Below are 72,089 nucleotides of genomic sequence, written 5' to 3' on the forward strand. Positions count from 1 at the left end.
TAGAACAACAGTTCACAAACACAATCTTTCACTACGGAGGCGCTTCGATATAAAACTGTCAATTTCACTTTTGGGTGTACGCCGCACGCGGTAGTCTTTGTAAATAAAATTAAATCCTTTGACAAGAGGCGGCGCGGGCGCGGTGGGCGGGCGGCCGGTCAGGTCAAAGGAGCCGCCGCCGAGTGATGGTCTGCTATTTGTACAACTCGTGAAGAATAGGGCGCTTCACTCAGGAATCAAAAGAACACCTTATGAAGCTCTTTTTGGGTCGAAAATAAAAGTTAGCATATCTTTGCCTTTTGAGGATACTCACAACCTGGAGAGCGAAGAAGATTTAGAAAAAGTGATGAAGTCATCTTCAGAATCTGTAATAGATGCGGCTGAGACATCAGAAACTGAAACAGCTGACACTCAACCTCTACAGGCACCAGATCAACAAAACGCTGCACTCGATAGTTTTAACATCGGTAAGGAAGCTTCAAATATCCAAAGTGCGCATGATGAACACATGGCTATCCCAAATACTAAGAATGTTGTTAAGCTTACGAATGTCGAAAATCTTCCTTGTGAGGTAAATGATCAAGCGTTACATGATCCGAATTTGGTATCAGTACGAGAGGAGTCATTGAGTTGTGCACTTATATGCTGTGTTTGTTCCGAGGAGACAACAGGTGGTCATTCGTGCAGAATGTGCAATAGGCCTATTCATACTATTTGTGCTGCTCCGGAAGAAAATATTGCAGAAGGTTTTGGATCCAAAGTAGCTTGTCCTTTATGCGCAAAAAACGCCTTTTCGATAGAAAACCGCATCAGAGCCAAAGAGAATTTGATAGTACAAGCTCAGAAAATGCTTAAAACTTCTGAAAAAAAATTCCCTCCCGTATCGTTGGGTACCACTGTACGCATTCCTGTTCCAGAAGTCGATAGAGGTCGTGGTGATGCTCGCAAGATTTATTGATATTAACCGGCTTACCTAACATTAGTTTAGTCTTAAGATTTATTTATTTTACACATTACCGGTGAACCAGCAGGTATTCTATACAATCCCTAGGAATTGTATACAATACCTAGGTAAAGTATGAAATGGATAATGATATTCTTGATATTTCATACATTGCCTGGACGCCCCAGGGATTGTATACAATACCTGAATTATACACATTGCCGATAACATATATATAAATTTGGATATTCAGCCGCATAATATTGATTTTTGCTGAACGTAACTAAATCCCCCACAGAGTTTTGGAAGACGTGCGAGACATTTGAGTGTCTCAATTCTTTAGGTAGGTAATCGACAATTGATTCTGAGGTTTTTGGAATATGCATATCGTCCAAATCCAACTTTTGTATTTTAGGTGCTAACGTTGATTTTCCTGTAGTCGTCACCGCCGCCGTAGTAATCAAAGTAGGTAATTTTTATTATTTTCTCTGCTTCCCATACAAAGCTATCATACCGTTTTTATCATCTTTTTCCAGTTTTACAGTATCTATTTGATACCAAGGATGCATGAGGGTTGTTTTGACACTGCTATGTCCCAAGCCAAGAGCATGTCCAATTTCATGAATTAAAACCATTAAAAAACAATAAAATATCAAAAGCATGTACCGTTTAGTGCAGGCTACTACGTAAAATATTCAATGATGATAATATGTCGTACTTTAATAGCTATAGAGAAGATGGATTTGTGTGCTGATGAAATGGCTAAAATTTCTAAGTTGATTGATTCTCAAATTAAAACGTATGTGCCAATGGCTCAAAAGTCTTCTTCTTCTTCTACTTGTGACAAAACAAACTGTCATATTTGTTAAAAAGACTTTTCAGTCACAAATGCATTTGTTAGAGATCATGATCATTTTAACGGTCATTTTAAAGGTTTTGCGCACCAAGCGTGCAATTTAAATTCCAATTCAAAATCTGGATACGTGGATACGACAGTCATTTTACGATTGTTAATTTACTTCCCATTAATAAGGAAAAATAAATATATTTGACAGCGTTTCAATACTGGTGGATATATATCGAGAGTCGGTTTTATTCGAAACTAACTTACTATGAAATCATGTAGGTATGCACTCTCTGCATACAGTAAATTACAAATTCATAGGTTCAGACGATAACGAATCTGATATTCTCCTAATTTTAGGGGTGTACTACAATGTATGTATGAATGGAAAATTCTTCTCTTTCTTAGAGATCCATTTTTTGCGTTAACTTTTAATATCAAAAATATTGACGTAAATTTGCATATTCGCTTTAGCCAGTGTATTATCTGATACATTGAATTGTCAATTGTAAAAAAATGTACAATTTAAATAAAAATGTTTAAATATTTCGGACCTCTTTTCTTTCCCATGTATTGTGCAAAAAGAAAACACATGAAAAATATTGACTCTTGTCTTATAAAAGTAAATGATTCCCTTAAGAGCCGCATGTAAAAAATCATTCTGCACTATAGAACAAAAAGATTATAATATTTGCAATTGACTTTGACAATCATTAGCATTATTTATACAAAAATCTATAACACCATAATAATCACAATAATTTAAATTTCCTAAAGAGAAATTCGTTGAGTTATTAAATCATTGTTCAATTTCAAAATTTGATAAACTTCTTCTTCAATCATATAATAGTTTTCATCTTGTTTAATGGTACAGTATTCATCTCGTGGAAACGATATGGGATAGGTAGGTAGATCTTGGTAAAAAAATCATAGACATCGATTGATATTTTACCAGGTCTTAAGTGCTCCCTCAAAATCACTACGGGTAAAAATGATCTGGCTAGACTGATCCACAACTAATGTTGTAACTGCAAACTCTGTACTTTGTTTCGAGTAAATAGTATAGTTAATTTTTCGCAGCCTTTTCATATAAGTTAACAGTACTGTCTATATTTAAATTGTACTCTTCAAGATGTAGATTGTGGACATCAGCATAAAGACCTGGCATTTCTAATCGGTAGGTCAAAAATTCATCCTTTTCACTGGACTCGATACCGCTATACCCGCGACGACATGTTGATAACAACTAAGAAGGAACTTGAATTGACTGAGAATATCAAATCGAAAAAACTTCAATTTATAAGACCTTTCTAAGAGAAATAACATTCTTATCGTTTCTTTGCGGGATTTTTTCCAACAACATATTTGGAGCTACATTTCAATAACATGTTTGTCGATGATACACTTCTGATTTGTAACCGTAAATGTAACTTTATATGTACTTTTTTTTCGCCTGGTCGATAACAAAACCGCCTAGTTACACTACATCCACGTATTCTATCCCACTACTATGCTATTTGTCTAACCCAAGTCATTTGACCCTTCCTTCTGAGTTCTTTTTCAACCAAGTAAATATCGGGGTTTGATGTTTTCTTTATACAAACCGCCGTTGCTTTGTGTGCCTTGCATATCCTCTCTTTGCCAAAGATCATCAAAACCTTCAATAATTGCACGAAGCCGTGTAAAATTTTTATCTACGGGTATGTGGAGTGTTTCTTCTTCTTCTTCTCTTTGGAAGACATAATGATAGTTGTGTGTATCACACTGCACCACCATAGGAGGGTTTCTCGCAATAAATTCTTCAATTTCGTTAATTTTATTCACCACATCATCCACATATTTTTTAGTTTGCATATTTTTCGAAATGTCATTTATTTTATTGTAATATGTAATTTGAGGATTTATATCATTATGTTGTTGCTCAAATTGTAATTGAGGTTGTTCGTAACCGCATCATTATCGTTTGTTGGATCATTCACATTACAATTTTTCAAATTTTCAGCATCAATAACACCATCGAGGGTATGCGGAAATGTAGTTTTAGGTAGTCTAATATAAGGCACCCATCTTTTTGAAAGATATCCGAATTTATCGACAGATATGATTAGAATCAATAAATTCAAATACATCATTCTATTATATCTGCTTCTTTCAACTCATTTATAATAGCAACTATCTCGTTGCGGTGAGATGTGTTGCCAGCTTCTTTAGAAGCAATCAACAACCTCAATCTATCTCCAATTTCATTTGAATCGTTCTTATAAATGTATTCCATTGAACCTTTACCCAGCACATTCTCGGAAAAGAGCACGAATAATATTTCTATACTTGAACCGTTGTGAGGCTTTCAACCTTGCCTGCAGAATATCGGTGAATGACTGTTTCGTGGAGAATACTTTTATAGTAGTTTGGATGATCGTAAAAAATAAGGTTATATACTCCTGGAGTTCCTTTTGTCCAATACCCCAGTCCATCATAACCTAGGATTCTAAAACAGTTTTTTATCGAAATTAGTCTACTACCCAACATCCATCCACCAATCCTGTTCAGCATCATATCTCGGGCCACATATTTCATCAATTTTAGCTTTATGCGACCAAAAGTCCATAACGTATTGCTGGCTAACTGCAGGATATTGATCAACGTATTGTTGAATGGCTGAGGTAAAGGCTGAAGTTGTGATTTAGTGTCATCATCATCGCTAAGTTCTTCATTAACAGGACGACCGTCATCTTCAATTGCACTCTCTAGGGGAAGAAACTTGGAAGCCAAAAACGTTGTGAAAAATATCGTTTTTAAGTGGAACTGATGAAATGTGGTCTTCTTCATTTTGAGTGGAATGTCATTTCCTTTAAGGTAATAGTTATGGGCTTGAATAGCTTATTCAATTACTCATCATACTCTGATTTACCCAATTTTAATGCTAAATATTTCTTGCGCATTGCTCTAGCTAGTTCATTAACTTTGTTCCTACGGCAAGCTATTGCTACTGCATCGTTAAATAAATGGTAGCTGTTTTAAAGCTTCATAAATAAAAAGCTAGAACAAAATTAGAAAAGAGGCTTGAATGTGGCGACCCCGTAATTAATCCTTTGGATGCCGCATGCAAACAGCACGATATAGCTTATTCTCTAAAAAAATCACTTTATAAACGATACGTAGCAGATCGGATACTAGAAGAAGAAACGTGATAAAGAGTTAAAGCGAAAGACGCCTCTCTGGGAGAAAAAACTGCTGCTTTTTAGTAACATGTGGAATGAAAATAAAAAGAAAACTGGGAATGAATTGTCGTCGTCGTCACTCAAAGAAACGCGAAATGGGATCGAAGAAGCGTTGTTCATTCAATAGGGATGTTGTTTTGAATGTGAAGAAGTCCATGAAGAGAGGATCATCCCTAAAAGATACTGCTATGATTGCTTTACGAGCAGCTAAAGCACTTATTAAATAATTTGGAGGATCCACGAAAGTTGATGTTCCTCGAGTAATACCCGTATCAAATTCTGGAGGTTTCTTACCCCTCATCCTCTGTTTGCTGGACTGTCAGCACTTGGAGCGTTGTCAGGTGAAACTGATGGGATAGCGAAGACTGTAATTAACGCTAAACATGCTCGGAAGAAGTTGGAGGAAGACGTACCTGAAAAAGTTAACCAAAGATGGACTTGGAATATATTTGAAAAAACAAAAGAACTTTTTAAATACTTTGGAAAAACGTTGGAATTTCCTACAATAACGGACAATATCAAACCTACAATCAGATCATTTGTGGACATTTGTGTTAAAATTTTCTACAAAAAAAATGACAAGTATTGAATTATTAATGCGGCATATTTATAATCAAAAATCGTTGAGAAGTTTTACGGCTGAAGTGTGATGTGTGAGACATTCAGAATTATTGGATATATGGCATAAGCTTCCCAAAGAATATCAAGCAAATTTCGAGCTACAAATACGTCTGCCTTGTTTCGTTCACTACAATCGACCTGACTGGACTACACATAGTGAAGGCCCTCCAAGTTCTCAAGCATCATGTTTTGTTTTGTAAACGAGCACTTGAATAAATTGTCTATTATTATTATCATAATTTAAACCGACACGCTCCTCAAGTTGTATCATTCATCATTTCACAGCTGCTGCGAGTAAACAGTATCAACCATATATTTATTCTTCAACCTCCTACTCCAATTGTATTAGAGAACAGATTATGGAATTGCACTTCGGTCTTTTCATTCCTATCATAGCATAAGTATGGAAAACAACAAATTCTACTACTTTGATCGAAACACATAGCATTGCAGATATCGGGGCATTTATTCAAAGCAAATTGGGTGCAGCCAATTCGAGTAGACCGGAAACTATATTTTCACTGAAACCAAACAACAACACGCTACAATGATAGATTTTTAGCATATATGATATTCCATTTAAAGAACCCGACGAGAGCCTAGGTAGAATGTTGGGGTTCTCTCAACAAATACTCAAATCAGGACAACTGTACTCTTTAGACCTCTCTACGTTTCGAATGTAGCTTTAGCACTGGAGCCTTCGATGGCAGCAGACCTGCTCACACCATATACGAGTTTGTATTGAAAGCTGATCCTGGATAAACCATCGATGAAACGCCTCAGAGCTTGTTGTATCTACCCGTCATACCTCAGCGTGAAATACCTTATATCACAGTACTGGCTTTAGATCAAAATGGAATTCCAATCAACTTTCGATGAGAGCTTAGTACTTTAATCCTGGCAGTTTTAGCCAGAAGCCGATGGGCCTAATAATAGATAATAAAAAACCATCGACTACACATTCTTCTCCATTAGTACATAAGGCGCCCCAACGAAAGTATCTTACATTCGCAAACAAATTGTTTCTACAAGTTTTGGGTTATTCAATAAAGACGAAGAATAAGAAGAATGATTAAACGACCACATCTAAACGACATGCATCAAATGTTTGATATTTATCGAAAGCCGAGAATTGATGAGTCCATTCGAAAAACAGAATATCGAACTTATTATACATTAAAGGATCTCTAAATGTACCGGGTGTCCCAATAAAAATGGCTCTCGGCCATATCTCGAGAATATAACAAAAGTGACCTCGAGAATAACCTGGAAATGATTTACAGAGTTGTAGGTCCACCGCCAGAGGGCGTAATTAAATACCAAAAATTATAAAATGAATAATTTACAAATATTGCCTAATTAAGATGCATTTAAACTATGATTATCGTATTGTTAAAGAAATGCAGCGTATATTTGATTATACAAGTTTTAGTCTATCTCTTCAAATAAGAGGTGAGAGGAAGCGGGAACTTTATTATGAAAAATAAGTCCAGTTCTACTTAACCTATCTATGAAAACTTAGTCTTTTTGAATAGAGCTCCTTTCTACCAATGTAAGAGTTATAATTATGAAGCAACCTAATGAGTAACGTATATGGTAGAGGGCGCTATATATTTATTTTTTTAAATCTAGCTATCCTTGAAAAATGTTAAATGGAAACATGCAGTTTTAATTAAGAATTATAAAAGTAGACCAAATTAACAACAGAATAGAGGAAACCGCATGTCGATATCTTTTTCTTATTACGAGATATCCTAAGAAATGTGTAAATTTTAAGCATTTTCCTTTAAACATCAATTACTCCGGTTCGACTGAACGAATTTTAACATTTTTTGACTCCTAAAAATTTTCTTTCTTTGTTCTATTAATAATAGTTCCAATTATTACTTATGCTGTCACCGGGAAACTGCGTTATGGAAGTTAAAATGGAAGTATATAAAAACAAGTAGTGGGTCATAAAAAAACAAAACAAAAAGATATGTCTTTTGTCAAATTAATAAACCTAAGAATTTGTTCATTTACGTGTCATTGCGATTTGTGTGCATTAACTTAGATATAAAATTTACTTGAAAGTTATATAAGTAAGATGATTCTTACAAACGAAGAAGCATTTGATATGATAGGCAGAGTTTTTCGTCGACTCATGTACCGTTTAAGAACGACTGGAAATGTAAATCTTCCTGTATTTATAAGACGCGGCAGAGGTCGTTCAGAGGAAAACACAATAAATGTTTTGACATATGTGCAATTTAACCCGCATTTTAAGTATTAGAGCAATAAGTAGAGATTTGGGAATAAGCAGAACCACCGTTCAACGTATTTTGACAGGACACAGGTAAATTATGATGTAAAAAAATATGTTTCTTAAACAAAATATACCCGCATAATATTATTTGTGGGCATGGTTATATGTTAACATAATAATTTATTTATCATTCCGGAAAGATTTTAATAGGACATTATACAATGGAGCGTCGATTATCCGAACGTCGTTTAACCGAACGTAGTAACGCGCGGGTCAATGCCCGTCCCCACCTCAGACCACGCGGGTCTCGCACGCGCCGCCCGCGCTTCAGTTTTAGCCCACTTGGTCGCGACTCGTTCACTTGTTATTGTACTCGTTTGTCACTTCTTAGTAACCGCTAGTCGATAAACTAAATTTTGCCGCGTGAAAGTAAACTCTTTCTTTAAAATGCCTAAACGTAAACGTGTTGTCCTTCCTATGAAAGATAAATACGAGATTAATAAACGGTTAGAGGAAGGAATTTTATAAAGGATGGATTACCAGTTCTTCTAGAAGATATATCACTAGCAACTCGTAGGTCTATGTTGTTTCAGCACGATGGCGCATTTCTTCAGACAAGTTAGAGAATTTTTACATAATGCTTACCCTGATAAGTGGATAGGACGTGGAGGCCACCAGTGGCAAAAACTGGAAGTAGTGTTCCAGGAGTGACATAGTATATCTGCGAAGATATCCCCGATGGCGCGTCTTTGCAAATTTTTAGCCAGAAATCACAGCAATAAAGTGAGCTTTAGATTACTTCCGAATCGACCCATCAGCCTTACCAGTTTACTACTGAAAACAATGGAGAAATTGTTGGATCGGTATTTGAAGGAAAATACCAGCAGTGGCAAAAATTGGAAGTAATGTGACATAGCACATCTACTCTCCAGTTCTGTCTCTTGGAATCCCTGAGAATTTTTTGTACTGCCTGAGCGTCGTTGAACGCCTACAAGTTACCTTGGAGTTCCAAACCCTCGGCGGGACGCAAGAGCCTGGATGATATTTTCCGTTGTTTCTCTGTAGAATGATCCCACCAGAGGTTCCGAGTATATTCAGGTTTCCGTCTGATTGGACAGACCTCCGAATACCTCTATGGTCGCAAGTTGTGGTTTTGCAACAGTCATCTTAATATGGACAGCGAGATCAAGTCTCGCTAGCATATCCACAAGGTGGCCAGTGAGCTCCTCTCGAAAAAAATGTGTCGGTGATCCTACATCGAGACCTCCATCGACACCCTCCACGAGCTGAACAGGCTCAATTTATTCATTGAGCATATGATGAGGTCAATCACAGACTTACCACGATTGCAAAAGTATGTGGAGACACTCCCTCGGTTGAGGGAGCATAGAAAGTCACTGAGAAAGCACCCCTTGCTTTCCCACAGACTATAATGTGAGTTAGAGTCACAACCCATGAGAAGGGAGAGCCCCATCCTTTCATATTACCTTGTGACTGCAATTACGCCCTTTAGTGTGGATACAGTTTCCGTGGAAATTTATGCTAAGCAGACTATCAGGTTTTCCAACGCACTCTTCTCTCCTTGACCACTGCTAGGTTACTGATACAGACATCTGGAAATGAGAAGCACGATACGTTCCTGTTTAGGATACAAGCACGTGGATTATTTTATACAATGATGTAGCGTACCCCCAGCTAGAACCAGTCCACTTATTATGCACTGAACCTGTTGCACATAACGGCAGCTGAAGCTTTTCCTTGCTGCAGATTCGCCTGTAAAAATTTTATAGGCACTGCAATATAAAGAGAGTAGGACTTTATGTGAAATATCAGCGCCTGAGGTCCTTTGTTAGGGAGGGTTGAGTGCTTGGCTAACCTAACCTAGCCTCTTCTGACGATCTAGTACCTCCGTTGGGGTCCTACTACCGTCTTTTTTCCCAATTATAGAGAAGGAGACATTGATAATGCCATAGTATAGCGAGTCTCCAACCTCTTTTATAGCTTGGGCTGACTTGCTATCGACGTCCAGCTCTAGTATGAGGCACTTGGCCTTATCGGACTGGTTTCTTCTGCCGGGGTCCCGCAGTATAGCTTGGCGAAGGTGAAGGACGGAGATGTGATCTGCTGTCAGAGTGACTCTCTTCCAGGGTGACAGATTCTGGAACCTTCTATGTAGCTACTCAAACTGTTTTCGGCTGTAATTGATGTGATTCATACCCAGCTGGAGAGGCAGAAACCGGTTGGAGACCGCATGATGGTTCCAGTCACCGCGTCATTGAAATCTAGCTGTTCTTGGCTTTTTGCCGTGTTTTGTTCGAGCCTCCGGTCTGAAAGCCCTGGTTGGAAGGTTGGGGAGGTTATTGTAGAGGTTAGGGGATCACCTTGGAACCCGGAACCATTAGACCTGATTGATCCAGGAACAAAACGATAGGTATGAAAGTCGGAGTAATATAAAACAAGATTTTATTCAATTTCGAAAATGTTCTATACCTCAAACATGATCCAAAAAATCGTATGATCACCAGAAATTATAGAAACAAATCAGCCGAACTCTCAACACATTACTTTTAAAAATCTTCAGCATTAATGGAATCATAATTTGAGATGTGGTGGAATCCTATTAATGTTCTTATTCATTTGAATAGTTTTAAAAGGTGAGATGAATTTATACACATGGTTTATTTTACTTTTGGAATGTATTTATACGATTGCTATGACATCAAATTATTAAATGCCTTTGTCTGCTAAACTATCGTTTAATCATATCCAACAACTTTCTAGAATATTTGGGTCTAAAGTGACGTAAACAAACAAAAGTCCGTCTCAGAAATTGTCTCTATAAAACTAGTCGGAACACGATATAAATAGCCTATAAAAACCATAGAAAGATATGCTGTTTTTTAACCAATTAACCATTCACCAAACTTCAGTACCATTTAACATTATCGAATAAGACCAGCATCATGGTCTATGTAGGTGAGCGAGTTCGTACCATTCCCCTTTTCTTAGAAGGGAGTTCCTTCTGCAACTTTTGTAAGGCTAGGACTGGATGTTTAAATCGCCAATGTAATATTTCTGCACTTTTCTGTCTTATGAAAATAACAGGGCACCTACAGGAAGCATAGATGCAAATTTATATGTGAACACCAATATCCTGAAAGATCACCTTTATCATGTGAATTGTGTTTTAGTCTCAGCATCTGCCCGGTTGCAACAAATCATCTTCTGGCAGAGTGAAGAAATCTTGTTTTTTTTCAGTTTTGACTCCAAATGTAGTTTACCCGGTACCTCCGTACACACCTATTAATTTTCGAGGGCTGGTTTACTTCAATTTTCCATTGGGGACCTTGCTTATAATTAAGTATGGACCTACCCAGATTTTTTTAATTTTGGAGAAAATCTTCCTCTTCATTTCGAGTTGAGTGAACATAAAGATACTAGTAAATCTGTTCCATGGGCTTCCCCTTTCTCCATATTTCTGTTCTTATGACACAGTAGTTCTTTTCTGGTGTAGAGAGAAATTTACTGAAGTATCCCAGCACTCTTTTCTATCTCATTGCTTCAGTCTTCATACTAGTGGAGAGAAGCTGCGTCTGCAGTGAGTCAAGTCTTAGGTCTTCTGAAATCTTCAAATGTCTTCCAAGATAACTTTATCAAGACGTTTTCCGTCCCTCATCCTTTTCCGGGATCGAGACAAATTTAGAAGGTGGTAACAACCTACATTACATCGATCGATGAAAATGTTACATATGTTACATCGTTATAGGCCAGGTACTGTAGCTCTTCGTGAGATAAGACGTTATCAAAAGAGTACCGGATTACTTATTAGAAAATTGCCATTTCAACGATTGGTTCGTGAAAAAGCACAAAATTTTAAAACAGATTTACGTTTTCAAAGTTCAGCGGTTATGGCTCTCCAGGAAGCTAGTGAGGCTTATTTGGTAGGTCTATTCGAAGATACTAATCTGTGTGCCATTCATGCTAAAAGAGTCACCATTATGCCCAAGGATATCCAATTGGCTAGAAGAATTCGCGGAAAATGAGCATAAATACAAAAATTTATTTTTTTTTATAGAATTACATTTTATCTATTTGATTATAATAGATTTTTTGTTTTATATATATATTGTAAGTAAAAACGGTTCTTTTCAGAACCACAAATAATTTAACATTTATGATATTAGTATAATATTTTGATATAAACATAGGATGTGATTGTTGATTGGATAAAGAAGTCGCACGCCGCACACACGCACACACATACACACGCGCGCACGCACGCACGCACGCACACACACACGCGCACGCACGCACACATACATACATACATACACGAGATAGAGAAAATTATTATTTTTAACTAACAAATTTTAGACAATATCGACATATAATAATTAAAAGTTTATAAAACACATTAGATCTACTATATCGTAGGTAGGTCGAGACAAATTTAGAAGGTGGTAACAACCTACATTACATCGATCGATGAAAATGTTACATATAACATAACATAACATATCAATTATTGAACCGAAATTCAAAAAATTCTTGTTTTATCAAAACAAACATTATTTGTTTCTTATTTTCTTCATAAATAAATGAAGAAATTGTGGCCCTGATAAGGGCCATTTGTTATTATTGTCGATTGTCGTCGTACCCATCATCAGTCCGATAATACTTCTCGATTGTTGTACTATCTTTCTGTCAGAAAAAAAATATTCTTTTTATTTCTTCTTTTTAGGAGCGGCGGCGGCTTTTCTTGCTTTAGGAGAGGAGCTGCTAGCAGCTGCTTTCGAAGTTTTCGGTTTTGGTGCTTTCGGCTTTTTCGTGGGACTGGCTTTTAATGGATTTTTTTGCTTTAGTAGGATTCTTCCTTTTTAATTCGGATGCGGATGTATTGGAAGCGGCGGCTGCGGCGATGACTCCTCCTTTAGCCGAAGATTTTTTGTCTGTTTTTTTGGCAACTTTAACGCCTTTCTTATCAGTAATTGATATTGTTGTTGTCATCGTCGTCGAAGTTTTTAAGGAAGCCGCTGCTGTACCTGTCGTTTTTTTGCCTTTATTAGATTTCTTAATACTTTTCGATTTATCCACTCCTCCTCCTCCTCCTCCTCCTGCAATAATAGCATTTCGTTTTGCTGCTGTTACAATTTTTTTGGATTTAGTTACGCCTGGAGTAGAAGCGGCTGTTTTCCTTTTGTCAATAGCATTCGTTTTAGCCGAAGTACCACCAGATGAAGTTGCCGAAGCTAATTTGAATGATCCGGAAGCTCCTTTACCTTTAGTTTGTACCAAAGATCCCAATACTACAGATGCTTTCAAATATTTTTTGATGAATGGCGCTACTTTTTCTGCATCAACTTTATAATTGGCAGCAATGTACTTTTTAATTGCTTGTAAAGATGAGCCTCCGCGTTCCTTTAAACCTTTGATCGCATTGTTTACCATTTCCGAAGTCGGTGGATGAGATGGTTTGGTCCTAGGATTTTTAGCTTTTTTTTCCTTTTTATTTATTGGAGACGACGAAACCTGCGGTGACTTAGACGCAGACGTTGCGGTTACAACCGAAGTTTGATTTTCTGTATCCGCCATAACTACTAATAACCTTGTGTGTTATTATATAGTCGATAAACTACACTAAACTGATATAAAAAAAATATTGAATGTAGTTTTATATTTCGTTTTATAAAATTTCACCTCTCTATATTATATACTTAATAGTATAAAAGACTTTTAATTTTCCGCATGTAATGAGTTACAAGAGGAGTCATTCAAATAAAGCGGACGGAAGACTGAACGAACGAATAGAACTAAGTTAAAAAACGAACCTCATAAACCAAACCAACCTCAAAAACCTTGGTTTCTTCGAGATTTTCGAATCGAATGTAATGAAAAAAATTGACAAAGAACTAACTAAGGTATACTTCGAACTTTCGCCGAAGTTTTACTATAATTTAATGACTGCTAGCAACGTTTGTTATTAAAAAAAAGTACCACTTAAAAATGGTTAAAAATTTATTTCCGTCGATGCTTAGCACTTTAGATATAATTTCGAAATTAAATAAAAGTCCTTCTTAAAATACAACGAAGGTAAAGAGATACGTGTCTATTCACAATAATGACCAATATTTAAAAATATCAGAACGAATTGAAATAATACCGCAATTATCATTTGAACGGTGACATGTCTACCCTGACTTACGCGACACGTTTCTACTATATATGTTCGTAACTAATATATTATTATGAGTATTTTTCAATAACAATCTTCCGACATACTAAATATAAGAAAAATATCAAATTTCAATATTGGAACCCGCTTATATTTCATTTTAGATAATATTGAATGGTGGGTGGTGGTGGTGGTAGTAGCAAATTATAATTATTACAATAGATTGATTGACTGATTATATTTTCTTCGAACGAACTAACTACTTCGCTCTATTCGCAACTATGTCTGTCTATTACACAATATTTCATATTTTATCCGACAATTTTTTTTTACATTGTATAGTATATTATTTTAGGAAATGGACATATTTTATTTAAAATTTCAAACCAATTTGAAAAGAAAAAAAAAAGTGTTTTTAACAAAACTTCAAAGACGCCACAAAAACTACTTTAACAACGGCAACCGACCAACCGCTTTGTATGTTTTATCTTACCGGCGGTCGGGGTTTTTTTTTGCCTTTAGCCGACAGTGAATTAGTATATGAAACTTTTTAAAACAAAAGCGACGTTAGAAAGTTTTATATATATATATATATATATATATATATATATATATATATAAATTTTTATTGATCTTAGAAGAGGATTTTTCAGTTAAGTGGAATATCATCTTTCGTCATATTTAATAGAATTCAATTGAATTAAAGTCTTTCTTTCGTTGTTATCATATATAAATAAAAAAAAGTAGTATTGTGGTTCTGAAAAGAACCGTTTTTTTTGTTTGGTCGATGTTATTATTTAAGTAAATAAAATAGAAAATTTTCTGTCAATATAGTAGATATGTTATACTTATTATTTAGAACTAGTATATTTGGTAACTGCTTTAGTTCCTTCACTGACTGCGTGTTTTGCCAATTCTCCGGGAAGCAATAGTCTCACTGCAGTTTGAATTTCTCTACTTGTAATTGTTGAACGTTTATTATAATGAGCCAATCTGGATGCTTCGGCGGCGATACGTTCGAATATATCATTAACAAAACTATTCATTATACTCATAGCTTTACTCGATATACCGGTGTCAGGATGAACTTGCTTAAGTACTTTGTAAATGTAAATAGCATAACTTTCCTTCCTCCTCCTTTTTTTCTTTTTATCGGCTTTCGAAATATTCTTTTGAGCCTTTCCGGCTTTTTTCGCTGCCTTTCCGCTAGCTTTTGGTGGCATTATTTCTCTTGAAATAAAATAAAAACACTTGGATGACGTACCCTATTTATCGACAAAAAGTGGATAAAATTAACAGTTAACAGACACACACACACTTGCGCGTGAGAAATATCGTCCCTCTAAGCATCAACCCCCGGATGAATCCGCGAGTGGGTGCGAAGAAGAACATTCCAACCACCCCCTGTCACTTCCGACAGGTCCTCATCCTCTTTCACGTCGCAGTTTCGCGTGTAGAATCCCTCCTCTCCCCTTAGGTCTATGGGAGATTCTGGGATGTCTTATCTTTTTATTAAGAGATTAGCCTGTTGGCTATACACTCTTAGCTTCTTGTTCTGGACGTCTTCGTGTGTGTGTGTGTTTCGCGGCCTCGGGTAAACCTCTTCCTACCTCATGCCGATAGGAAAGGATCTAATCCGAGTGGTTTTTGGGTGAAAGCGAAATGAATGCGGTTACCCAAGCCGCTGGTTACGGTACAATTATAACCGTAAAAAGGGGGAATGAGGCGTTGTAGCGTTTCGGCTACTAGCGCCCGAGAAGTAGGGATGGCATTCATTATAGTTGTTGCCAAGATTTCAATCAGGATTTTGGTGTCAGTAGACAGGTCGTGAGGGGTTTGAGGTTTTTCTAGGGTGACTGGGGCTGTATCCTGGGGGGCTTTCGGAGTTTCAATCCTTTTCGGACAGCGGGGGTGGAAGGCGGGGTGAGGTCCACCGCAATTTTTACAGGTAGGGGAGTTAGCTTTTGGGCATTTTTCTGGCTTGTGACCAGAAGCACCACAGGTTGGACAAATAGGTTTGGCATTGCAGGTGTCTGCGGAGTGGCCGGTAGATGAGCAACGGTTGCAGTATTTGGGAACTGCGGGTATGGTGTTTGAATTTGAGGCTTCGCAGTAGTGCGAAAGCCCGTGGAAGTTTATACCCTTGGTTAGGGCGTGATGGTAGGCGGTTTCGGAATCTGTAATAATTCGGAACATGGATGTGGATTTATTTGTGGATTTAGCTATGATTCTCCAAGTTTTAAGGACAGGGAATTTCAGGATAGAGAGGATCTCCAGGAACTCTTCTTCGGCGTGTTGAGGAGATTGTAGAGCTCTCTCTGTGAGGTATATTTTGTTGGGAGGTTTCTCAAATTGAGTGTTTGGGTGATGGTTTGGGATTGTTGGTGGGTTCTGGGGGTCTGGGATTGTTGGTGGGTTCTGGGGGTCTGGGGTTGTTGGTGGGTTCTGGGAGTCTGGGTTTGAGTTGGTGCCTGCGGTTTAGTGGTATTTTGGGTATTTTTTTGGCTTTTGAGGTATTGAGATTGACTTGGAATTTAGAGGAGGAATATTGGTTTTGGGGATCGCGCCTTGTCGGGTATAATCAACCCGCTGGGATTTAGAGTTGGACGATTTCTGCGAGACCCTAGATGCATAGGAATCCGCAGATGGTGCTGGTGAGGAGCTTCTATTATTCTCGAGTGATTTCCGTTTGATATATTCAATGGCATTGCGAACTTGGGTGAATTGATGTGGATTGTACCGCGAGAGTTCTGCGACCATTTCTGCGAAGGTTTTCTCCTCAGAGGGAGAATTGGGGTTGGTTGAGAGAGGTGGGATTTCATCGACGGTGGATACAGATTTACTTCGGGTTTGAATAGGGGAGCGGGGTACTCGGGGCATTTTCAAAAGTGAAATGGGTGAAATAAAAAGATCGATAGAGTCAGATCAAGTGAGGATAAGAAATAAGGATTTCGAAAATTGAAATCCTTTTTTAGTACCTAACAAGAGTTGGCTATCAAAGCCGACAGCGGATTCACTGCCGGAGGGAGTTTCCTCCCCGGTTAAAGAATTCCTGACCCTTTTGATTGCCTGTTAGTGTTTTATAAAAATGAAAATAATGTTCACCTGAAACTGGCTGATCCTAGGACTCACGTTGGTTCTTGAAACACTTGCCCCCGAAAGGGTTTATTTCATTATAAAAAAAAGTTTAATCAGTGTCTCACCTGACTACCTGAGTCCGCTTTCACTTCACTTCACTGTCACACTTGTTCACTCGTCGAATTCTCGGAGTCTACTGCTAGCAGCACTAGTTAACAGCACTTATGTCCCTCTCTTTTATATCAACGTACGTAATTCTAATAGGCTCCGCCCTTCTACGTTTGCGCATTTGCTATAATTTCATTGGTAGGGCATGTTAATATAAATAGAGAGGTCGAGTGTAAATTTTTTGTTTAACAGTTAGTTTCGTCGCATCGGTTGCTTCATAGTTTTCAATTGACAAAGTTCTATTTTTTTTTTGTTTTGGAAAAAGAAAAATATATATATATATATATATATATATATATATATATATATATATATATATAAATGTCTGGACGTGGTAAAGGTGGTAAAGTAAAGGGAAAGGCAAAATCTCGCTCAAACCGAGCTGGATTACAATTTCCTGTAGGACGTATACATCGTTTGTTGAGAAAAGGCAATTATGCAGAACGAGTCGGTGCCGGAGCTCCAGTATATTTGGCAGCTGTTATGGAATATTTGGCAGCCGAAGTACTCGAATTAGCAGGAAATGCTGCTAGAGATAACAAAAAGACCCGTATAATTCCAAGGCATTTACAATTAGCCATTAGAAACGATGAAGAATTGAATAAATTGTTGTCTGGAGTAACCATCGCACAAGGTGGTGTTCTTCCTAACATTCAAGCTGTACTTTTACCGAAAAAGACAGAAAAGAAGGCTTAATTCTTTATTCATTATATTATATTTCTTTATTTTATCGAAATACATACATATTCATAAACCGGCCCTTTTAAGGGCCACAATTTTATATATATATATATATATATATATATATATATATATATATATATATATATATAGAAAGAGATTATAATATAGATATATTATACACACACACACACACACACACACACACACACACACACACACACACACACACACACACACACACACACACACACATATATATATATATATATATATATATATATATATATATATATATATATATATATATATGTAGACCAATCTCACACCGAAGAAGAGTTCCTGGAGATCCTCTCTATCCTGAAATTCCCTGTCCTTAAAACTTGGAGAATCATAGCTAGATCCACATCCATGTTCCGAATTATTACAGATTCCGAAACCGCCTACCATCACGCCCTAACCAAGGGTATAAACTTCCACGGGCTTTCGCACTACTGCGCAGCCTCAAATTCAAACACCATACCCGCAGTCCCCAAATACTGCAACCGTTGCTCATCTACCGGCCACTCCGCAGACACCTGCAATGCCAAACCTATTTGTCCAACCTGTGGTGCTTCTGGTCACAAGCCAGAAAAATGCCCAAAAGCTAACTCCCCTACCTGTAAAAATTGCGGTGGACCTCACCCCGCCTTCCACCCCCGCTGTCCGAAAAGGATTGAAACTCCGAAAGCCCCCCAGGATACAGCCCCAGTCACCCTAGAAAAACCTCAAACCCCTTATGACCTGTCTACTGACACTAAAATCCTGGCAACAACAATAATGAACGCCATCCCTACTTCTCGGGCGCTAGTAGCCGAAACGCTACAACGCCTCATTCCCCCTTTTTACGGTTATAATTGTACCGTAACCAGCGGCGTGGGTAACCGCATTCATTTCGCTTTCACCCAAAAACCAAACACGTCCCACTGAAAAAGTGTAGGTTTAGCCCTAGCAACGCCATTTATGTCAATACTGACATAACCCCCATTCCAAGCCGCCTAAATGACCTCCAAGCCCCTTCTAATTGATTCGATCCATAGAATCAAGACTTCCGTTGCGAAAGGGACCCTCCTCATCCATCCTCAATTTCCTCAATAGTAGCTCCCATATCAATCAGATAAATTCCTACCCCCAACACACACCCTCATTTTCATCCATTGTCGGAGTTGCAGGTTTTCTGCGGAGAAACGATTCTCCAGACAAATGTCCGACGATAGGGAATAATACAGCCGCAGCTGTACCCGCCCACCCCCAATTAGATTAAGAAAAAACAAAAAGTAAACAAAAAAATATATATATAAAAAAACCGCCCAAAAAAAATATAAAAAAGAAAAAAAAATCTTGAAAAAAAAAATGTAACTGCACCGCTAGAAGCAGCCGAGTAAACACTTCCCAACAAAATATCCCCACACCCCGCCCTGCAGAGAAAAAAATTCCTATATCAGGGCCTAATGCAAATCATAACCAAATTACCAATTATCAAGCTGCTATAGCGGTTTAGTATATTGACATTTCTTGTATACTTACAAAAAAAAAATAAGATGGCTCGTACTAAACAAACGGCTAGAAAATCGACTGGAGGGAAAGCTCCTCGTAAACAATGAGCGACAAAAGCCGCCCGTAAAAGCGCACCAGCTACTGGTGGAGTAAAAAAACCTCATCGTTATAGGCCAGGTACTGTAGCTCTTCGTGAGATAAGACGTTATCAAAAGAGTACCGAATTACTTATTAGAAAATTGCCATTTCAACGATTGGTTCGTGAAATAGCACAAGATTTTAAAACAGATTTACGTTTTCAAATTTCAGCGGTTATGGCTCTCCAGGAAGCTAGTGAGGCTTATTTGGTAGGTCTATTCGAAGATACTAATCTGTGTGCCATTCATGCTAAAAGAGTCACCATTATGCCCAAGGATATCCAATTGGCTAGAAGAATTCGCGGAGAACGAGCATAAATACAAAAAATTTTTTTTTATAGAATTACATTTTATCTATTTGATTATAATAGATTTTTTGTTTTATATATATATTGTAAGTAAAAACGGTTCTTTTCAGAACCACAAATAATTTAACATTTATGATATTAGTATAATATTTTGATATAAACATAGGATGTGATTGTTGATTGGATAAAGAAGTTTTATATTTCGTTTTATAAAATTTCACCTCTCTATATTATATACTTAATAGTATAAGAGACTTTTAATTTTCCGCGTGTAATGAGTTACAAGAGGAGTCATTCAAATAAAGCGGACGGAAGACTGAACGAACGAATAGAACTAAGTTAAAAAACGAACCTCATAAACCAAACCAACCTCAAAAACCTTGGTTTCTTCGAGATTTTCGAATCGAATGTAATGAAAAAAATTGACAAAGAACTAACTAAGGTATACTTCGAACTTTCGCCGAAGTTTTACTATAATTTAATGACTGCTAACAACGTTTGTTATTAAAAAAAAGTACCACTTAAAAATGGTTAAAAATTTATTTCCGTCGATGCTTAGCACTTTAGATATAATTTCGAAATTAAATAAAAGTCCTTCTTAAAATACAACGAAGGTAAAGAGATACGTGTCTATTCACAATAATGACCAATATTTAAAAATATCAGAACGAATTGAAATAATACCGCAATTATCATTTGAACGGTGACATGTCTACCCTGACTTACGCGACACGTTTCTACTATATATGTTCGTAACTAATATATTATTATGAGTATTTTTCAATAACAATCTTCCGACATACTAAATATAAGAAAAATATCAAATTTCAATATTGGAACCCGCTTATATTTCATTTTAGATAATATTGAATGGTGGGTGGTGGTGGTGGTAGTAGCAAATTATAATTATTACAATAGATTGATTGACTGATTATATTTTCTTCGAACGAACTAACTACTTCGCTCTATTCGCAACTATGTCTGTCTATTACACAATATTTCATATTTTATCCGACAATTTTTTTTTACATTGTATAGTATATTATTTTAGGAAATGGACATATTTTATTTAAAATTTCAAACCAATTTGAAAAGAAAAAAAAAGTGTTTTTAACAAAACTTCAAAGACGCCACAAAAACTACTTTAACAACGGCAACCGACCAACCGCTTTGTATGTTTTATCTTACCGGCGGTCGGGGTTTTTTTTTGCCTTTAGCCGACAGTGAATTAGTATATGAGACTTTTTAAAACAAAAGCGACGTTAGAAAGTTACGTACAACGGAAAAACATGGCCTTATAATATTAATACACAATAAATTTCTATTGATCTTAGAAGAGGATTTTTCAGTTAAGTGGAATATCATCTTTCGTCATATTTAATAGAATTCAATTGAATTAAAGTCTTTCGTTCGTTGTTATCATATATAAATAAAAAAAAGTAGTATTGTGGTTCTGAAAAGAACCGTTTTTTTTTGTTTGGTCGATGTTATTATTTAAGTAAATAAAATAGAAAATTTTCTGTCAATATAGTAGATATGTTATACTTATTATTTAGAACTAGTATATTTGGTAACTGCTTTAGTTCCTTCACTGACTGCGTGTTTTGCCAATTCTCCGGGAAGCAATAGTCTCACTGCAGTTTGAATTTCTCTACTTGTAATTGTTGAACGTTTATTATAATGAGCCAATCTGGATGCTTCGGCGGCGATACGTTCGAATATATCATTAACAAAACTATTCATTATACTCATAGCTTTACTCGATATACCGGTGTCAGGATGAACTTGCTTAAGTACTTTGTAAATGTAAATAGCATAACTTTCCTTCCTCCTCCTTTTTTTCTTTTTATCGGCTTTCGAAATATTCTTTTGAGCCTTTCCGGCTTTTTTCGCTGCCTTTCCGCTAGCTTTTGGTGGCATTATTTCTCTTGAAATAAAATAAAAACACTTGGATGACGTACCGTATTTATCGACAAAAAGTGGATAAAATTAACAGTTAACAGACACACAGACACTTGCGCGTGAGAAATATCGTCCCTCTAAGCATCCACCCCCGGATGAATCCGCGAGTGGGTGCGAAGAAGAACATTCCAACCACCCCCTGTCACTTCCGACAGGTCCTCATTCTCTTTCACGTCGCAGTTTCGCGTGTAGAATCCCTCCTCTCCCCTTAGGTCTATGGGAGATTCTGGGATGTCTTATCTTTTTATTAAGAGATTAGCCTGTTGGCTATACACTCTTAGCTTCTTGTTCTGGACGTCTTCGTGTGTGTGTGTGTTTCGCGGCCTCGGGTAAACCTCTTCCTACCTCATGCCGATAGGAAAGGATCTAATCCGAGTGGTCCTTCGCCTTCTCTATAGCTGTCCCCGATGTATAACTCTACATTTCCTTGTGAAAGGCAGAATTACCGTGTCGGGGGGTGTCCTCTTGTAGTTTATTTTTGTTGGGCAATGAGTGTTGTTATGAGTATCTGCATGTTTTGCAACATACTCAGTAGCTCCGGTGTTTTTTCTTCTGTCTTTGTTGTTTTTTTTCGCAACTTGTGCGTAAGTGCGTCCTGTTTTAGTGGTGTTCCTTGCTTGGTTGTTCTCTGTCTTTTTCGGGTGTTTCGGGCACCCCTTGTAGTTTGCGGGGTGTTCTCCTCCGCAGTTCTTGCAATTCGGTCTTTCCGTCTTGCTGAGCGTGCATTCCGCCGCTCTATGCGCTCCCGCGCATCTCACGCAGTGCACGTCCATTATGCACGTGCTTTGTCCGTGCTGGAATCCCTGACACCTGTAACATTGTACAGGTCCGTAGTGCCTTTTTTGTCCTACCACACTTATTTTTGTGTGGCAGAGGTATCTCAACTTCTTATAAGTTGGTTCTTCTTTCGGTTCTATTACTACCATGTATATAGGTAGTAGTTTTCGTGTGTTGTCCTGATTTCTTTGAGTACGGCTTGTCAACTGCCATACTTTCTTCGGTCTAAGTCCATTTTCCTTCAATTCCTCCTCTACCTCCGACACTGGGGTGTTAATAGCAAGTCCTTTTATGACGATCTTCCTCTCCTTCTCTTCATTGAGTAGGTATGTATACCACTCAATCTCCTTGTACTCGCTCATGAGCATCTTCATTTTGTTAAAGTCGTCTTTAGTTGCCGTCGTTATTTTGCCCGTGTGTATTCCCATTTTACACTGGGCATCGATTTTTCTTTGCACTAGCTGTTTGCGTAGTGCTGTCCACATCAGTGGAGATTTTAGAATTATCGGAGGTGGCCTTCTCTCCGGTTTTGTCTGTTTCCTTTGTTCGTCACGTTTTATCTTCTCCAATTCTTCTTGGATTTGATTGTCCGTTGATGTTTCTTCTTCTTCATCTGAGGATTGTTTATCTGCTTTCTTCCTTTTTTTTGTTTTTTACTTCCGTGAAATCTCCTTCCATAGGGCAGTCTTCGATTTGTGTACACTCTTGTATTTTTTTTTCATGAGTTTTTATCTCATCTCTCAATTCTACAATTGTGTCTGCCAATTTGTAGTTATCGGCATTGAATTCTCTAATAGTGTCCTCTAAGGACTCAATTTGCTTGTCTTTAACGATTATCGTTTGTTCGTAATTTTTCATTCTTTCTTCGAGGTATTTGATTTGCTGTCCCATCTTCTCAACCAGCGCTTCGTAATCAGGTTTTTGCTGAAATATGATTTTGGATAATTCATTTTTCTCCCTACTTTTGGAGTTTTTAGGCTCCATGCCTGTTGCTCTCTGTCCCGGTTTTCCTATTTTGATTTGGTATCTAAAGTAACCTAAAAGAAAAGTGTAAGCCGTACTGATAAGTACGGCTGTTTCGAAAAACGGATAAATTCCGCACAATCAAATTTGTGTTGACAAACACAATTCTTTCATGCGGAAATGTTTTTTAGCATTATAAATAAAAGGCTGTGTCAAGGCACAGCTACCTGCTGAAAAGAAAAAGGAAAGTTTTATCAGTGTCTCACCTGACTACCTGAGTCCGCTTTCACTTCACTTCACTGTCACACTTGTTCACTCGTCGAAGTCTCGGAGTCAACTAGCAGTACACAGTCAACAGCACAGAGAGAGAGAGAGAGAGAGATTCGTTGTGAGAAATTAGGAAGGAAGGTTTTTTTTTGGAAATTTTATATGATTTGCTTAGGCCCTGATATTGGAATTTTTTCCTCTGCAGGGCTGGGTGTGGGGATATTTAGTTGGTAAGTGTTCGCTCGGCTGCTTCTAGCGGTGCAGTTATATATATTTTTTTTGTTCAAGATTTTTTTTCTTTTTTATATTCGGACATTTGTCTGGAGAATCGGTTCTCCAGGTTGCAGGGAAACCGCAGAAAACCTGCAACTCCGACGATGGATGAAAATGAGGGTGTTTGTTGGGGGTAGGAATTTATCTGATTGATATGGGAGCTACTATTGAGGAAATTGAGGAAGGATGAGGGGGGTCCCTTTCGCAACGGAAGTCTTGATTCTATGGATCGAATCAATTAGAAGGGGCTTGGCGGTTATTTAGGCGGCTTCAAATGGGGGTTATGTCAGTATTGACATAAATGGTGTTGCTAGGGCTAAATCTACACTTTTTCAGTGGGACGTGTTTGGTTTTTGGGTGAAAGCGAAATGAATGCGGTTACCCAAGCCGCTGGTTACGGTACAATTATAACCGTAAAAAGGGGGAATGAGGCGTTGTAGCGTTTCGGCTACTAGCGCCCGAGAAGTAGGGATGGCATTCATAATAGTTGTTGCCAAGATTTCAATCAGGATTTTGGTGTCAGTAGACAGGTCGTGAGGGGTTTGAGGTTTTTCTAGGGTGACTGGGGCTGTATCCTGGGGGGCTTTCGGAGTTTCAATCCTTTTCGGACAGCGGGGGTGGAAGGCGGGGTGAGGTCCACCGCAATTTTTACAGGTAGGGGAGTTAGCTTTTGGGCATTTTTCTGGCTTGTGACCAGAAGCACCACAGGTTGGACAAATAGGTTTGGCATTGTATAAACTTCCACGGGCTTTCGCACTACTGCGCAGCCTCAAATTCAAACACCATACCCGCAGTCCCCAAATACTGCAACCGTTGCTCATCTACCGGCCACTCCGCAGACACCTGCAATGCCAAACCTATTTGTCCAACCTGTGGTGCTTCTGGTCACAAGCCAGAAAAATGCCCAAAAGCTAACTCCCCTACCTGTAAAAATTGCGGTGGACCTCACCCCGCCTTCCACCCCCGCTGTCCGAAAAGGATTGAAACTCCGAAAGCCCCCCAGGATACAGCCCCAGTCACCCTAGAAAAACCTCAAACCCCTTATGACCTGTCTACTGACACTAAAATCCTGGCAACAACAATAATGAACGCCATCCCTACTTCTCGGGCGCTAGTAGCCGAAACGCTACAACGCCTCATTCCCCCTTTTTACGGTTATAATTGTACCGTAACCAGCGGCGTGGGTAACCGCATTCATTTCGCTTTCACCCAAAAACCAAACACGTCCCACTGAAAAAGTGTAGGTTTAGCCCTAGCAACGCCATTTATGTCAATACTGACATAACCCCCATTCCAAGCCGCCTAAATGACCTCCAAGCCCCTTCTAATTGATTCGATCCATAGAATCAAGACTTCCGTTGCGAAAGGGACCCTCCTCATCCATCCTCAATTTCCTCAATAGTAGCTCCCATATCAATCAGATAAATTCCTACCCCCAACACACACCCTCATTTTCATCCATTGTCGGAGTTGCAGGTTTTCTGCGGAGAAACGATTCTCCAGACAAATGTCCGACGATAGGGAATAATACAGCCGCAGCTGTACCCGCCCACCCCCAATTAGATTAAGAAAAAACAAAAAGTAAACAAAAAAATATATATATAAAAAAACCGCCCAAAAAAAATATAAAAAAGAAAAAAAAATCTTGAAAAAAAAAATGTAACTGCACCGCTAGAAGCAGCCGAGTAAACACTTCCCAACAAAATATCCCCACACCCCGCCCTGCAGGGAAAAAAATATATCCTATATACCCTATATCAGGGCCTAATGCAAATCATAACCAAATTACCAATTATCAAGCTGCTATAGCGGTTTAGTATATTGACATTTCTTGTATACTTACAAAAAAAAAATAAGATGGCTCGTACTAAACAAACGGCTAGAAAATCGACTGGAGGGAAAGCTCCTCGTAAACAATTAGCGACAAAAGCCGCCCGTAAAAGCGCACCAGCTACTGGTGGAGTAAAAAAACCTCATCGTTATAGGCCAGGTACTGTAGCTCTTCGTGAGATAAGACGTTATCAAAAGAGTACCGAATTACTTATTAGAAAATTGCCATTTCAACGATTGGTTCGTGAAATAGCACAAGATTTTAAAACAGATTTACGTTTTCAAATTTCAGCGGTTATGGCTCTCCAGGAAGCTAGTGAGGCTTATTTGGTAGGTCTATTCGAAGATACTAATCTGTGTGCCATTCATGCTAAAAGAGTCACCATTATGCCCAAGGATATCCAATTGGCTAGAAGAATTCGCGGAGAACGAGCATAAATACAAAAAATTTTTTTTTATAGAATTACATTTTATCTATTTGATTATAATAGATTTTTTGTTTTATATATATATTGTAAGTAAAAACGGTTCTTTTCAGAACCACAAATAATTTAACATTTATGATATTAGTATAATATTTTGATATAAACATAGGATGTGATTGTTGATTGGATAAAGAAGTTTTATATTTCGTTTTATAAAATTTCACCTCTCTATATTATATACTTAATAGTATAAGAGACTTTTAATTTTCCGCGTGTAATGAGTTACAAGAGGAGTCATTCAAATAAAGCGGACGGAAGACTGAACGAACGAATAGAACTAAGTTAAAAAACGAACCTCATAAACCAAACCAACCTCAAAAACCTTGGTTTCTTCGAGATTTTCGAATCGAATGTAATGAAAAAAATTGACAAAGAACTAACTAAGGTATACTTCGAACTTTCGCCGAAGTTTTACTATAATTTAATGACTGCTAACAACGTTTGTTATTAAAAAAAAGTACCACTTAAAAATGGTTAAAAATTTATTTCCGTCGATGCTTAGCACTTTAGATATAATTTCGAAATTAAATAAAAGTCCTTCTTAAAATACAACGAAGGTAAAGAGATACGTGTCTATTCACAATAATGACCAATATTTAAAAATATCAGAACGAATTGAAATAATACCGCAATTATCATTTGAACGGTGACATGTCTACCCTGACTTACGCGACACGTTTCTACTATATATGTTCGTAACTAATATATTATTATGAGTATTTTTCAATAACAATCTTCCGACATACTAAATATAAGAAAAATATCAAATTTCAATATTGGAACCCGCTTATATTTCATTTTAGATAATATTGAATGGTGGGTGGTGGTGGTGGTAGTAGCAAATTATAATTATTACAATAGATTGATTGACTGATTATATTTTCTTCGAACGAACTAACTACTTCGCTCTATTCGCAACTATGTCTGTCTATTACACAATATTTCATATTTTATCCGACAATTTTTTTTTACATTGTATAGTATATTATTTTAGGAAATGGACATATTTTATTTAAAATTTCAAACCAATTTGAAAAGAAAAAAAAAGTGTTTTTAACAAAACTTCAAAGACGCCACAAAAACTACTTTAACAACGGCAACCGACCAACCGCTTTGTATGTTTTATCTTACCGGCGGTCGGGGTTTTTTTTTGCCTTTAGCCGACAGTGAATTAGTATATGAGACTTTTTAAAACAAAAGCGACGTTAGAAAGTTACGTACAACGGAAAAACATGGCCTTATAATATTAATACACAATAAATTTCTATTGATCTTAGAAGAGGATTTTTCAGTTAAGTGGAATATCATCTTTCGTCATATTTAATAGAATTCAATTGAATTAAAGTCTTTCGTTCGTTGTTATCATATATAAATAAAAAAAAGTAGTATTGTGGTTCTGAAAAGAACCGTTTTTTTTTGTTTGGTCGATGTTATTATTTAAGTAAATAAAATAGAAAATTTTCTGTCAATATAGTAGATATGTTATACTTATTATTTAGAACTAGTATATTTGGTAACTGCTTTAGTTCCTTCACTGACTGCGTGTTTTGCCAATTCTCCGGGAAGCAATAGTCTCACTGCAGTTTGAATTTCTCTACTTGTAATTGTTGAACGTTTATTATAATGAGCCAATCTGGATGCTTCGGCGGCGATACGTTCGAATATATCATTAACAAAACTATTCATTATACTCATAGCTTTACTCGATATACCGGTGTCAGGATGAACTTGCTTAAGTACTTTGTAAATGTAAATAGCATAACTTTCCTTCCTCCTCCTTTTTTTCTTTTTATCGGCTTTCGAAATATTCTTTTGAGCCTTTCCGGCCTTTTTCGCTGCCTTTCCGCTAGCTTTTGGTGGCATTATTTCTCTTGAAATAAAATAAAAACACTTGGATGACGTACCGTATTTATCGACAAAAAGTGGGTAAAATTAACAGTTAACAGACACACACACACTTGCGCGTGAGAAATCCCGTCCCTCTAAGCATCCACCCCCGGATGAATCCGCGAGTGGGTGCGAAGAAGAACATTCCAACCACCCCCTGTCAATTCCGACAGGTCCTCATCCTCTTTCGCGTCGCAGTTTCGCGCGTAGAATCCTTCCTCTCCCCTTAGTTCTATGGGAGATTCTGGGATGTCTATATTTTTTTGTTAAGAGATTAGCCTGTTGGCTATACTCTCTTGGCTTCATAGTCTGGACGTCATAATGTGTGTGTGTGTGTGTTTCGCGGCCTCGGGTAAACCTTTTCCGACCTACAACCGGTCGGAAAGATCTAATCCGAGTGGTCCTTCGCCTTCTCTATAGCTGTCCCCAATGTATAACTCTACACTTGCCTATGAAATGCGGAGTTACCGTGTCGGGGGGTGTCCTCTTGTGGGTTGTCTTTGAAAACCTAGGATGTTGGATAGAAAATGTTTTTTTTTTCATTTTCTATGATTTTTATGTTTTTTTTTGGTTTTTTGTTTTTTTTTAAACTAACCTAAACTAGCCTACCTACTTTACCTCTATCCATCCAATTGTTTTCTGGGCCTCTTGTGTTTCTTGTAGTCTTCTTTGTTGTATTTTATGATTTCCCTTAATTCTTCGTTGGGGTGTGTTGCCAACTCCTCGAATAACTTTATTGCCCTTTGGTCCATGATGTCTAATACTTTTTCGGGTCTCGTTTCTCCGTATATTTCCTCGCTACTTGTTGTCCAGTGAACATTTAGTGCTTGTCTCAGCGTTATGTTTTGTTGAGCCTGTAATTTCTTTCTGTTTGTTTTGCAAGTATGTCCCCAGGCAACAGAGGCGTACGTAATAATCGGTATTATTATACTCCTGATAAATCTGAGCTTTGTTTCCGTCTTTAACTTGCTTTTTCTACCGATTAATCCGCATAGTCTTGCTCTCGCTTGTCTCACTTTGTCGACAGTGTTTTTCACGTGTTCGTTGAAAGTGAGACTTTGGTCTAGCGTTACGCCTAGGTATTTGGCCTTTTTTGTCCACTGGATTTCTTCGTTGTTAATTTTTATTTTCCGGTCGGGTTGGTGGCTTCTTTTTTTTTAAAGAGAACTGCTTGGCTTTTCTCGCAGTTGACTTGTATTTTCCATGTTTTGCACCATTCGTCAATCTCTTTTGCAGCGTTTTGGAGTCTTTTCGTGATGTTTTTCACCTTAACGCATCTCGTTGCTATTGCTGTGTCGTCCGCATATAGCGCTGTCAAGGTGTTCTCCGTTTTCGAGATGTCTGCTGTGTATATGTTATACAGCATTGGTGATAGTACCGCTCCTTGCGGTACTCCCGCCTGCTGCTCTCCGACCTCCGATTTTTCGTTTGCGACCTTTACCTGAAACTTCCTGTCTTTGAGGTACGTGCTCAGGAGTTTTATGAGCGGTTTTGTGTATCCTGCCTCTTTCATCTTGTAAAGCAAGCCATCGTGCCATACTCGGTCGAAGGCTTTGCTTACGTCTAGGAAGATTACCCCTGTGGATTCTTTCTGGTTGAAACCTTGAGTAGTATATTCTACTAGTCTCAGGATTTGTTGTTCGGTGCTGTGGTTTTTCCTGAAGCCGAATTGTTCCTCTGGTATTGTATTTAATGTCTTTGTTTGTTCGTTCAGAATACTCAGTATCACTCTCTCTGCGATTTTACTCATGGCAGGTAGCAAACTTATCGGTCTGTAGTTTTGGGGGAAAGTGGGGTCTTTCCCAGGTTTTCTCAGCATGATAATGTCTGCTTGTTTCCATCTCGATGGAAAGTGTTTTGTCTTCAACATGCCACTTATTATGTTCGAAAGGTATGCCATACCTTTTTTTGGCATGTTTTTCAGCGCTCTGTTCGTGATTCCGTTTATTCCCGGTGTCTTCCTTGCTGATGCGAACCTGAGTAGTTCTTTCACTTCCATCGGTGTTGCGAATCCTAGGGTTTCTTGATCGTCCTCTTCTTCTAGGTAATCGTTGATGTTTTCTTCTATCATGTCTGAGAGGTCCATATCTTCGTCGGGATATTCGTTCAGTGTAAACTGAAGTTCCATCGTGTTTTTCAGCTCTTCTGCTTTCTCTTTGTCTGTATACGCCATCCCGTTGCTTCCGTGTATTGGGGGCATTGGTTTTCTTTCTTCTCTTAAGACTTTAGATATGTTCCATAATCCGGGTTATTGCGGATCTAGTTCGTTTATCCTTCTGTTCCATTCCTCGCTTCTGTGCTCCTGTAGCTGTTCTTGAATTTCCTGTTTCATTTCCCTCACTCTCCTCCTTTCTTCTGGATTTTGCGTTCTTTGGGCTCTTCTAGCTATTCGGTTTTTCTCCCTAATCAGATTTCTCAGATCGTCGCTTATATTTTTGAATCTGCCGTATTTGTCTGGTACGGTCATTGTGGTACTTCGTTCTATCGCTTCTGATAGTGCTTCTTCGAAGAAACAGACCTGTTCTTCTAGCATCTCCTTGCTTTTTATTTCCGTGATTGGTCCTAACAGCTGTCCTGTTAGCCTTCTGAATTTCTCCCAGTTGGTTTTTCTCACGGTTCTTCCTGCTTGTCTGTTGCCGCTACCGATGGTGACGACGATTGGTGAATGAGCGTCGCCGCCGTCTATGGTCCGGATTTCTACAGGCATCGTCATGTCTCTCAACACGGCGATGTCTATAACCTCGGGCCTTCCTCCATTTGGTGGGTAGTGTGTCGGTCTTACTGGTCCTATCGCTTGATAGGATGGGTGATCTTCTATGATCTTCTCCAAGTTTCTTCCTTGTCTGTTTCTTCTTGTGCTGTACCACGCAGGGGATTTGGCATTCAGATCTCCTATGATTATGCCTTTTTTACCATCTGGGAGTACTGCTAGCACGTCTTCCTCGTGTATTGTAGTCTCAGGCCTTACGTATGCTGATATTATTCTAATATCGCCGTATGATGTTTTAATGACTACTATTGTCGCCTCCATGCTAAGTAGTCCGTCCGGTGAATTTATTCGGTGTTGGCACAACTCTTTTTTTACCAAGATCGCTGTGCCTCCGGAGCGTCCGTTTATATCGTCTCTATAAACGTTGTAGCCTGGCCAGGTGAATCTGTGTGTGTCACCTGGCAATTTTGTTTCTTGTAGAGCGAAGATATCGTAATCTTCTTCCTCCAAGATCACTCCCATGGTGTTTTGGTTTGTTCGTAGTCCTCCTGTGTTCCACGAGCCGATCTTTATTTGACTAGGAAGGTTGTTTGTCATTTTATTTGACTTGTTGGGCTATTAATGTCGCTATGAGTGCCTGCATATTTTGCAGCATACTCAATATCTCGCCCTCACACTTATTTTCGTGTGGCAGAGATATCTCAGATTTTTGTATGCCTGCTCTTCTGCAGGCTCGATAACTACCATGTATATTGGTAGTAATTTCCTGGTGTTATCTTGATTTTTTTGCGTATAGCTAGTCAATTGCCATACTTTTTTCGGTTTTAATCCTATTTCCCTCAGCTCGGTTTCTACTTCCGGTGCTGGGGTGTTGACTGCTAGTCCTTTAATCACTAGCTTTCTTTCTTTTTCCTCTTTGAGTGCGTACGTGTACCACTCTATTTCTTTGTGCTCGCTCAGGAGCATCTTCATTTTATTGAAATCATCCACTGATTGCGTGGTGATCTTTCCAGTGTGGTTGCCCATTTTGCATTGGGCGTTGATGCTTCTCTGTATCAGTTGTTTCCTGATTACAGTCCACATCAGTGGGGATTTCAATATAATTGGAGGTGGCCTCCTCTCCGGTTATTTTTGTTTTTCCTCTTCGTTTCTCTTTATTCTTTTCAGTTCTTCTTCTATTTCCTTTCCGTTTTCTTCGTTGTCGTTTTTATTTTCTGTCGTAAGTTTGCTTTTCGCATTCTTACGTTTTCTTTTATTTTTCACTTGCGTGAAATCCTCCTCTTCCATTGGACTGTCTTCGCTGTTTGAGTCCTCCATTACTATTGTCGGGCTCTCGCATTTCTTTTCACATGTTTTGTTTTCCGTTCGGGTTTGTCCTTTGTTTTGGTTTTTTTCGTTTTGCTCTAGCAGTTTCGTAAGTTTTCTGCTTAGATTTTCTACCGTTTCGGTCAAGCTATCGATTCTTGAAAGTTGCATTTCAACTGTTTTTCTTAGGAGCTTGTTTTCTTCCCCCTTTTTTTTTTGTTCTTCGTTCCTTCGTTTCAATTCTTCTTCCAGCTTCTGGTTTGTTCCTTCGAGGATTTTCGCCATCCTTTCTCTCGAAGTTCCCCTATCGTAGGGTTTTTCCCTACCTTTGGGGATTTCAGGCTCCATGCCTGTACTCTCGTCTGTATTTGTTTTTCTTTTTTCTAGATTCTCTAAAATTGTCTGAAATTTAAAAGTTAAATATTTGTCCGTACAAGTGTACGGAAACTTTAAATAGCGGAATTCTCCGCGCAATCAAAATGCTTTATTATAAGACTTTCCTCATGCAAAGAAAATCTTAAAGCGTATAAATTAAATGTGCCTAGCTGACAGAACCTGTAATAAAAGTTTTATTTGGGTCTTACCCGCGTCCGCTTTCGTTTCACTGCACAGTCACAGATGTACACTCACCGTAAACTCAACAGGACCGTAACCAGCCCAGTCTCGCAACGAATCTAAACGCGCAGTGCAGTGCGCGCCCACAGCGAATACAGTTAACACACACACACATTTCCCTTGAGACGAGCCCGTCCCTCTAGGCATCCACCCCCGGATAAATCCACGAGTGGGTGCGAAGAAGAACATTCCAACCACCCCCTGTTACTTCCGACAGGTCCTCATCCTCTTTCACGTCGCAGTTTCGCGTGTAGAATCCCTCCTCTCCCCTTAGGTCTATGGGAGATTCTGGGATGTCTTATCTTTTTATTAAGAGATTAGCCTGTTGGCTATACACTCTTAGCTTCTTGTTCTGGACGTCTTCGTGTGTGTGTGTGTTTCGCGGCCTCGGGTAAACCTCTTCCTATCTCATGTCGATAGGAAAGGATCTAATCCGAGTGGTCCTTCGCCTTCTTTATAGCTGTCCCCGATGTATAACTCTACATTTCCTTGTGAAATGCAGAATTACCGTGTCGGGGGGTGTCCTCTTGTGGTTTATTTTTGTTGGGCGATGAGTGTTGCTATGAGTATCTGCATATTTTGCAACATACTCAGTAGCTCCGGTGTTTTTTCTTCTGTCTTTGTTGTTTTTTTCGCAACTTGTGCGTAAGTGCGTCCTGTTTGCGTGGTGTTCCTTGCTTGGTTGGTTTCCGTCTTTTTCGGGTGTTTCGGGCACCCCTTGTAGTTATCGGGGTGTTCTCCTCCGCAGTTCTTGCAATTCGGTTTTTCCGTCTTGCTGAGCGTGCATTCCGCCGCTCTATGCGCTCTCGCGCATCTCACGCAGTGCACGTCCATGTTGCACGTGCTTTGTCCGTGATGGAATCCCTGACACCTGTAACATTGTACAGGTCCGTCGTGCCTTTTTTGTTCTACCACACTTATTTTTGTGTGGCAGAGGTATCTCAACTTCTTATAAGTTAGTTCTTCTTTAGGTTCTATTACTACCATGTATATAGGTAGTAGTTTTCGTGTGTTGTCCTGATTTCTTTGTGTACGGCTTGTCAACTGCCATACTTTCTTCGGTCTAAGTCCATTTTCCTTTAATTCCTCCTCTACCTCCGACACTGCGGTGTTAACAGCAAGTCCTTTTATGACGAGCTTCCTCTCCTTTTCTTCATTGAGTAGGTATGTATACCACTCAATTTCCTTATACTCGCTCAGGAGCATCTTCATCTTGTTAAAGTCGTCTTTAGTCGCCGTCGTTATTTTGCCCGTGTGTATTCCCATTTTACACTGGGCATCGATTTTTCTTTGCACTAACTGTTTGCGTAGTGCTGTCCACATCAGTGGAGATTTTAGAATTATCGGAGGTGGCCTTCTCTCCGGTTTTGTCTGTTTCCTTTGTTCGTCTTTTTTTATTTTCTCCAATTCTTCTTGGATCTGTTTGTCCGTTGAATATTATTTTCATTTTCAAAAAAACACTAACAGGCAATCAAAAGGGTCAGGAATTCTTTAACCGGGGAGGAAACTCCCTCCGGCAGTGAGTCCGCTGTCGGCTTTGATAGCCAACTCTTGTTAGGTACTAACAAAGGATTTCAATTTTCGAAATCCTTATTCCTTGATCCCACTTGATCTGACTCTATCGATCTTTTTAATTTCACCCATTTCACTTTTGAAAATGCCCCGAGTAGCCCGTTCCCCAATACAAACTCGAAGTAAACCAGTATCCACCGTCGATGAATTCCCACCACTCCCAACCAACCCCAATTCTCCTTCTAAGGAGAAAACTTTCGCAGAAATCGTCGCAGAACTCTCGCAGTGCAGTCCACATCAATTTAGCCAATTTCGCAATGCCCTAGAATTCATACAACGTAAATCACTGGAGAATAGCAGAAGCTCATCACCAGCACCATCTGCGGATTCCTATGCATCTAGGGTCTCGCAGAAATCAGCCAGCTCTAAACCCAAGCAGGTTGATTACTCCCGACTAGGCGCTATTCCCAAAAAAAATATTCCCCCCCCTAATTTCAAAATCAATTCCCTTAACGAAAAGCCAAAAGTCAAAACAAAATACCCAAAATTCTAACAAACTCCAGACACCAACTCAAACTCAGATCCCCAGAACCCACCAACAATCCCAAACCATCTCCCAACAACAACCTCAATCCCACACCACAGCTCAATCTCCTCCACTTCAAACCCTCAATCTTAGAAACCTCCCAACAAAATATACCTCACAGAGAGAGCTCTACAATCTCCTCAATACGCAAGAGCTATTGAGGGGACAAATGCGCTTTCTCAAAGCCAACCCCAATGGAACCGCCCTCATCAAAATTCCTTCCACGTTTCATCACGAAACGTTGGCAAGGAAAATCCGTTACGCCATAGGCGACGAGAAAATCGTCGTAATCCCGATAAACTCCCCCCAACGAGCCCAAAAACCCCTAACCACTAAAACAAAAAAAACCACCTTTTCTCTGGTCTGCAAGAATGTAGACCAATCTCACACCGAAGAAGAGTTCCTGGAGATCCTCTCTATCCTGAAATTCCCTGTCATTAAAACTTGGAGGATCATAGCTAGATCCACAAATAAACCCACATCCATGTTCCGAATCATAACAGATTTCGAAACCGCCTACCATCACGCCCTAACCAAGGGTATAAACTTCCACGGGCTTTCGCACTACTGCGAAGCCTCAAATTCAAACACCATACCCGCAGTCCCAAAATATTGCAACCGTTGCTCATCTACCGGCCACTCTGCAGACACCTGCAAAGCCAAACCCATCTGTCCAACTTGTGGTGCTTCTGGTCACAAGCCAGAAAAATGCCCAAAAGCTAACTCCCCTACCTGTAAAAATTGCGGTGGACCTCACCCCGCCTTCCACCCCCGCTGCCCGAAAAGGATTGAAACTCCGAAAGCCCCCCAGGATACAGCCCCCGTCACCCTAGAAAAACCTCAAACCCCTTATGACCTGTCTACAGACACCAAAATCCTGATTGAAATCTTGGCAACAACTATAATGAATGCCATCCCCACTTCTCGGGCGCTTGTAGCCGAAACGCTATAACGCCTCATTCCCTCTTTTTACGGTTATAATTGTACCGTAACCAGCGGCTTGGGTAACCGCATTCATTTCGCTTTCACCCAAAAACCAAACACCTCCCACTGAAAAATAAAGTCCCATGGACTTTACAATAGGGACCGTTAATTGCCAAGGTTTAGCCAGAAAACGACATCTACTGAAGCACTTATTAAGCTCTCACAATATCCAAATCTTATCTATAACCGACACCCTTTCCAAATTACCTCCAAGTTTCACTGGCTATACCACCTTCCACTTGGACAGAAATTCCTACTGTCACGGCAACGGACTTCTCGTCCGTAACGGACTCCCTTCGACACCCCATCCCCTACCCCCATTTCTGTCTCAACAGATATATCATCATATCATCATCAGATATATCGTGTAATAACGTGTAATAACGAGACTATCACTTTCATCTCTTATTACAAACACCCACAACAATCACTTTCTCTCGACCTCCTCGAATATGCATCCACTCTTCCTAGAGCCATCATTATGGGAGACCTCAACTCCAGGAATACCCTTTTTGGTGATACCACCACAAACCTAGCCGGCAGAACTCTCGCCGACTCTCTAATTTCTCTTCCCCTTTCTCGGATTAAAAACCGAAATCCAACACTCGTAAGTCACCTGAACTCTTCCATCGTCGACCACATAATCTGCACGGACAGATTAATTACCCATATCGAAGATGAATGCTCTATAGGCGACCCAATCACCTCAGACCACGTTCCCTTATTGGTCAATACATCTTTTTTCAACCCAATAAAACCCCCTCCAACTAGCTTCACCTATCGGGACTTCAAAAATGCCGACTGGATCTCCTTCGCAAACCATATCGATACCAATTTACCCCAACCCACTATTCTTCGAACTACCGAAGAACTAGACAAATACGCGGAGGATTTCCAATCCCTCATTATCGATGCGCAAGACATCGCCGTCCCTCTTACCACCGTTCATATCCAAAATTCGTCAGAAAAGACAGTTATATAGGCTGTACATTAGAACTAGAGACCCAGCAGTCAAAACGCAATGGAACCGTCTCAACGCCCAAGTCAGGCTGGAAATCAATGCTGAAAAGCGGAGAAAGTGGGAGGCCGCCACTGCCGACTTGGACTATAGACGGGGTCGTGCGTTTTGGCAACAATTCTACAGACTAACTGGCCAACGAAAGTATGTAGAATCACACCTTGAGGTACAAGGACGAAAGTATTTCTCGCCCGAAGACAAAGCCACCGTCTTCAAAAACAGCTTACAAACTGTCTTTACTCCAACTGACAACCCCCATTTCTCACGGGACTTTGCCGATGAAACCCACTTCTTCACCCAAAACATAACCCTGAGCCCCCACTGGATTACTCAACTAAATGAGAACGTTCCACTTCTCGCACCATTTACCGTGGATGTTGTTAGATCGGCTTGCCGAGCCGGGAAGAACTCCGCTCCCGGGCGGGACGGAATCTCAAGACAGGCATTAAAAAACCTGCCTGAGACAGCTCTCCCTAAGCTCTGCGGTCCTTTTGACGCCTGCTTGGCTTTCTCTTACTTTCCTCAATGTTGGAAATCCGCCAACACGGTTCTCATTCCCAAACCCGGCAAAGACCCTTCCAATCCTGAATCTTACCGCCCCATTTCGCTCATCAGCGTCTTGGGTAAAGTCTTTGAACGTTTGATTAAAGACAGAATCTGGGACTTCTGTACAGAGCTTAATATTATTCCAAAACTCCAATTCGGATTCAGGCCCAAACACTCCACCCAAAACGCCATCACCAATCTTCAAACCATCTTGACCAAAGCGATGAACCAACACCAGTGTGCCTCTGCCATTTTCAAGGATGTTCAGAAAGCTTTCGATCAAGTCTGGCATGCCGGACTTATTAGGAAACTTCTGACTATCCGCATGCCACCTCCCACTATAAAATTGATATATTCATATCTCACCAACCGCTCCATCAAAGACAAAGTTGGTCATTGCCTTTCCGAATCTTTTACCCCACTTACTGGCGTTCCACAAGGCTCAATTCTGTCCCCATTACTCTATATAATCTATACGTATGACACTCCAGTCCCACTGGACCCAACAGTAACAATCCAAATGTACGCGGATGACACCGCACTCATCGCCTACGCCCAAAACATGCGCTCTCTCAATATCAAATCCCAAAATATTCTGAATCAATTTTCGGATTGGTGCAGAAAATGGAGGGTTACTCTCAATTCTCAAAAAACTCAAGCCATCGCCTTCATACATCCCCAATCCGTGCGCAAACATCAACCTCAAAACCTCCACTTGAGACTTTGGGGAGAGGGGCTCGAAATCCGCAGAGAAGCCGTCTATCTGGGTGTGAAATTCACTCACACTCTCAATTGGACGGCCGATCTGAATGACACTCTGAACAGAGTACGGAAACGAGTCAGGCTCATCAAAGCTCTTGGTGGAAATTTCGGACGAACCCACCCCCTGACCCTACTTCATACGTATAAAACATACATCCGCCCCATTATCGAATATGGAGCAAACGTCTTTAGCACCTTGCCCGGATATCTAATCAAAAGACTCGTGACCTGCGAGCAGTCCATTCTTAGGTACTGCCAATACAAGTGTAGGTTTAGCCCTAGCAACACCGTTTATGTCAATACTGACATAACTCCCATTCCAAGCCGCCTAAATGACCTCCAAGCCCGATATGTGATTCGAACCATCGAATCAAATAATTCCGCTGCTAAAGAGACCCTCCTCATCCCCTGGACCAACAATATGCGGCCACTAGGTTCAAAACCCAAAAAAAGCTCCCTTATCCGCCTCTTCGACTGCTTGCAACAGCATACGAGGATCTCCCAGAAACCTACCTTAATTTCCTCGATAGTTCCCCCGTATCAGTGAGATAAATTCCGCCCCCAACGCCCACCCTCACTGCCATTCGATCGTCGGAGTTGCAGGTTTTCTGCGGTTTCCCTGCAACCTGGAGAACCGATTCTCCAGACAAATGACCGACGATAGGGAACAATACAGCCGCAGCTGTACCCGCCCACCCCCAATTAGATTAAGAAAAAACAAAAACTAAACAAAAAAAATATAAAAAAAATCCTAAAAAAAAATACAAAAAGAAAAAAAAACTACACCGCTAGAAGCAGCCGAGCAAACACTTCCCAACAAAATATCCACATACCCAGCCCTGCAGAGGAAAAAATTCCTATATCAGGGCCTAAGCTAATCGTAACCAAATTACCAAAAAAAAAACCTTCCTTCCAAATTCATCACAACGAATCTCTCTCTCTTAGATTTATCTCATTCATTGTGTGTTTATCAAGCTGCTATAGCGGTTTAGTATATTGACATTTCTTGTATACTTACAAAAAAAAAAATAAGATGGCTCGTACTAAACAAACGGCTAGAAAATCGACTGGAGAGAAAGCTCCTCGTAAACAATTAGCGACAAAAGCCGCCCGTAAAAGCGCACCAGCTACTGGTGGAGTAAAAAAACCTCATCGTTATAGGCCAGGTACTGTAGCTCTTCGTGAGATAAGACGTTATCAAAAGAGTACCGAATTACTTATTAGAAAATTGCCATTTCAACGATTAGTTCGTGAAAAAGCACAAGATTTTAAAACAGATTTACGTTTTCAAAGTTCAGCGGTTATGGCTCTCCAGGAAGCTAGTGAGGCTTATTTGGTAGGTCTATTCAAAGATACTAATCTGTGTGCCATTCATGCTAAAAGAGTCACCATTATGCCCAAGGATATCCAATTGGCTAGAAGAATTCGCGGAGAACGAGCATAATGACAAAAATTTTTTTTTTTTATAGAATTACATTTTATCTATTTGATTATAATAGATTTTTTGTTTTATATATATATTGTAAGTAAAAACGGTTCTTTTCAGAACCACAAATAATTTAACATTTTATGATATTAGTATAATATTTTGATATAAACATAGGATGTGATTGTTGATTGGATAAAGAAGACGCACGCCGCACACACGCACACACACACACACACACGCGCGCGCACGCACGCACGCACACACACACGCGCGCACGCACACACACACGCGCACGCACGCACGCACGCACACATACATACATACATACACGAGATAGAGAAAATTATTATTTTTAACTAACAAATTTTAGACAATATCGACATATAATAATTGAAAGTTTATAAAACACATTAGATCTACTATATCGTAGGTAGGTCGACACAAATTTAGAAGGTGGTAACAACCTACATTACATCGATCGATGAAAATGTTACATATAACATAACATAACATATCAATTATTGAACCGAAATTCAAAAAATTCTTGTTTTATCAAAACAAACATTATTTGTTTCTTATTTTCTTCATAAATAAATGAAAAAATTGTGGCCCTGATAAGGGCCATTTGTTATTATTGTCGATTGTCGTCGCGTACCCATCATCAGTCCGATAATACTTCTCGATTGTTGTACTATCTTTCTGTCAGAAAAAAAATATTCTTTTTATTTCTTCTTTTTAGGAGCGGCGGCGGCGGCGGCTTTTCTTGCTTTAGGAGAGGAACTGCTAGCAGCTGCTTTCGGCTTTTTCGTGGGACTGCCTTTATTGGATTCTTCCTTTTTAATTCGGATGATGCGGCACTGGCTGCACTCATCCACTCCTCCTCCTCCTCCTCCTGCAATAATAGCATTTCGTTTTGCTGCTGTTACAATTTTTTTGGATTTAGTTACGCCTGGAGTAGAAGCGGCTGTTTTCTTTTTCTTTTTGTCAATAGCATTCGTTTTAGCCGAAGTACCACCAGATGAAGTTGCCGAAGCTAATTTGAATGCTTTCAAATATTTTTTGATGAATGGCGCTACTTTTTCTGCATCAACTTTATAAATGGCAGCAATGTACTTTTTAATTGCTTGTAAAGATGAGCCTCCGCGTTCCTTTAAACCTTTGATCGCATTGTTTACCATTTCCGAAGTCGGTGGATGAGATGGTTTGGTCCTAGGATTTTTAGCTTTTTTTTCCTTTTTATTTATTGGAGACGACGAAACCTGCGGTGAATTAGACGCAGACGTTGCGGTTACAACAGAAGTTTGATTTTCTGTATCCGCCATAACTACTAACAACCTTGTGTGTTGTTATATAGTCGATAAACTACACTAAACTGATATAAAAAAAAATATTGAATGTAGTTTTATATTTCGTTTTATAAAATTTCACCTCTCTATATTATATTCTTAATAGTATAAAAGACTTTTAATTTTCCGCGTGTAATGAGTTACAAGAGGAGTCATTCAAATAAAGCGTACGGAAGACTGAACGAACGAATAGAACTAAGTTAAAAAACGAACCTCATTCTCTAATCAGCTACTGAGGAGAGAACACGCGTTTAACGATTGTTTTGTAATCTGTATAGTGATACATTTTACGACCAGTATAAACCTCAAGCAAAGTGTACCCCCTCATAATTATTACTATTCAATATTATAGTTAATCTATTGGTCTAATTGAAAACCTACGCATAGATTTACTAAGTCTACCTTCGCCCCCCATCACGGGGACTACACCGTACCCCACCGAGTATCCACGAAGGTTGAGGGAAAAAATACAAAAACTTAATGTGCAAAAACCAGATATATTCTCTAGCGAAAATCTCAATATTGATAAAAATGTGCGTGTTAATAGAACAATAGTGTCAATGAAAACGTCACCGAAAAGAAGATATTAAGGTTCGTTAAAACATAAGACAATAACAAAAACTAATAAAATAAAAAGACTTACAAAAACCAACACACATAAAACGGTTCCTAAGATAAGTGTACGGGAATCTAGTCGTAGTTTTGATCCCGACGTTCCACGTCACAGTGCCGATACTACAGATGAAAATTCACTGTCAAAATACTCTTCAGAAATCAATAGAATAAAAAAGAAAACTTCAGAATTAAAATTAAAAAACAAAAATTTTCTAAAACTAGTTTATATTGATGAAGATTTTTTGATTGAAGATAAAACAAATAAAACTGATAGTTTGGAAACGATAATTATTCCAAAACAGTGTTTAGAAACAATCAACTCTGAGTTGTCAATTCCTGTGTGTAGAGGCAGTTCGGCCAATAATACCTCCACACCGGATAGATCATTAAACAAAGTAACACAAACAAAAGTACAGATGGAAGAAGATACTATAGGATCACAGCGCAGTGACTCATCAGAGGAAGACATAAGCTCAAAGAGATCGACAAACGTCCCTGAAACAACAACAATTCAAGCACAAATACATAAACCTGCTAATCTCTCATGGGGGCAGGAAGTTGAAGACGCTGAGAATACTGGCGTTGGAATAACAACCGACAATTTCACGTCGCAATACGAGAAAATTGTTAAGAAAAATTCTAAAATAACTGCTAGAAAACTAAATATGTCTAGTGCGGAACAACAAAAAGTAGACATAAACGCAATCCAGACAATCACCACAAATGAACCCATGGACACTAGAGACGTCACACCACCGGGATTCGAAAAACCCAAAAAATGTGTATCTTTCAATAAAATACTGAGTCAGACAAACAAACAAGCCACAATCGAAACACACAACAATTACGATACGCTATCTGAACCCTCTGAAGACGAGAAACAAACTACATTCAAAACACAAAAGAAAAGGAAGAAAACTCACTTCAGAAAGTTCAATAACTCCGGTGTTACCAGCGATGATGACGACACAGGCATCCAAGAGAATAAACGTACAAAAGCAGCCTCCAAAATCTCTAAGAAACTCACCGCATGCCCACCAATAGTAATTGACGGAAACGTTTCACACCACAGGCATATGGTAAACAGAATAACAGAAGAAGTCAAAAACCCATTCGAACTTAAGTATACAAACAATTCAACAATCGTATTCACCAAAGATGCTAGCGACTTTGAGAATTTGAAAAAAACACTGAAACGGGAAAAAATTCAATTTCACACCTACTCCAGACGAGAAGACAAAACACACGCATTCGTACTAAGAGGCCTAGCAGAAGGGCTACACATCATTGACATCCGAGAAGAGCTTGAAAAAATTCATAAAATTCAAATTAAGGACATTTATCGTATGACAACGAAGGGTCGCCCCCTTTATTTAGTTATTACAGACTCCAAAATTACTCTGGACTACCTGAATAAAACGGTAAGAGTAATCGAACACACAAGGGTTGTATGGGAACATAGAAGACAAAACAAACCAATCATACAATGCCACATCTGTCAGCTCTGGGGCCGCGCTACCTCAAATTGCGGTAGAACGCCGAGATGCCTAAAATGCGCGGGGCAACATCTTACACCAGAATGTGTTAAAGAAAGATCGCTTCCTGCCCGATGCGCCAACTGCAGAGGAGACCACCCTGCAAACGCAGAAATTTGTCCAGAATTCATAAAAAGGAAAATATGGCTTGAAGAAAAGAAATCAATCAATCTAAAATCCAAAACCACCACCACCAGCACAAAATATATCCCAGCTCCTATTCCAACAAACAACCCATGGACAAAAAGAAACAACAATGAAGATTTTCCCAGCCTCCCATCCAAAAACATTCCCCAAACAACCCCCCAAAATGAACAGCCTCAAATACAATCAAAAACAACAAACGTTCAACCCAGACCACCCAACAACGATATAACCAAATTCACCGAGCTGAACAACATGTTCAAAGAACTTCACTCCTTGGTAAACTTGGACGAACTTAGCAGAGCCGTTGCTGATCTACTAGAGGAAATGAAGGAGGCAAACAATAAAATGGAGAAATTCATGATCTACAATAACTTTGTTACTAATATAGACAACTATGACATCTAGGCAGGTAGGTGGTAGAACAGTTTTTCAAAAACGATTTAATCTTAAAATTATATTCTGTAATGTACGTGGAGTTTATAGCAAACTCCATCTCATCAGACATTTTCTCGACATTCACAAACCAGATATTTTCTTTCTTATCGAGACACTTCTTAAACCAAATAAATCAATTAACTTTGGAAACCCAGAATATCGTCTCATTAGACAAGACCGCCCCGCCGATGCCAACGGTGGTGGTATCGCATTGTTAATCAAAAAAGGCATAAATTTCCAACTCTTGCAACAAAATAATACATCAATTGAGCATATCCAAATACTCTTAGATAATAAAATTAAAATAGTCGGTGTTTATAATCCTCCCGGTAATACGTTAAAAGAATTGGACTTTCACAATATCACAAAAACACACAACAAAGTTCTGATAGTAGGTGATCTTAATTGTCGACATCCACTGTGGGATCATTACGCTAAACTCCCTAATAAAAACGGAAATACTCTTTTGAAATTTTGTGACAATTCTGATTGTATTATATTCAATACTGATGAACCAACGCATTTTCCATACGCAAACTTCACTCCCAGCACACTCGACATAGCCATAGGGAAAAACATTAACAACATACACAAAATAAAAACCCTAACAGACTTCAACTCCGATCACGATCCTGTCCTTATCCATCTGAAACTTTCACACAATATACATAACCCTGTCATTACAAAAACATACGATTACAACACTACAAGCTGGGTAAAATTTAGAAAACACATAAATGAAAACATCACAATAACAGACAAAATAGAAAATACACAACACTTAACAAAGATAATTGGAAATCTTCAAAATATTATCATCACAGCAAGAAATCAATCAACTATATTAAAACCAAAAACCCAATTCCATAATACTCTCCCAGATCACATCATACAAACAATACACGAGAAAAACAAAATAAGGAGAAAATGGCAACAAACTAGGCACGATAACGATCATTCACTACTAAAACACTATCAACACACAATAAACAACTTGATAAAAGAACACAAAAACAACGAATGGTCCAATTTTTTGAACACCTTACAACCAGAAAACAACTCGCTATGGAAAATCGCGAAACGTCTCAGATTCAAACAAAATAAATTTAATAAAATTATTAGTAACGGACATACGTTTACTAATGAAATCGAAATAGCGGAAAAGTTCGGAGAGTATTTTCAAAACAACTTTATAAATTATTCACAACACACACAATACCATCAAAATATCACACAATCAGTTCATCAATACCTGAATTCATTAAAGACTTTAAATACACAAAACTTAACAACTTGTACAGAAGTTTACAACACAATACAACAATTAAAAAATAAAACAGCCCCGGGATCAGACGGGATACCTAACATTTTACTCAAAAATATACCAAAAAAAGCAATAGTACAACTTACATACATAATAAATTTCATTATTAAAACTGGTCAATACCCGGATATGCTCAAGATTGCCAACATCATACCAATAATCAAAGCTAACAAACAACCATGTTATGTGGATAGCTACAGACCAATTTCCCTACTGAATAATATAGCAAAGGTAATTGATAAAATAATCCTTAAAAGATTACAAAATTTCATAGATAAACATACGGATTCAGAAGCGGTCACAGCACAGTGGCTCAAATCATCAGAGTTTTAAATTATATTAGAGAAGGCTTCCAAAACAAAGAAAAAGCAATTATGGTCACTATCGACATACAGAAAGCATTTGACTCCGTATGGCCCGAGGGATTAGTTCACAAATTAATCAAATTAGGTATACCAAGCTATTTGATTAAAATTTTAAATTCATACCTAACGAATCGTAAATTCTTCACTAAAATAGAAAATCACACAGCTGGACCATTTTCAATACAAGCTGGAGTACCACAAGGCTCTGTGTTATCTCCTTTGCTATATTCCATATTTATCCATGATCTACCAACTTTCCCGCAACTTCTTACCGCCATATTTGCCGACGACACCTGTTTTGTATCGACAGCAAAGAATCCAGATCACGCATTAGACATCGCACAAAATCACATCAACACAAAAATTATACCATATTTACACGAACACAAATTAGCCATTAATGCATCCAAAACAGAGTATTTATTACTCAGGAGAATAGCTAGAAAAAACTGCTCACTGCAATCTCAGCTATATGCAGATGGACACCTCATTACACCCAGTAACACCCTGAAATATTTGGGGTATACTGTACAAGGCAACACAAATGCAAAAGCACATATCATGCAACAAATACATAAAGCCAAGATTGCAATGGGCAAACTGTACCCACTCATATGCCGACACAGTAATCTCACAATCCAAAACAAAATACTTATATACAAACAGATCATACGTCCAATACTCACATACGCAGCCCCAGTTTATTATAACGGCTCCAAACACAATTTCAACTCCCTGCAAGTGATACAGAACAAGTGTTTACGGATGGCGATAAAATATAATTGCTATCCCAAACTACCCAGAAACACGTGGTTATATAACAAAGCCGATATACCCACTATTAAAGACTTTATAACAAAAATCTCTACAAATTTTTACAATTATTGTCTGCCAAACGATCTTCGTAAGAGCCTCAAAGACGCAAATGGCGCAGAAGACATCCGAGATAGTGGGTGTAGGCTTCTGCATGGGTCGCTAACCATATAACAAGGTTGTTCAACTCCAAACGTTTATTCATCACAAATGTATAGAATATTTCAAAATAATAATAATAATAATTAATATCAAATAAAACAACGTCAGTCATGTTGTTTTCTCGAAAAATATTCCCCCAGTCGATTCTGAAACTCTGTTTTTCAGCTGCTTTTCAGAGATAACCCAGTCGAAAGATGCTAGGAATCATAAACATATATTAGGGACAAAGTTAATGTTGAAGAAACAAGGAGCCAGCTTAATACTTCAGACGCACTCAATACATGTAAAGATCGCCAGACCATCGGCATACACATTTTATATTGTTATTTTTATATGTATTGTTAATTTGGGAATCATAAACAGAATAAAGAACCTTTTTAATTAAATTACGAACCTCATAAACCAAACCAACCTCAAAAACCTTGGTTTCTTCGAGATTTTCGAATCGAATGTAATGAAAAAAATTGACAAAGAACTAACTAAGGTATACTTCGAACTTTCGCCGAAGTTTTACTATAATTTAATGACTGCTAACAACGTTTGTTATTAAAAAAAAGTACCACTTAAAAATGGTTAAAAATTTATTTCCGTCGATGCTTAGCACTTTAGATATAATTTCGAAATTAAATAAAAGTCCTTCTTAAAATACAATGAAGGTAAAGAGATACGTGTCTATTCACAATAATGACCAATATTTAAAAATATCAAAACGAATTGAAATAATACCGCAATTATCATTTGAACGGTGACATGTCTACCCTGACTTACGCAACACGTTTCTACTATATATGTTCGTAACTAATATATTATTATGAGTATTTTTCAATAACAATCTTCCGACATACTAAATATAAGAAAAATATCAAATTTCAATATTGGAACCCGCTTATATTTCATTTTAGATAATATTGAATGGTGGGTGGTGGTGGTGGTAGTAGCAAATTATAATTATTACAATAGATTGATTGACTGATTATATTTTCTTCGAACGAACTAACTACTTCGCAACTATGTCTGTCTATTACACAATATTTCATATTTTATCCGACAATTTTTTTTTACATTGTATAGTATATTATTTTAGGAAATGAACATATTTTATTTAAAATTTAAAACCAATTTGAAAAGAAAAAAAAAGTGTTTTTAACAAAACTTCAAAGACGCCACAAAAACTACTTTAACAACGGCAACCGACAAACCGCTTTGTATGTTTTATCTTACCGGCGGTCGGGTTTTTTTTTGCCTTTAGCCGACAGTGAATTAGTATATGAGACTTTTTAAAACAAAAGCGACGTTAGAAAGTTTTATATATATATATATATATATATATATATATATATATATATATATATATATATATATATACATATGTACGTACAACGGAAAAACATGGCCTTGTAATATTAATACACAATAAATTTTTATTGATCTTAGAAGAGGATTTTTCAGTTAAGTGGAATATCATCTTTCGTCATATTTAATAGAATTCAATTGAATTAAAGTCTTTCGTTCGTTGTTATCATATATAAATAAAAAAAAGTAGTATTGTGGTTCTGAAAAGAACCGTTTTTTTTTGTTTGGTCGATCTTATTATTTAAGTAAATAAAATAAAAAATTTTCTGTCAATATAGTAGATATGTTATACTTATTATTTAGAACTAGTATATTTGGTAACTGCTTTAGTTCCTTCACTGTCTGCGTGTTTTGCCAATTCTCCGGGAAGCAATAGTCTCACTGCAGTTTGAATTTCTCTACTTGTAATTGTTGAACGTTTATTATAATGAGCCAATCTGGATGCTTCGGCGGCGATACGTTCGAATATATCATTAACAAAACTATTCATTATACTCATAGCTTTACTCGATATACCGGTGTCAGGATGAACTTGCTTAAGTACTTTGTAAATGTAAATAGCATAACTTTCCTTCCTCCTCCTTTTTTTCTTTTTATCGGCTTTCGAAATATTCTTTTAAGCCTTTCCGGCTTTTTTTGCTGCCTTTCCGCTAGCTTTTGGTGGCATTATTTCTCTTGAAATAAAATAAAAACACTTGGATGACGTACCGTATTTATCGACGAAAAGAGGGTAAAATTAGCATTTAACAGGATAAATCCACGAGTGGGTGCGAAGAAGAACATTCCAACCACCCCCTGTCACTTCCGACAGGTCCTCATCCTCTTTCACGTCGCAGTTTCGCGTCTAGAATCCCTCCTCTCCCCTTAGGTCTATGGGAGATTCTGGGATGTCTTATCTTTTTATTAAGAGATTAGCCTGTTGGCTATACACTCTTGTCTTCTTGTTCTGGACGTCTTCGTGTGTGTGTGTGTTTCGCGGCCTCGGGTACACCTCTTCCTATCTCCTGCCGATAGGGAAAGATCTAATCCGAGTGGTCCTTCGCCTTTTCTATAGCTGTCCCCGATGTATAACTCTACATTTCCTTGTGAAATGCAGAATTACCGTGTCGGGGGGTGTCCTCTTGTGGTTTATTTTTGTTGGGCAATGAGTGTTGCTATGAGTATCTGCATATTTTGCAACATACTCAGTAGCTCCGGTGTTTTTTTTCTGTCTTTGTTGTTTTTTTCGCAACTTGTGCGTAAGTGCGTCCTGTTCGCGTGGTGTTCCTTGCTTGGTTGTTCTCCGTCTTTTTCGGGTGTTTCGGGCACCCTTTGTAGTTTGCGGGGTGTTCTCCTCCGCAGTTCTTGCAATTCGGTTTTTCCGTCTTGCTGAGCGTGCATTCCGCCGCTCTATGCGCTCCCGCGCATCTCACGCAGTGCACGTCCATGTTGCACGTGCTTTGTCCGTGATGGAATCCCTGACACCTGTAACATTGTACAGGTCCGTCGTGCCTTTTTTGTTCTACCACACTTATTTTTGTGTGGCAGAGGTATCTCAACTTCTTATAAGTTGGTTCTTCTTTCGGTTCTATTACTACCATGTATATAGGTAGTAGTTTTCGTGTGTTGTCCTGATTTCTTTGAGTACGGCTTGTCAACTGCCATACTTTCTTCGGTCTAAGTCCATTTTCCTTCAATTCCTCCTCTACCTCCGACACTGGGGTGTTAACAGCAAGTCCTTTTATGACGAGCTTCCTCTCCTTTTCTTCATTGAGTAGGTATGTATACCACTCAATTTCCTTATACTCGCTCAGGAGCATCTTCATCTTGTTAAAGTCGTCTTTAGTCGCCGTCGTTATTTTGCCCGTGTGTATTCCCATTTTACACTGGGCATCGATTTTCCTTTGCACTAGCTGTTTGCGTAGTGCTGTCCACATCAGTGGGGATTTTAGAATTATCGGAGGTGGCCTTCTCTCCGGTTTTGTCTGTTTCCTTTGTTCGTCTTTTTTTATTTTCTCCAATTCTTCTTGGATTTGATTGTCCGTTGATGTTTCTTCTTCTTCGTCTGAGGATTGTTTGTCTGCTTTTTTTTTGTTCTTCACTTCCGTGAAGTCTCCTTCCATAGGGCAGTCTTCATTTTGTGGTTCTTCGTTCAATTTCTTCTGAGTTTTCGGAGTTTTCGTATTATCTACTCCTCCTGTAGTTGGGTACCTTTCCATCTCTTCTATTTTTTTTGCAAGTGCTTCGTTCTCGACTTTCAGTTCGTAAGTATAATCCTTTAGGGTCACAATAAGTAAGCTGATTTTTTTCAGTCTCTCTCTCTTCATAATCTTTAATTCTCTCTTCGAGGGATTTGATTTGTTGGGTTAACGTCTTTGTCAATAATTGATATTCAGTTATCATTTTTGAACACTCAATAATTTTCTCTTTTTCTAGTCGTTTAATTTTGGTATCTTTGCTTTGTCTCGGTTTTTCGGCAGACGATCCTCTGTCGTAGGGTTTTTCCCTATTCTTGGAGTTCTCAGGCTCCATGCCTGTTAATTTCTGTCTTGGTTTTCCAATTTTTCTGGAGTACCTAGAAATTATCTAAAAATAAAATGTTAAGCCGTACTGAGAAGTACGGCTATTTTGAAAACGGAGAAATTCCGCACAATCAAATTTGTGTTGATAAACACAATTCTTTCATGCAGAAATGATTTTTAGCATTATAAATAAAAGGCTGTGTCAAGGCACAGCTACCTGCTGAAAAGAAAAAGGAAAGTTTTATCAGTGTCTCACCTGACTACCTGAGTCCGCTTTCACTTCACTTCACTGTCACACTTGTTCACTCGTCGAAGTCTCGCAGTCCAGCACAGTTAACAGCACACACACACACACATTTCCCTTGAGACGAGCCCGTCCCTCTAGACATCCACCCCTGGATAAATCCACGAGTGGGTGCGAAGAAGAACATTCCAACCACCCCCTGTCACTTCCGACAGGTCCTCATCTTCTCTCACGTCGCAGTTTCACGTGTAGAATCCCTCCTCTCCCCTTAGGTCTATGGGAGATTCTGGGATGTCTTATCTTTTTATTAAAGAGATTAGCCTGTTGGCTATACACTCTTGGCTTCTTGTTCTGGACGTCTTCGTGTGTGTGTGTGTTTCGCGGCCTCGGGTAAACCTCTTCCTACCTCATGCCGATAGGAAAAGATCTAATCCGAGTGGTCCTTCGCCTTCTCTATAGCTGTCCCCGATGTATAACTCTACATTTCCTTGTGAAATGCAGAATTACCGTGTCGGGGGGTGTCCTCTTGTGGTTTATTTTTGTTGGGCGATAAGTGTTGCTATGAGTATCTGCATATTTTGCAACATACTCAGTAGCTCCGGTGTTTTTTCTTCTGTCTTCGTTGTTTTCTTCGCAACTTGTGCGTAAGTGCGTCCTGTTTGCGTGGTGTTCCTTGCTTGGTTGTGTAAATTTTTTGTTTAACAGTTAGTTTCGTCGCATTGGTTGCTTCATAGTTTTCAATTGACAAAGTTCTATTTTTTTTTTGTTTTTGAAAAAGAAATATATATATATATATATATATATATATATATAAATGTCTGGACGTGGTAAAGGTGGTAAAGTAAAGGGAAAGGCAAAATCTCGCTCAAACCGAGCTGGATTACAATTTCCTGTAGGACGTATACATCGTTTGTTAAAGTAAACCAGTATCCACCACTGATGAATTTCCACCACTCCCGACCAACCCTAAGTCTCTTCCTGAGGAGAAAATCTGCTCAGAACTTATCGCAAACCTCTCGCGAATAAGTCCACAACTGATACACCAATTTCGCAATGCCATTGATTATATCGAAAGGAAATCACTCGAGAATAGTAGAAGTTCCTCACCAGCACCATCTGCGGATTCCTATGCATCTAGGGTCTCGCAGAAATCGTCCAACTCTAAATCCCAGCGGGTTGATTATACCCGACAAGGCGCGATCCCGAAAACCAATATTCCCCCTCTAAGTTCCAAGTCAATCTCAATACCTCAAAAGTAAAAAAAAATTACCCAAAATACAACTAAACCCCAAGCACCAACTCAAACCCAAACCCCCAGAACCCACCAACAATCCCAAACTATCACCCAACAACAACCTCAATCACACACCTCCGCTCAATGTCCTCCACTTCAAACACTCAATCTGAGAAACCTCCCAACAAAATATACATAACAGAGAGAGCTCTACAATCTCCTCAATACGCAAGAGCTATTGAGGGGACAATTGAGCTTTCTCAAAGCTAACCCCAATGGAACCGCCCTCCTCAAAATTCCTTCCACGTTTCATCACGAAACGTTGGCAAGGAAAATCCGTTACGCCATAAGCGACGAGAAAATCGTCGTTATCCCGATAAACTCTCCCCAACGAGTCCAAAAACCCCTAACCACTAAAACCAAAAAAAACACCTTTTCTCTGGTCTGCAAGAATGTAGACCAATCTTACACCGAAGAAGAGTTCCTGGAGATCCTCTCTATCCTGAAATTCCCTGTCCTTAAAACTTGGAAAATCATAGCTAGATCCACAAATAAACCCACATCCATGTTCCGAATCATAACAGATTCCGAAACCGCCTACCATCACGCCCTAACCAAGGGTATAAACTTCCTCGGGCTTTCGCACTACTGCGAAGCCTCAAATTCAAACACCATACCCGCAGTCCCAATATATTGCAACCGTTGCTCATCTACCGGCCACTCCGCAGACACCTGCAAAGCCAAACCCATCTGTCCAACCTGTGGTGCTTCTGGTCACAAGCCAGAAAAATGCCCAAAAGCTAACTCCCCTACCTATAAAAATTGTGGTGGACCTCACCCCACCTTCCACCCCTGCTGCCCGAAAAGGATTGAAACTCCGAAAGCCCCCCAGGATACAGCCCCAGTCACCCTAGAAAAACCTCAAACCCCTTATGACCTGTCTACTGACACCAAAATCCTGATTGAAATCTTGGCAACAACTATAATGAATGCCATCCCCACTTCTCGGGCGCTTGTAGCCGAAACGCTACAACGCCTCATTCCCTCTTTTTACGGTTATAATTGTACCGTAACCAGCGGCGTGGGTAACCGCATTCATTTCGCTTTCACCCAAAAACCAAACACTTCCCATTGAAAAATAAAGTCCCATGGACTTTACAATAGGGACCGTTAATTGCCAAGGTTTAGCCAGAAAACGACATCTACTGAAGCACTTATTAAGCTCTCACAATATCCAAATCTTATCTATAACCGACACCCTTTCCAAATTACCTCCAAGTTTCACTGGCTATACCACCTTCCACTTGGACAGAAATTCCTACTGTCACGGCAATGGACTTCTCGTCCGTAACGGACTCCCTTCGACTCCCCATCCCCTACCCCCATTTCTGTCTCAACAGAATCTGGATTGCATAGCCATCGATATATCGTGTAATAACGGGACTATCACTTTCATCTTTTATTACAAACACTCACAACAATCACTTTCCCTCGACCTCCTCGAATATGCATTCACTTTTCCTAGAGCCATCATTATGGGAGACCTCAACTCCAGGAATACCCTTTTTGGTGATACCACCACCAACCTAGCCGGCAGAACTCTCGCCGACTCTCTAATTTCTCTTCCCGTTTCTCGGATTAAAAACCGAAATCCAACACTCGTAAGTCACCTGGGCTCTTCCATCGTCGACCACATAATCTGCACGGACAGATTAATTACCCATATCGAAGATGAATGCTCTATAGGCGACCCAATCACCTCAGACCACGTTCCCTTATTGGTCAATACATCTTTTTTCAACCCAATAAAACCCCCTCCAACTAGTTTAACCTATCGGGACTTCAAAAATGCCGACTGGATCTCCTTCGCAAACCATATCGATACCAATTTACCGCAACCCACTATTATTCGAACTACCGAAGAACTAGACAAATACGCGGAGGATTTCCAATCCCTCATTATCGATGCGCAAGACATCGCCGTCCCTCTTACCACCGTTCATACTAACTATATATCAATCTCTCAAAATATCCGATCCAAAATTCGTCAGAAAAGACAGTTATATAGGCTGTACATTAGAACTAGAGACCCAGCAGTCAAAACGCAATGGAACCGTCTCAACGCCCAAGTCAGACTGGAAATCAATGCTGAAAAGCGGAGAAAGTGGGAGGCCGCCACTGCCGACTTGGACTATAGACGGGGTCGTGCGTTTTGGCAACAATTCTACAGACTAACTGGCCAACGAAAGTATGTAGAATCACACCTTGAGGTACAAGGACGAAAGTATTTCTCGCCCGAAGACAAAGCCACCGTCTTCAAAAACAGCTTACAAACTGTCTTTACTCCAACTGACAACCCCCATTTCTCACGGGACTTTGCCGATGAAACCCACTTCTTCACCCAAAACATAACCCTGAGCCCCCACTGGATTACCCAACTAAATGAGAACGTTCCACTTCTCGCACCATTTACCGTGGATGTTGTTAGATCGGCTTGCCGAGCCGGGAAGAACTCCGCTCCCGGGCGGGACGGAATCTCAAGACAGGCATTAAAAAACCTGCCTGAGACAGCTGAGCTGAGACTGCTTGGCTTTCTCTTACTTTCCTCAATGTTGGAAATCCGCCAACACGGTTCTCATTCCCAAACCCGGCAAAGACCTTTCCAATCCTGAATCTTACCGCCCTATTTCGCTCATCAGCGTCTTGGGTAAAGTCTTTGAACGTTTGATTAAAGACAGAATCTGGGACTTCTGTACAGAGCTTAATATTATTCCAAAACTCCAATTCGGATTCAGGCCCAAACACTCCACCCAAAACGCCATCACCAATCTTCAAACCATCTTAACCAAAGCGATGAACCAACACCAGTGTGCCTCCGCCATTTTCATGGATGTTCAGAAAGTTTTCGACCAGGTCTGGCATGCCGGACTTATTAGGAAGCTTCTGACTATCCGCATGCCACCTCCTACTATAAAATTGATATATTCATATCTCACCAACCGCTCCATCAAAGTCAAAGTTGGTCATTGCCTTTCCGAATCTTTTACCCCACTTACTGGCGTTCCACAAGGCTCAATTCTGTCCCCACTACTCTATATAATCTATACGTATGACACTCCAATCCCACTGGACCCAACAGTGAAAATCCAAATGTACGCTGATGACACCGCACTCATCGCCTACGCCCAAAACATGCGCTCTCTCAATATCAAATCCCAAAATATTCTGAATCAATTTTCGGATTGGTGCAGAAAATGGAGGGTTACTCTCAATTCTCAAAAAACTCAAGCCATCGCCTTCATACATTCCCAATCCGTGCGCAAACATCAACCTCAAAACCTCCACTTGAGACTTTGGGGAGAGGGGCTCGAAATCCGCAGAGAAGCCGTCTATCTGGGTGTGAAATTCACTCACACTCTCAATTGGACGGCTGATCTGAATGACACTCTAAACAGAGTACGGAAACGAGTCAGGCTCATCAAAGCTCTTGGTGGAAATTTCGGACGAACCCACCCCCTGACCCTACTTCATACGTATAAAACATACATCCGCCCCATTATCGAATATAGAGCAAACGTCTTTAGCACTTTACCCAAATATCTGATCAAAAGACTCCTGACCTGCGAGCAGTCCATTCTTAGGTACTGCCAATACAAGTGTAGGTTTAGCCCTAGCAACACCGTTTATGTCAATACTGACATAACCCCCATTCCAAGCTGCCTAAATGACCTCCAAGCCCGATATGTTATTCGAACCATCGAATCAAATAATTCCGCTGCTAAAGAGACCCTCCTCATCCCCTGGACCAACAATATGCGGCCACTAGGTTCAAAACCCAAAAAAAGCTCCCTTATCCGCCTCTTCGACTGCTTGCAACAGCATACGAGGATCTCCCAGAAACCTACCTTAATTTCCTCGATAGTTCCCCCGTATCAGTGAGATAAATTCCTACCCCCAACACATACCCTCATTGTCATTCATCGTCGGAGTTGCAGGTTTTCTGCGGTTTCCCTGCAACCTGGAGAAACGATTCTCCAGACAAATGTCCGACGATAGGGAATAATACAGCCGTAGCTGTACCCGCCCACCCCCAATTAGATTAAGAAAAAACAAAAAATAAACAAAAAAAAATATATAAAAAAACCCCAAAAAAATATAAAAAAGGAAAAAAATATATAACTGCACCGCTAGAAGCAGCCGAGCGAACACTTCCCAGCAAAATATCCCCACACCCAGCCCTGCAGAGGACAAAATTCCTATATCAGGGCCTAAGCAAATCATATCAAATTTCGAAAAAAAAAACCTTTCTTCCTAATTTTTCACAACGAATCTCTCTCTCTCTCTCTAGATTTATCTCATTCATTGTGTGTTTATCAAGCGCTATAGCGGTTTAGTATATTGACATTTCTTGTATACTTACAAAAAAAAAATAAGATGGCTCGTACTAAACAAACGGCTAGAAAATCGACTGGAGGGAAAGCTCCTCGTAAACAATTAGCGACAAAAGCCGCCCGTAAAAGCGCACCAGCTACTGGTGGAGTAAAAAAACCTCATCGTTATAGGCCAGGTACTGTAGCTCTTCGTGAGATAAGACGTTATCAAAAGAGTACCGAATTACTTATTAGAAAATTGCCATTTCAACGATTGGTTCGTGAAATAGCACAAGATTTTAAAACAGATTTACGTTTTCAAAGTTCAGCGGTTATGGCTCTCCAAGAAGCTAGTGAGGCTTATTTGGTAGGTCTATTCGAAGATACTAATCTGTGTGCCATTCATGCTAAAAGAGTCACCATTATGCCCAAGGATATCCAATTGGCTAGAAGAATTCGCGGAGAACGAGCATAAATACAAAAATTTATTTTTTTTTATAGAATTACATTTTATCTATTTGATTATAATAGATTTTTTGTTTTATATATATATATATTGTAAGTAAAAACGGTTCTTTTCAGAACCACAAATAATTTAACATTTATGATATTAGTATAATATTTTGATATAAACATAGGATGTGATTGTTGATTGGATAAAGAAGACGCACGCCGCACACACGCACACACACACACACACGCGCACGCACGCACGCACGCACACACACACACACACGCGCGCGCACGCACACACACACACACACGCGCACGCACGCACGCACGCACACATACATACATACATACACGAGATAGGCTTTTTCGTGGGACTGCCTTTATTGGATTTTTTTGCTTTAGTAGGATTCTTCCTTTTTAATTCGGATGATGCGGCACTGGCTGTATTGGAAGCGGCGGTGGCGGCGATGACTCCTCCTTTAGCCGAAGATTTTTTGTCTGTTTTTTTGGCAACTTTAACGCCTTTCTTATCAGTAATCGATGTTGTTGTTGTCGTCGTCGTCGAAGTTTTTAAGGAAGCCGCTGCTGTACCTGTCGTTTTTTTGCCTTTATTAGATTTCTTAATACTTTTCGATTTATCCACTCCTCCTCCTCCTCCTCCTGCAATAATAGCATTTCGTTTTGCTGCTGTTACAATTTTTTTGGATTAAGTTACGCCTGGAGTAGAAGCGGCTGTTTTCTTTTTCTTTTTGTCAATAGCATTCGTTTTAGCCGAAGTACCACCAGATGAAGTTACCGAAGCTAATTTGAATGATCCGGAAGCTCCTTTACCTTTAGTTTGTACCAAAGATCTCGATACTACAGATGCTTTCAAATATTTTTTGATGAATGGCGCTACTTTTTCTGCATCAACTTTATAATTGGCAGCAATATACTTTTTAATTGCTTGTAAAGATGAGCCTCCGCGTTCCTTTAAACTTTTGATCACATTGTTTACCATTTCCGAAGTCGGTGGATGAGATGGTTTGGTCCTAGGATTTTTAGCTTTTTTTTTCCTTTTTATTTATTGGAGACGACGAAACCTGCGGTGAATTAGACGCAGACGATGCGGTTACAACCGAAGTTTGATTTTCTGTATCCGCCATAACTACTAACAACCTTGTGTGTTATTATATCGTCGATAAACTACACTAAACTGATATAAAAAAAAAATATTGAATGTAGTTTTATATTTCGTTTTATAAAATTTCACCTCTCTATATTATATACTTAATAATATAAAAGACTTTTAATTTTCCGCGTGTAATGAGTTACAAGAGGAGTCATTCAAATAAAGCGGACGGAAGACTGAACGAACGAATAGAACTAAGTTAAAAAACGAACCTCATAAACCAAACCAACCTCAAAAACCTTGGTTTCTTCGAGATTTTCGAATCGAATGTAATGAAAAAAATTGACAAAGAACTAACTAAGGTATACTTCGAACTTTCGCCGAAGTCTTACTATAATTTAATGACTGCTAACAACGTTTGTTATTAAAAAAAGTACCACTTAAAAATGGTTGAAAATTTATTTCCGTCGATGCTTAGCACTTTAGATATAATTTCGAAATTAAATAAAAGTCCTTCTTAAAATACAATGAAGGTAAAGAGAAACGTGTCTATTCACAATAATGACCAATATTTGAAAATATCAAAACGAATTGAAATAATACCGCAATTATCATTTAAACGGTGACATGTCTACCCTGACTTACGCGACACGTTTCTACTATATATGTTCGTAACTAATATATTATTATGAGTATTTTTCAATAACAATCTTCCGACATACTAAATATAAGAAAAATATCAAATTTCAATATTGGAACCCGCTTATATTTCATTTTAGATAATATTGAATGGTGGGTGGTGGTGGTGGTGGTAGTAGCAAATTATAATTATTACAATAGATTGATTTACTGATTATATTTTCTTCGAACGAACTAACTACTTCGCTCTATTCGCAACTATGTCTGTCTATTACACAATATTTCATATTTTATATATATATATATATATATATATATATATATATATATATAAACCCAAACACTAGCTATAAAAACACAAGAATTAACCATAAAAACAATTAGCAATTAGCAATTAGCCATAAATTCCGAAAATTAGCTAGAAAAACCCGAAAATTAACCATAAAAACCCAAAAATTAGCCATAAAAACCCAAAAATTTGCCATAAAACCCAAAAATTAGCTAGAGAATCTCAAAAATTAGCTGGAAAAACTCTGAAATTAGCTGGAAAAACTCAAAACTTAGCTAGAAAAACTCAGAAATTAGTCATAAAAACCAATAAATTGTTAGAAAAATCCAAAACTAGCTAGAAAAACCCATACATTAGCTAGAAAACTTGAACATTAGCTATAAAAACTCAATAATTAGCAAGAAAATCTCAAAAATTAGCCATAAAAACCCAAAAGTTGCTAGAAAAACCCAAAACCTAGCAATAAAAACACAATAATTAGTTAGAAAATCAAAACATTAGCTAGAAAAACTCAAAAATCAGCCATAAAAACCCAAAAATTGCTAGAAAAACCCAAAAATTAGCTATAAAACCCAAAAATTAGCCAGAAAAACTCGAAAGATAGCAATAAAACCCGAAAATTAGCTAGAAAACTCAAGAATTAGCTCGAAAAAATCAGAAATTAGCCACAAAAACCCAAAAATTGCTAGAAAAACACAAAAATTAGCTATAAAAACTCTAGAATTAGCTAGAAAAACTCAGAAATTAGCCACAAAAACCAATAAATTGTTAGAAAAACCCAAAAATTAGCTATAAAAACCCAAGAATCAGCTATAAAACCCAAAAATTAGCTAGAAAAACTCAAAAATTAGCCATAAAACCCAAGTATTAGCCATAAAAACCCAAAAATTAGCCATAAAACCCAAAAATTAGCCAGAAAAACTCGAAAATTAGCTAGAAAAACTCAGAAATGAGCCACAAAAACCCAAAAATTGTTAGAAAAACCCAAACATCAGCTATAAAATTTTTTGGGTTTTTGTGGCTCATTTCGAGTTTTTCTAGCTAATTTTCGAAATTTTCTGGATAATTTTTGGGTTTTATGGCTAATTTTTGAGTTTTTCTAGCGAATTTTTGGGTTTTATAGCTGGTTTTTGGGTTTTTATTGCTAATTTTTGGGTTTTTCTAGCAACTTCTTGGTTTTTATCGCTAATTTTTGAGTTTTTGTAGCTAATTTTTGAGTTTTTCCAGCTAATTTCCAAGTTTTTCCAGCTAATTTCTGAGATTCTCTAGCTAATTTTTGGGTTTTATGGCAAATTTTTGGGTTTTTATGGCTAATTTTTGGGTTTTTATGGCTAATTTTCGGGTTGTTATGGCTAATTCTTGTGTTTTTCTAGCTAATTTTTGGGTTTTATAACTAATTTTTGGGTTTTATAGCTATTTTTTGAGTTTTTATAGCTAACTTTTGGGTTTTTTTAACAATTTTTGGTTTTTCTAGCTAATTTCCGAGTTTTACTGGCTAATTTTTGGGTTTTATGGCTAATGTTTGGTTTTTATGGCTAATTTTTGAGTTTTTCTAGCTTATTTTTGGGTTTTAATAGCTATTTTTTGGGTTTTTATAGCTAATGTTTGAGTTTTATAGCTAATTTTTGAGTTTTCATGGCTAATTTTTGGGTTTTATGGCCTTTTTTCGAGTTTGTCTAGCTAATTTTTGGGTTTTAATAGCTATTTTTTGGGTTTTTATTGCTAATTTTCTAGTTCTTCAGCAATTTTTGGGGTTTTATGGCTGATGTTTGAGTTTTTATGGCTAATTTTTGAGTTTTTTCAGCTAACTTTTGAGTTTTCTAGCTAATTTTTGAAATTTTCTAGCTAATTTTTGGGTTTTATAGCTAATTTTTGGGTTTTTCCAACAAATTTTGAATTTTTGTGGCTAATTTCTGAGTTTTTTTAGCCAGATATCGAATTTTATGGCTAATTTCTGAGTTTTTCTAGCTAATTTTCGGGTTTTATAGCTATTTTTTCGAGGTTTTTCTAGCTAATTGGTGGTTTTTTATGGCTAATTTTTGAGTTCTTCTGGCTAATTTTTGAGTTTTTATAGCTAATTTTTGGGTTTTTGAACAGATTTTGGGATTTTATGGCTGATTTCCGAGTTTTTCTAGATAATTTTCGAGTTTTTCTGGCTAATTTTTGGATTTTATGGCTAATTTTTGGGTTTTAATGGCCAATTTCTGGGTTTTTATAGCTAATTTTTGGGTTCATCTAGGAATTTTTGGGTTATTATGGCTAATTTTTGAGTTTTTCCAGCTAATGTTCGAATTTTCTAGCTAATTTTTGGGTTTTTACTGCTAATTTTTTGGTTTTTCTAGCAGCTCCTGGGTTTTTATGGCTAATTTTTGAGTTTTTCTTGCCAATTATTGTGTTTTTATAGCTAATGTTCAAGTTTTCTAGCTAATGTTTGGGTTTTTCTAGCTAGTTTCGAGTTTTTCTAACAATTTATTTGTTTTTGTGACTAATTTCTGAGTTTTTCTAGCTAATTTTTGAGTTTTTCAAGCTAATTTCCGAGTTTTTCCAGCTGATTTTTGAGATTCTCTAGCTAATTTTTGGGTTTTATTGCAAATTTTTGGGTTTTTATGGCTAATTTTTGGGTTTTTATGGCTAATTTTCGGGTTGTTATGGCTAATTCTTGTGTTTTTCTAGCTAATTTTTGGGTTTTTATAGCTAATTTTTGGGTTTTTATGGCCTAGCTAGAAAAACCTCAAAAAAATAGCTATGAAACCCGAAAATTAGCTAGAAAAACTCAGAAATTAGCCATAAAAACTCGATATCTAGCTAGAAAAACTCAGAAATTAGTCACAAAAACCCAAAAATTAGCTATAAAACCCAAAAATTAGCTAGAAAATATCAAAAATTAGCTAGAAAACTCAAAAATTGGCCATAAAACCCGAAAATTAGCCATAAAAACTCAAAAATTAGCTAGAAAAACTCAAAAATTAGCCATAAAAACCCAAAAATTAGCCATAAAACACAAAAATTAGCTAGAAAAACCCAAAAATTAGACATAAAAACCCAAAAATATGCCATAAAAACAAAAATTAGCTAGAAAAACCCAAAAATTAGACATAAAAACCCAAAAATTAGCCTTAAAACCCATGGCTAATTTTGGGTTTTTATGGCTAATTTTTGGGTTTTTCTAACAATTCATTGGTTTTTGTGACTAATTTCTGAGTTTTTCTAGCTAATTTTTGTTTTTATGGCATATTTTTGGGTTTTCATGGCTAATTTTTGGGTTTTTATGGCTAATTCTTGTGTTTTTCTAGCTAATTTTTCAGTTTATAGCTAATTTTTGGGTTTTTATAGCTAATTGTTGAGTTTTTCTGGCTAATTTTTGGGTTTTATAGCTAATTTTTGGGTTTTGTCACTAATTTTTGGGTTTTTCTAGCAATTTTTTGGTTTTCATGGCTAATTTTTGAGTTTTTCCTAGGTAATGTTTGAGTTTTCTAGCTAATTTTTGGGTTTTTATTGCTAATTTTTGGGTTTTCTAGCAACTTTTAGGTTTTTCTAGCAACTTTTGGGTTTTTATGGCCAATTTTTGAGTTTTTCTAGCTAATGTTTGAGTTTTCTAACTAATTTATGGGTTTTTCTAGCTAGTTTTGGGTTTTTCTAACAATTTATTGGTTTTGTGACTAATTTCTGAGTTTTTCTAGCTAATTTCCGAGTTTTTCCAGCTAATTTTCTCTAGCTAATTTTTGGGTTTTATGGCAAACTTTTGGGTATTTATGGCTAATTTTTGGGTTTTATAGCTAATGTTTGAGTTTTTATAACAATTTTTAGGTTTTTGTGGCTAATTTCTGAGTTTTTCTAGCCAATTTCCGAGTTTTTCTGGCTAATTTTTGAGTTTTATGGCTAATTATTGAGTTTTTATGGCTAATTTTTGGGTTTTTATGGCTAATTTTTGGGTTTATGTGGCTAATTCTTGAGTTTTTCTAGAAAAATTTTGGGTTTTATAGCTGGTTTTTGGGTTTTTATAGCTAATTTTTCGGTTTTTCTAACAATTAATTGGTTTTTGTGGCTAATTTTTGAGTTTTTCTAGCTAATTCTAGAGTTTTTATAGCTAATTTTTGTGTTTTTCTAGCAATTTTTGGGTTTTTGTGCTTAATTCCTGATTTTTTCGTTCTAATTCTTGAGTTTTCTAGCTAATATTTGGGTTTTATTGCAATCTTTTGAGTTTTTTTTGCTAATTTTTGGGTTTTCGTTGCTGATTTCTGAGTTTTTCTAGCTAATTTCCGAGTTTTTCCAGCTAATTTTTGAGATTCCCTAGCTAATTTTTGGATTTTATGGCAAATTTTTCGGTTTTTATGGCTAATTTTTGGGCTTTTATGGCTAATTTTTGGGTTGTTATGGCTAATACTTGTGTTTTTCTAGCTAATTTTTGGGTTTTATAGCTAATTTTTGGGTTTTATAGCTGGTTTTTGGGTTTTTATAGCTAATTTCTCGGTTTTTCTAACAATTGATTGGTTTTTCTGGCTAATTTCTAAGTTTTTCTAGCTAATTCTAGAGTTTTTATAGCTAACTTTTGTGTTTTTCTAGCAATTTTTGGGTTTTTGTGCTTAATTTCTGATTTTTTCGAGCTAATTCTTGAGTTTTCTAGCTAATTTTTGGGTTTTATTGCAATCTTTTGAGTTTTTTTAGCTAATTTTTTGTTTTTTATGGCTAATTTTTGAGTTTTTCTGGCTAATTTTTGGGTTTTATAGCTAATTTTTGGGTTTTTATTGCTAATTTTTGGGTTTTTCTAGCATTTTCTGGGTTTTTATGGCAAATTTTTGAGTTTTTCTTGCTAATTATTGTGTTTTTATAGCTCATGTTCAAGTTTTCTAGCTAATGTTTGGGTTTTTCTAGCTAGTTTTGAGTTTTTCTAACAATTTAATGGTTTTTGTGACTGATTTCTGAGTTTTTCTAGCTAATTTTTGAGTTTTTCCAGCTAATTTTTGAGATTCTCTAGCTCATTTTTGGGTTTTATGGCAAATTTTTGGGTTTTTCTAGCAATTTTTGGGTTTTTATGGCTAATTTTTGAGTTTTTCTAGCTAATGTTCGAATTTTCTAGCTAATTTTTGGGTTTTTATTGCTAATTTTTGGGTTTTTATTGCTAATTTTTGGGTTTTTTTTTCTAGCAACTTCTGGGTTTTTATGGCTAATTTTTAAGTTTTTCTAGCTAATTTTTGAGTTTTTCCAGCTAATTTCCGAGTTTTTCCAGCTAATTTTTGAGATTCTCTAGCTAATTTTTGGGTTTTATGGCAAATTTTTGGGTTTTATAGCTAATTTTTGGGTTTTTATTGCTAATTTTTGGGTTTTATGGCCTATTTTTTGGTTTTTATGGCTAATTTTTGAGTATGTCCAGCTAATTTTTGGGTTTTATAGCTTATTTTTGGGTTTTTATGGCTGATTTTTGGGTTTTTGTGGCTAATTTTCGGGTTTTATAGCTATGAACATTAGCTAGAAAAACTGAAAAATTATCAAGGAAAACTGAAAAATTAGCCACAAAACCCCCAATAATTTCTAGAAAAACCCAAAAAGTAGCTAGAAAAACTCAAAAATTAGCCATAAAAACCCAAAAATTAGCCATAAAACCCAAAAATTAGCCAGAAAAACTCGAAAATTAGCTAGAAGAACTCAAAAATTAGCCATAAAAAACCAAGAATTAGCTAGAAAAACTCAAACATTAGCTATGAAAACCCAAAAAATAGCTATTAAAACCCAAAATCTAGCTAGAAAAACTCAAAAATTAGCCATAAAAATCCAAAAATTAGCCAGAAAAACTAGAAAATTAGCTAGAAAAACTCGGTAATCAGCCATAAAAACCCAAAATCTGTTGAAAAAACCCAAAAATTAGCTATAAAAACTCAAACATTAGCCAGAAGAACTCAAAAATTAGCCATGAAAAACCAAAAATTAGCTAGAAAAACTCAAAAATCAGCCATAAAAACTCAAATATCAGCCATAAAACCCCAAAAATTGAGAGAGAACTAGAGAATTAGCAATAAAAACCAAAAAAATAGCTATTAAAACCCAAAAATTAGCTAGAAAAACTCAAAAATTAGCCATAAAACTCAAAAATTAGCCATAAAACCCAAAAATTAGCCAGAAAAACTCGAAAATTAGCTGGAAAAACTCAAAAATTTGCCATAAAAACTCAAAAATTAGCCATAAACAGAAAAATTAGCTAAAAAACCCAAAAATTAGCCATAAACACAAAAATTAGCTAAAAAACCCAAAAATTAGCTAAAAAATCTCAAAATTTAGCCACAAAAATTAGTTAGAAAAACTCAAAATTCAGCCAAAAAACAAAAAAATTAGCCAGAAAAACTCAAGAATTAGCTGGAAAAACTCGGAAATTTGCTACAAAAACCCAAAAATTTCTAGAAAAACCGAACAATTAGCTAGAAAAACTCAAAAATTTGCCATAAAAACTCAAAAATTAGCTAAAAAATCTCAAAATTTAGCCAGAAATACTCAAAAATCATTTTATAGCTAAATTTTGGGTTTTTATGGCTAATTTTTGGGTTTTATAGATATTTTTTGGGTTTTTATAGCTAATTTTTGGGTTTTTATAGCTAATTTTTGGGTTTTTTTAGCTAATTTTTGGATTTTTCTAATAATTTTTGGATTTTTGTGGCCAACTTCTGAGTTTTTTCAGCTAATTTTCGAGTTTTCCTGGCAAATGTTTGGGTTTTATGGCTAATTTTCGAGTTTTTCTAGCTATTTTTTGAGGTTTATAGCTAATTTTTGGTTTTTATGGCTAATTTTTGGGTTTTTGTGGCTAAATTTTGAGTTTTTATGGCTAATTTTTGAGTTTTTTTCTGCTAATTTTTGGGTTTTTCTAGGAAGGAAAACTTAAAACTTAGCCACAAATTCCCAAAAACTTGCCAAAAAAACCCAAAAATTAGCTATAAAATAATTTTTGAGTATTTCTGGCAAATTTTTGGGTTTTATAGCTAATTTTTGGTTTTTTATAGCTAATGTTTGGGTTTTTCTAACAATTTTTGGGTTTTTGTGGCTCATTTCTGAGTTTTTCTAGCTAATTTTCGAGTTTTCTGGCTAATTTTCGAGTTTTACTGGCTAATTTTTGGGTTTTATGGCTAATTTTTGGGTTTTCATGGCTAATTTTTGGTTTTTCATGGCTAATTTTTGGGTTTTATAACTGATTTTTGGGTTTTTATAGCTAATTTTTGGGTTTCTCTAACAATTTATTGGTTTTTGTGGCTAATTTCTGAGTTTTTCTAGCGAATTCTAGAGTTTGTATAGCTAATTTTTTTGTTTTTCTAGCAATTTTTGGGTTTTTATGGCTAATTTCTGAGTTTTATGGCTAATTTTTGAGTTTTTATTGCTAATTTTTGAGTATTTCTAGCTAAATTTTCATGGGTTTCATAGCTAATTTTTGGGTTTTAATAGCTATTTTTTGGGTTTTTGTTGCTAATTTTTTAGTTTTCCACCAAATTTTGGGTTTTTATGGCTAATGTTTGAGTTTTTCTAGTTAATTTTCGGGTTTTATAGCTATTTTTTGGGTTTTTATAGCTAATTTTTGGGTTTTTCTAACCATTTTTGGATTTTTGTGGCTAATTTCTGAGTTTTTCTAGCTAATTATCGAGTTTTTATGGCTAATTTCCGAGTTTTTGTAGCTAGATTTCGGGTTGTATAGCTATTTTTACGGTTTTTATAGCTAATTTTTGGATTTTTCTAATAATTTTTGGATTTTTGTGGCCAACTTCTGAGTTTTTTCAGCTAATTTTCGAGTTTTCCTGGCAAATGTTTGGGTTTTATGGCTAATTTTCGAGTTTTTCTAGCTAATTTTTGAGTTTTATAGCTAATTTTTGGTTTTTATGGCTAATTTTTGGGTTTTTGTGGCTAACTTTTGAGTTTTTATGGCTAATTTTTGAGTTTTTTTTGCTAATTTTTGGGTTTTTCTAGCTTATTCTTGAGTTTTATAGCTATAAACATAAGCTAGAAAAACTCAAAAATTATCAAGGAAAACTTGAAACAAATTCCCAAAAACTTGCCATAAAAACCCAAAAATTAGCTATAAAATAATTTTTGAGTATTTCTGGTAAATTTTTGGGTTTTATAGCTAATTTTTGGTATTTATGGCTATTTTTTGGGTTTTTATAGCTAATTGTTGAGTTTATCTGGCTTATTTTTGGGTTTTATAGCTAATTTTTGGGTTTTTTCACTAATTTTTGGGTTTTTCTAGCAATTTTTGGGTTTTCATGGCTAATTGTTGAGTTTTTTCTAGGTAATGTTTGAGTTTTCTAGCTAATTTTTGAGTTTTTCCTACTAATTTTTGGGTTTTTCTAGCAACTTTTGGGTTTTTCTAGCAACTTTTGGGTTTTTATGGCTAATTTTTGAGTTTTTCTAGCTAATGTTTGAGTTTTCTAACTAATTTATGGGTTTTTCTAGCTAGTTTTGGGTTTTTCTAACAATTTATTGGTTTTTGTGACTAATTTCTGAGTTTTTCTAGCTAATTTCCGAGTTTTTCCAGCTAATTTTTTCTAGCTAATTTTTGGGTTTTATGGCACATTATTGGGTTTTTATGGCTAATTTTTGGGTTTTTATTGCTAATTCTTGTGTTTTTTTAGCTAATTTTTAGGTTTTATAGCTAATTTTTGGGTTTTTATAGCTAATGTTTGAGTTTTTCCAACAATTGTTAGGTTCTTGTGGCTAATTTCTGAGTTTTTCTAGCTAATTTCCGAGTTTTTCTGGCTAATTTTTCGGTTTTTTGGCTAATTTTTGAGTTTTTATGGCTAATTTTTGGGTTTTTATTGCCAATTTTTGGGGTTTTGGCTAAATTTTGAGTTTTTATGGCTAATTTTTGGGTTTTATGGCTAATTTTTGGGTTTTTGTGGCTAATTTTGGAGTTTTTATGGCTAATTCTTGAGTTTTCCCAGCTAATTTTCGGGTTTTATAGCTAATTTTTGGGTTTTATAGCTAATTTTTGGGTTTTTCTCACTAATTTTTGGATTTTTCTTGCAATTTTTGGGTTTTTATGGCTAATTTTTTAGTTTTTTCTAGGTAATATTTGAGTTTTCTAGCTAATTTTTGGGTTTTTATTGCTAATTTTTTGGTTTTTCTAGCAACTTTTGGGTTTTTATGGCTAATTTTTGAGTTTTTCTAGCTAATGTTTGAGTTTTCTAGCCAATTTTTGGGTTTCTATTGCTAATTTTTGAGTTTTTCCAGCTAGTTTTGTGTTTTTCTAACAATTTATTGGTTTTTGTGACTAATTTCTGAGTTTTTCTAGCTAATTTCCAAGTTTTTCCAGCTCATTTTCTCTAGCTAATTTTTGGGTTTTATGGCAAAGTTTTGGGTTTTTATGGCTAATTTTTGGGTTTTATAGCTAATGTTTGAGTTTTTCTAACAATTTTTAGGTTTTTGTGGCTAATTTCTGAGTCTTTCTAGCCAATTTCCTAGTTTTTCTGGCTAATTTTTGGGTTTTATGGCTAATTATTGAGTTTTTATGGCTAATTTTTGGGTTTTTATGGCCAATTTTTGAGTTTTTATGGCAAATTTTCGAGTATTTCTAGCTAATTTTTGGGTTTTTATGGCTAATCTTTGGGTTTCTCTGGCTAATTCTTGAGTTTATATGGTTAATTCATGAGATTTTCCAGCAAATTTTCGAGTTTTACAGCTATTTTTGGGTTTTTATGGCTCATTTCTGAGTTTTTCTAGCTAATTTTCGAAATTTTCTGGCTAATTTTTGGGTTTTATGGCTAATTTTTGAGTTTTTCTAGAAAGTTCTTGGGTTTTATAGCTGGTTTTTGGGTTTTTATAGCTAATTTTTCGGTTTTTCTAACAATTGATTGGTTTTTGTGGCTAATTTCTAAGTTTTTCTAGCTAATTCTATAGTTTTTATAGCTAACTTTTGTGTTTTTCTAGCAATTTTTGGGTTTTTGTGCTTAATTTCTGATTTTTTCGAGCTAATTCTTGAGTTTTCTAGCTAATTTTTGGGTTTTATTGCAATCTTTTGAGTTTTTTTAGCTAATTTTTAGTTTTTTATGGCTAATTTTTGAGTTTTTCTGGCTAATTTTTGGGTTTTATAGCTAATTTTTGGGTTTTTATTGCTAATTTTTGGGTTTTTCTAGCAACGTCTGGGTTTTTATGGCAAATTTTTGAGTTTTTCTTGCTAATTATTGTGTTTTTATAGCTAATGTTCAAGTTTTCTAGCTAATGTTTGGGTTTTTCTAGCTAGTTTTGAGTTTTTCTAACAATTTAAAGGTTTTTGTGACTGATTTCTGAGTTTTTCTAGTTAATTTTTGAGTTTTTCCAGCTAATTTTTGAGATTTTCTAGCTCATTTTTGGGTTTTATGGCAAATTTTTGGGTTTTTATGGCTAATTTTTGGGTTTTTATGGCTAATTTTCGGGTTGTTATGGCTAATTCTTGTGTTTTTCTAGCTAATTTTTGGGTTTTATAACTAATTTTTGGATTTTATAGCTATTTTCTGAGTTTTTATAGGTAATTTTTGGGTTTTTTTAACAATTTTTGGGTTTTCGTGGCTGATTTCTGAGTTTTTCCAGCTAATTTCCGAGTTTTTCTGGCTAATTTTTGGATTTTATGGATAATTTTTCGGTTTTTATGGCCAATTTCTGGGTTTTCATAGCTAATTTTTGGGTTTATCTAGAAATTTTTGGGTTTTTATGGCTAATTTTTGAGTTTTTCTATCTAGCTAATGTTCGAATTTTCTAGCTAATTTTTGGGTTTTCATTGCTGATTTTTGGGTTTTTCTTGCAACTTCTGGGTTTTTATGGCTAATTTTTGAGTTTTTCTTGCTAATTATTGTGTTTTTATAGCTAATGTTTAAGTTTTCTAGCTAATGTTTGGGTTTTTCTAGCTAGGTTTGAGTTTTTCTAACAATTTATTGGTTTTTGTGACTAATTTCTGAATTTTTCCAGCTAATTTTTGGGTTTTTCTAGCAACGTCTGGGTTTTTATGGCAAATTTTTGAGTTTTTCTTGCTAATTATTGTGTTTTTATAGCTAATGTTCAAGTTTTCTAGCTAATGTTTGGGTTTTTCTAGCTAGTTTTGAGTTTTTCTAACAATTTAATGGTTTTTGTGACTGATTTCTGAGTTTTTCTAGTTAATTTTTGAGTTTTTCCAGCTAATTTTCGAGATTCTCTAGCTCATTTTTGGGTTTTATGGCAAATTTTTGGGTTTTTATGGCTAATTTTTGGGTTTTTATGGCTAATTTTCGGGTTGTTATGGCTAATTCTTGTGTTTTTCTAGCTAATTTTTGGGTTTTATAACTAATTTTTGGATTTTATAGCTATTTTCTGAGTTTTTATAGCTAATTTTTGGGTTTTTTTAACAATTTTTGGGTTTTCGTGGCTGATTTCTGAGTTTTTCCAGCTAATTTCCGAGTTTTTCTGGCTAATTTTTGGATTTTATGGATAATTTTTCGGTTTTTATGGCCAATTTCTGGGTTTTCATAGCTAATTTTTGGGTTTATCTAGAAATTTTTGGGTTTTTATGGCTAATTTTTGAGTTTTTCTATCTAGCTAATGTTCGAATTTTCTAGCTAATTTTTGGGTTTTCATTGCTGATTTTTGGGTTTTTCTTGCAACTTCTGGGTTTTTATGGCTAATTTCTGAGTTTTTTAGCCAGATATCGAGTTTTTATGGCTAATTTTCGAGTTTTTCTGGCTAATTTTTTGTTTTTATGGCTAATTTTTGAGTTTTTCCAGCTAATTTTTGAGTTTTAATAGCTAATTTTTGGGTTTTTAAGCAGATTTTGGGATTTTATGGCTGATTCCCGAGTTTTTCTAGCTAATTTTTGAGTTTTTCTGGCTAATTTTTGAATTTTATGGCTAATTTTTGGGTTTTTATGGCCAATTTCTGGGTTTTTATAGCTAATTTTTGGGTTAATTTAGGAATTTTTGGGTTTTTATGGCTAATTTTCGAGTTTTTCCAGCTAATGTTCGAATTTTCTAGCTAATTTTCCGGTTTTTACTGCTAATTTTTTGGTTTTTCTAGCAGCTCCTGGGTTTTTATGGCTGATTTTTGATTTTTTCTTGCCAATTATTGTGTTTTTATAGCTAATGTTCAAGTTTTCTAGCTAATGTTTGGGTTTTTATAGCTAGTTTCGAGTTTTCCTAACAATTTATTGGTTTTTGTGACTAATTTCTGAGTTTTTCTAGCTAATTTTTGAGTTTTTCAAGCTAATTTCCGAGTTTTTCCAGCTGATTTTTGAGATTCTCTAGCTAATTTATGGGTTTTATAGCAAATTTTTGGGTTTTTATGGCTAATTTTCGGGTTGTTATGGCTAATTCTTGTGTTTTTCTAGCTAATTTTTGGGTTTTATAGCTAATTTTTGGGTTTTATAGCTAATTTTTGGGTTTTTATAGCTAATTTTTGGGTTTTTATGGCCTATTTTTTGGTTTTTATGGCTAATTTTTGAGTATTTCCAGCTAATTTTTGGGTTTTATAGCTAATTTTTGGGTTTTTGTGGCTAATTTTTGAGTTTTATATCTATGAACATTAGCTAGAAAAACTCAAAAATTATCAAGGAAAACTAAAAAATTAGCCACAAAAATCCAAAAATTTCTAGAAAAACCCAAAATTAGCCATAAAAACCCAAAAATTAGCCATAAAACCCAAAAATTAGCTAGAAAAACTCAGAAATCAGCCATAAAAATCCAAAATCTGTTGAAAAAACGCAAAAATTAGCCAGAAGAACTCGAAAATAGGCCATAAAAAACCAAAAATTAGCTATAAAAACTCAAACATTAGCTATGAAAACCCAAAAAATAGCTATTAAAACTCAAAAATTATCTGGAAAAACTCAAAAATTGGCCATAAAAACAAAAAATTAGCCATAAAACCCAAAAATTAGCCAGAAAAACTCGAAAATTAGCTATAAAATTTCAGAAATCAGCCACGAAAACCCAAAAATTGTTAGAAAAAACCCAAAAATTAGCTATAGAAACACAAAAAATAGCTGTAAAACCCAAAAATTAGCTAGAAAAACTCAAAATTTAGCCATAAAACTCGAAAATTAGCCATAAACACATGAATTACCTGGAAAAACCCAAAAATTAGACATAAAAACCCAAAAATTAGCTAAAAACTCAAAAATTAGCTAGAAAAACTCAGAAATTAGCCACAAAAACCCAAAAATTGTTAGAAAAACCCAAAACTCAGCCATAAAAACTCAAAAATCAGCTATAAAACACAAAAATTAGCTAGAAAATCTCGAGAATTAGCCATAAAAACATAAAAATTAGCTATAAAAACCCAAAAATTAGCTGGAAAACTCAAAATTCAGCCATAAAAA

The 72,089-nt window shown here is 37.0% G+C and overlaps 5 protein-coding genes and 3 pseudogenes across 5 annotated transcripts; 2 read left to right on the forward strand and 6 right to left on the reverse strand.

Moving 5' to 3' along the window:
• Positions 1 to 12,598: 12,598 nt before the first annotated feature.
• LOC130449710 (histone H1-like) lies at positions 12,599 to 13,394 on the reverse strand (annotated as a pseudogene).
• A 1,435-nt stretch (positions 13,395 to 14,829) lies between these two features.
• On the reverse strand, positions 14,830 to 15,305 carry LOC130449521 (histone H2B). Its single transcript, XM_056787401.1, has one exon. It carries the CDS (start codon positions 15,267 to 15,269, stop codon positions 14,898 to 14,900), a length of 372 nt encoding a protein of 123 aa, XP_056643379.1. The 5' UTR covers positions 15,270 to 15,305; the 3' UTR covers positions 14,830 to 14,897.
• A 1,386-nt stretch (positions 15,306 to 16,691) lies between these two features.
• Positions 16,692 to 19,964, forward strand: LOC130449243 (histone H3-like; annotated as a pseudogene).
• Positions 19,965 to 21,434: 1,470 nt separating this feature from the next.
• On the reverse strand, positions 21,435 to 21,922 carry LOC130449242 (histone H2B). Its single transcript, XM_056786929.1, has one exon. The coding sequence runs from the start codon at positions 21,872 to 21,874 to the stop codon at positions 21,503 to 21,505; it is 372 nt and encodes a 123-aa protein (XP_056642907.1). The 5' UTR covers positions 21,875 to 21,922; the 3' UTR covers positions 21,435 to 21,502.
• Positions 21,923 to 25,281: 3,359 nt separating this feature from the next.
• On the forward strand, positions 25,282 to 26,464 carry LOC130449241 (histone H3-like). The gene has a single exon (XM_056786928.1). It carries the CDS (start codon positions 26,054 to 26,056, stop codon positions 26,462 to 26,464), a length of 411 nt encoding a protein of 136 aa, XP_056642906.1. The 5' UTR covers positions 25,282 to 26,053.
• A 1,470-nt stretch (positions 26,465 to 27,934) lies between these two features.
• On the reverse strand, positions 27,935 to 28,389 carry LOC130449526 (histone H2B). The gene has a single exon (XM_056787409.1). The coding sequence runs from the start codon at positions 28,372 to 28,374 to the stop codon at positions 28,003 to 28,005; it is 372 nt and encodes a 123-aa protein (XP_056643387.1). The 5' UTR covers positions 28,375 to 28,389; the 3' UTR covers positions 27,935 to 28,002.
• Positions 28,390 to 30,646: 2,257 nt separating this feature from the next.
• On the reverse strand, positions 30,647 to 31,705 carry LOC130449205 (uncharacterized). Its single transcript, XM_056786882.1, has one exon. It carries the CDS (start codon positions 31,703 to 31,705, stop codon positions 30,647 to 30,649), a length of 1,059 nt encoding a protein of 352 aa, XP_056642860.1.
• Positions 31,706 to 48,255: 16,550 nt separating this feature from the next.
• Positions 48,256 to 48,627, reverse strand: LOC130449277 (histone H2B-like; annotated as a pseudogene).
• Positions 48,628 to 72,089: the final 23,462 nt, after the last annotated feature.

The sequence above is a fragment of the Diorhabda sublineata genome, chromosome 10 (genome assembly GCF_026230105.1).
Source record: "Diorhabda sublineata isolate icDioSubl1.1 chromosome 10, icDioSubl1.1, whole genome shotgun sequence".
Lineage (NCBI taxonomy): Eukaryota > Metazoa > Arthropoda > Insecta > Coleoptera > Chrysomelidae > Diorhabda > Diorhabda sublineata.

What these genes read in the sequence shown, in the direction of transcription:
- LOC130449521 (XM_056787401.1), bottom strand. Translation starts at nt 15,269, where the DNA reads ATGCCACCAAAAGCTAGCGGAAAGGCAGCGAAAAAAGCCGGAAAGGCT.
- LOC130449242 (XM_056786929.1), bottom strand. Translation starts at nt 21,874, where the DNA reads ATGCCACCAAAAGCTAGCGGAAAGGCAGCGAAAAAAGCCGGAAAGGCT.
- LOC130449241 (XM_056786928.1), top strand. Translation starts at nt 26,054, where the DNA reads ATGGCTCGTACTAAACAAACGGCTAGAAAATCGACTGGAGGGAAAGCT.
- LOC130449526 (XM_056787409.1), bottom strand. Translation starts at nt 28,374, where the DNA reads ATGCCACCAAAAGCTAGCGGAAAGGCAGCGAAAAAGGCCGGAAAGGCT.
- LOC130449205 (XM_056786882.1), bottom strand. Translation starts at nt 31,705, where the DNA reads ATGACAAACAACCTTCCTAGTCAAATAAAGATCGGCTCGTGGAACACA.